Below are 72089 nucleotides of genomic sequence, written 5' to 3' on the forward strand. Positions count from 1 at the left end.
GACATCACCAGTGACATCAGCAGCAACATCATCCATGACATTAGCAGCTACATCATCCATGACATCATCAGCTACATCAACCATGACATCATTTGACACTTCATGCATGACGTCAGCACATATTCCCACGTCAGCTTCCAAGTCAACAGCATTTTCCACATCATTTCTCGTCGGATCCACGTCAGCACACGTCGGAGGACTACTGTTCGTCGTCGAAATATGCCCAGATTCCGGCCAACTCTGGTTTTCCGGTGAAACTTCCAAACCAAAAATCACAGCACTCTGAATCATCCCTTCCGACTGTTTTCCGGTCACGGCTGCGAGATTAGCTGTTCTGCACGGTTTTATTAAAGCAAATTTATTTTCCTTTTATACTAACTTGTAGTTATTATTACCCTTAGCAAATTTACAACACAAATGCTTTGGTTTAGACCAACATTTGGGTCAAATTTCGTCAAATTCTGGGAACGTTCAAAATTTAGCTGTTTTGCACGGTTTTATTAAAGCAAGTTTGTTTCCCTTTAATACTAACTTGTAGTTATTATTTCGCTTAGGAAATTTAACACACAAATTCTTGGTCTAGACCTACGTTTGGGTCAAGTTTCGTCGATTTCTAAGGACGCTCAAAATTCAGCTGTTTTGTACGGTTTTATTGAAACTAGTTTGTTTTCCTTTTATACTAACTTGTAGGTATTATTACGCTTAGGAAATTTACCACACAAATTCTTGGGTCTAAACCTACGATTGGGTCAAGTTTCGTCGAATTATGAGAACGTTCAAAAGTTAGTTGTTTTGCACGATTTTATTAAAACAAGTTTGTTTCCCTTTTATATTTACTTGTAGTTATTACTACGCTTAGCAAATGCATAACACAAATTCTGGGGTCTAGATCTACGTTTGGGTCAAGTTTCGTCGAATTCTGAGAACGTTCAAAATTTAGCTGTTCTGCACGGTTTTATTAAAGCAAGTTTGTTTTCCTTTTATACTAACTTATAGTTATTATTACCCTTAGCAAATTTGCAACACAAATGCTTTGGTTTAGACCAACATTTGGGTCAAATTTCGTCAAATTCTGGGAACGTTCAAAATTTAGCTGTTTTGCACGGTTTTATTAAAGCAAGTTTGTTTCCCTTTAATACTAACTTGTAGTTGTTATTTCACTTAGGAAATTTAACACACAAATTCTTGGGTCTAGACCTACGTTTGAGTCAAGTTTCGTCGAATTCTGAGAATGCTCAAAATTTAGCTGTTTTTCACGTTTTTATTAAAACTAGTTTGTTTCCCTTTTATACTAACTTGTAGTTATTATTACGCTTAATAAATTTACAACACATACTTGGGTCTAGACCAACGTTTGGGTCAAGTTTCTTCGAATTCTGAGAATGTTCAAAATTTAGCAGTTTTACACGGTTTTATTAAACCAAGTTTGTTTTCCTTTTATACTAACTTGTAGTTATTATTACGCTTAGAAAATTTACAATACAAATGCTTAGGTCTAGACCTGCGATTGGGTCAAGTTTCGTCGAATTCTGAGAACGTTCAAAAATTAGCTGTTCTGCACGGTTTTTATTAAAGCAAGTTTGTTTCCCTTTTATACTAACTTGTAGTTATTATTATGCTTAGCAAATTTACAACAAAAATGCTTGGGTTTAGACCAACGTTTGGATCAAATTTCGTCGAATTCTGAGAACGTTCAAAATATCGCAGTTTTGCACTGTTTTATTAAAACAAGTTTGTTTCCCTTTTATACTAACTTGTAGGTATTATTACGCTTAGAAATTTACCACACAAATTTTTGGGTCTAGACCAACGATTGGGTCAAGTTTCGTCGAATTCTGAGAACGTTCAAAAGTTAGCTGTTTTGCACGGTTTTATTAAAACAAGTTTGTTTCCCTTTTATATTTATTTGTAGTTATTATTACGCTTAGCAAATGCATAACACAAATGCTTGGGTCTAGATCTACGTTTTGGTCAAGTTTCGTCGAATTCTAAAAACGTTCAAAATATCGTTGTTTTGCACTGTTTTATTAAAATAAGTTTGTTTACCTTTTATACTAACTTGTAGGTATTATTACTTTTAGGAAATTTACCACACAGATTCTTGGGTCTAGACCAACGATTGGGTCAAGTTTCGTCGAATTCTGAGAACGTTCAAAAGTTAGCTGTTTTGCACGATTTTTTTAAAATAAGTTTGTTTCCTTTTTATATTTACTTGTAGTTATTATTACTTTTAGCAAATGCATAACACAAATGCTTGGGTCTAAATCTACGTTTGGGTCAAGTTTCGTCGAATTCTGATAACGTTCAAAATGTTGTTGTTCTGCATGGTTTTATTAAAGCAAGTTTGTTTCCCTTTTATACTAACTTGTAGTTATTATTTCGCTTAGAAAATTTAACACACAAATTCTTGGGTCTAGACCTACGTTTGGGTCAAGTTTCGTGGAATTTTGAGAACGCTCAAAATTTAGCTGTTTTCCACGGTTTTATTAAAACAAGTTTGTTTCCCTTTTATAATAACTTGTAGTTATTATTACGCTTAACAAATTTACAACACCAATTCATGGCAAACATGGTTCGATATCCTTTAACATGCCTGAATGTTTTAAACTTGCACATACGGTTATTTATGATGGTGATAAACAAGCCTTGAAAGCGGTGAGTGACTTGAAAAACAAATGGACAGAACGATTTGGGGACGAAGCAACGACGCGATGCTTCGCACCATCCAAGGGGGCAACAACCACGCCGTTTTTGCCAAGGATATTACGGCCGGCTATGAGGAATGTCCTGCCATCGGTCAGACGAATAGAGATTATAGAAACGACGTCAAACTGTCCGGATCCGGTTCCAACTAATTCGCTGGTTGGAGGAGGAAAAGTGGCTGACTTCGTATCAAACTCTAATCACATAGCAATTGTTGATGAGATGGGGGTTGACTCGGTCAATGTTGACCTATTCACTAATGACGTGGTCAAATGTGTTGCAGATAGGAAGAAGGAGACTTGTGTTGACGTGATCAAAGGTGACTCAGTCAACAATGACGATATCAATATTGACTTGGTCAACAACGTAGTTAATGTTGACATAGACAACTACAAGGAGAAGAAAACTTGTGTTGAAGTGGTCAAAGGTGACTTGGTCAACAATGATGAGATAAACATTGATTTGGTCAACACTGCAGTTCATGTTGACATGGTCAAGGATGGTAATAGTGGTGGATTCGGAGTTAGACGAACTTATGAGACAAACTCTACTTATAGCGGCTTACTTATAGGGAACATTCCGTTGCAAACAAGCTCAGATCCAGTCGTGGATGACAAGATTGCTGACGCGTTCAACAATTCATCTGGTAAGACTCTCTCATTCGGGACAATACAAAATGATGAAATTGTTGTCCGACCTACGATAGAATCTATACAAAACGGAGCTAGGCGATGGGAATCCACTGCGGTTGGTTACTTTCTGGGAAAGCGACCATATTTTTATCATGTCCAAAAATTCGCCTTGTCAGCTTGGCCTGGTTTACGGGAGGTTAAGGCCACCTCAAATGAATTTTACTTCTTCCAATTCAAGACAATTGCATATATGGAAGAAGCAATTGAAGGAGGACCGTGGTTGTTCCATGGGCAACCGATTGTATTCCAAAAGTGGGAACCGCGAATGGCAATGCGAAAACTCAAACATACACAAGTCCCAGTTTGGATAAGATTGAGACATTTGCCGGTTGAACTATGGACGGTTGAAGGTCTTAGCACGGTGGCGAGTGGAATAGGCAGACCCCTATATCCGGATGCGATCACGAGAGCATGCACGAGATTGGACTTCGCTCGTGTATGCGGATGCTAGATGTGAGTTCCAAATTACCAAAGCATATTATTATCATGATGCCTAAAGAGGAAGGAGGAGAAATAACATGCAAAATTGATGTTGAATATGAGTGGCTACCTCCTAAATGTACAAGTTGTATGACGCTAGGACATACGACAAAGGTTTGTGCATTCACCAAGCCGTCCAACCCAACTAAACCACCGGTCTCTGTCTATGTTCCTAAAACGATACCTGCAAGGCCACCACCCATGCAGCCGACTCAAGGGATGGACAAACAGAGAGAGGGACAAGAGCTTCCTCACGGGGAAGACCAAGAGAGAATACCGCCGACTCAAGGGGTGGACAACCAGCGAAAGGGACGAGAACATGAGCTTCCAACCCTAGAGGGGACAACCAAAGAGAGGGACGAGAGAGTCCTCGTGAAAGAAGGTTGAGTCGTGAGGAAAAGGGTAAGGCAATTGTCATGTATAATACGTTTGATGCTCTACAATTGCTAGATGATGCAAAAGATACACCTCGGGGTCATATACCGAGACAGGAGACTGAAATACAGACATTACATCATGTGTTAACCTCATTTGGAAGGAGAGCAATCTCAGACGACTTAAACACAAGGAATGAACACCTACCACCATAGCGCTAGTAATAGTCGAGGATAAGCGAATGCATAGCATCATCTTGCCTAGATCGATCAGTACACGCGCTTTATTTAGATTGAGGCGTGTCCCTTGGCCTGTCAAGGGAAACACTGCTCATTGATCGAATTGCTTTACTTTCTTTCTTTATTTTTTACTTAATGCAACTTACCTTTCTCGAAAAAAAAACCCGTGCAAAACAGCTAAATTTGGAACGTTCTCGGAATTCGACGAAACTTGTCCCAAACATTGGTCTAGACCCAAGCATTTGTGTTGTAAATTTGCTAAGCGTAATAATAACTACAAGTTAGTATAAAATGGAAACAATCTTGCTTGAATAAAACAGTGCAAAACAACTAATTTTTAAACATTCTCATAATTCTACGAAACTTGACCCAAATGTAGATTTAGACCCAAGCATTTGTGTTGTAAATTTGTTAAGTGTAATAATAACTACAGATATAAAAGGGAAACAAACTTGCCTTAATAAAACTGTGCAAAACAGCTAAATATTGAGCATTCTCAGAATTCGACGAAACTTATCCCAAACGTAGGTCTAGACCCAAGCATTTTTATGGTAAATTTCCTAAGCGTAATAATAACTACAAGTTAATATAAAAGGGAAACAAACTTGCTTTAATAAAACCGTGCAAAACAACTAAATTTTGAACGTTTATCAGAATTTGATGAAACTTGACCCAAATGTAGATCTAGACCCAAGCTTTTGTGTTATTAATTTGCTAAGCGTGATAATAACTGCAAGTTTGTATAAAAGGGAAACAAACTTACTTTAATAAAACCGTGCAAAATAGCTAAATTTTGAACGATCTCAGAATTCGACGAAACTTGTCCCAAACGTTGTTCTAGACCCAAGAATTTGTGTGGTAAATTTGCTAAGCTTAATAGTAACTACAAGTTAAATAAACTTACTTTAATAAAAATAGTGCAAAATAGCTAAATTTTGAGCGTTTTCAGAATTCGACGAAACTTGACCCAAACGTAGGTCTAGACCCAAGAATTTGTGTGTTAAATTTTCTAAGCATATAATAACTACAAGTTAGAATAAAAGGGAAATAAACTTGCTTTAATAAAACAGTGCAAAACAGCTAAATTTTGAGCGTTCTCAAAATTCGACGAAACTTGACCCAAACGTAGGTCTAAACCCAAGAATTTGTGTGTTAACTTTGCTAAGCGTAATAATAACTACATGTTTGTATAACAGAGAAACAAACTTTCTTTAATAAAACCGTGCAAAATAGCTAAATTTTGAATGTTCTCAGAATTCGACGAAACTTATCCCAAACGTTGGTCTAGACCCAAGCATTTGTGTGGTAAGTTTGGACTTGGAGAATCGGCCAACCTTAGCTTGGTAATTTCAAGAGGGGAGTGGCAGTGGCCTCCCGTTACGGATTTTGAATGCTTGGAGATTACTCATAACCTGCCATGAATTTATGGAGCGGAGGATTCGAGTTGTTTGGAAATGTGACAAGGGACAACCCACTACACAGACCCTCTATCGGTTATTTGATCCCCTAGGGTCGAAATTAGGTTGGTCTTCACTACTTTTGGGGTCCTTGAAGATCCCTTGTCACTTGTTCATATTGTGGCTCGCAATTCTTGGCAAGCTTCCCACTATGGACAAACCATGGCTATCCCACCTGGGAGCTTGTACTTTATGCGACGAGGGGGCTACGAAACCAATTTACACCTTTTTTTTCGATGCAGATTCAGCCGACAGTGCCTTATTGAGATTCAAAGATGGATTCGTTTTCATTGGCCCAATAGGGATTGGGCAACAGATATTGAGTGGCCGACACGAAAATGGAGAGGCAATCACATTGTAAACATCAGTTATCATACACTACTGGCATCGTGTGTCTACCACATTTGGAGAGAGAGGAACTTGAGCCGATTTAAACACACGGAGTAGACTCCTAGCACTTTATGTATCCTGATCATCGATGATGTCCGACAGAGGATACTTAGCATAATGGTGTTGATATTGTGAATTTCTTGTAAAAAAATTGGCATGCATATATATAATGCATGCTGTAGTTTATTTATGATTGCTAGTTGGTGAAATGATTTAATTGAACAATTGATTTTGCATGTTATGAAAATTGATATGCTTGCTGTTGTGAATTTTGATACTCTGATTTAGTCATAAACAATTAAGAAAAATTGAAGAAATTAGTGCTATACTTTTTGCACTTGATGTTTCTTTGACATCTTTGCTCTTAATGTTTTTCTTGAATTATGTGATAACACAGCTTTGGTTCTTGTTCAATTGATCATGAGTAGACTAATAGAAGAACATGAAGTCTAACTTTTGAAGTTATTATGTTTCTGGATTTGATGTGGGAAATTAATGGAATTAACCAGTTTTTCCTTACTGAATATTTCTGCTGCGTGTTTTTCGTCTTATTTCATGAATTCAATTGAGTAGACATTTTCATACAATCAATGTATGTTCGTACGTTTATAAGCAACTGACGAGCCTGATTACTCTATTACATGTGTCAATTGGCTATTATGTTGCTATATGATTACATCTGTTGGTTGTGATGTTTATATTAAAAAGTTTGCCCGTGTTTTATTACCATTTTCATGTATTTATTTATGTCTAAACCATAAAGGGATTTATTTGCTACCATTAATGGAACACATTATAGCAGTCCTTACAACATGAGATTTCCTTTGGTAAATGTAGGACAAGTTATGTTTGTCTTCGTCATGTAATAAAAGCTTCTTATAGTTAATTTTTAATATTTTCAAAGCCTACTGTCCATCTATTATATTCAGCGATTTGAGAAGCTTTTGTTCATTGAGTACATATCGTAAAAGTTTATGTTTTCCCTCATTACATGGCGAAAAACTTGTGTTTTCTTGGTACTTATGTTTGAGAGTTTAGTACAAATTTCAGTCTCATTCCACCTCATTGATCGATTTTGCTTGTCATAACTTAATGATATATTATTTACCTTGACTATGACAACAGCTTTGTTAGAGTGGTGCATGTATCACCATAAAAATGCAGACCAGATCAGTGCAACATAGGATAAACATCTCTAGGTCTAAGGTAGTTCAGAGAGTACCTCTTCTGTCCTTGCTAGTGATATCCTCCGCAACAACAAAACTAAAAGAAATGGTTTTATTACCCGATTCCAGAAGGTTCTTCCTTCAGCAATCTAAGAGGTTGTAAAGAACGGTAAGGATGATGAAAAGAAAGTCGTATTCAGATTGGTGAGCATATTTTTTCCAAAATTATTCTCATACATTATATATCTAAGTTCTTCACAATGTTGATTTGGATTAACTTAAATTTGCTTGACTGATAATATCTTATTATTCATAGTTTGTATATGGGAGCGAAAGAAAGTTTTTGTCTCTCCCAATAAGTAGCCTTAAGGATGTTATGCTTGGAGAAGGATTGCCTCAGCCTTTGGACCTTGGGAGGAAACGTTCTTGCTCGGTCAAGATAACCAAAAGGGAGGAACAATCCAAAAGAACAGTGAGTAAATGGTTTCTTCATTTTTATTTGCTTCTATAGCTTAGAAAGACAACTCATTTTTGGCCATTACACATTGATTCATTCATTTTTCTTGAACTAGAAACTGTGCATTGGAGGTCATGAACATGCTGATGAAGACAGAGAAATGCGTGAGTGCAAAGTTGGCAGTTTATCGTGTTGATGAAGATGAGAAAGATGTCAACAAAGCATTGAAGAAAGGTAAGATGGCCGGAGAGAACAATTTATCTTTTTGTTGGTGGAATTCTAAACTAAATTTGTGATTTCAAGTTTTTGCAACTAAGAATTCAACAAAGAGGAATGTCACTAAATGATTGAAGGAGGAAGAAGAGAATATGAAGAAGTCCAACCAACTAAGAATCATTAAAGAATATAGAGTTGCGGTTGTGTTTCAGCGGCAGGATGCACTTTGTGAGCAGGTAAGTGATCATTTCTACATTAGAAGTTGTCTTTTTCTCAATTTTCGGACTTTTTATGCTATTATATAATGTTCCTATGATTGTTTCTAATATTTTAGGAATCCAAACTTGAGAATGTTCAGACATTAAATATAGGTTTGTGCTTTGTCCATTACCTGTTGCATTTTTCAAAAGTGTAAAGTACCTAAGTTACATAACGAAGAGTACTATTTGTGCTAAATGATATAATTATATGATGATTGTTGGGAGGAGGTGACTAATTATTCATTATGATACAATTGTGGGAAGAGGACTTAAATTGATATAAAAATGAACCATTATTATTAAGAAATTAATCATAAGAGCACATAAGTTTATTATTTTTAGATACTTTTGATTATACTGATTATAAGGTGTACGATACGTTGCGCATGGATAATTAATATTTATCTTATTTTTTAATTCATTTTTGTAAAAGATAATTACAAATTCAAAAAAAATTTATAATTCTGAATTGTTAAAAAAATATAATTTATAATTATTATTTATTAAGTACCAATTAATAATTATATGTTAAGCACCAATATAATAATTGTTATATGGCTTATAGTAGCAACAACTATTATAAGATTTTTTTTTTCTTTTTTAGGAAATGTCCTTAATGAATATAGTTGTGTTACTTTATTTGTGAATTTTGTTGATTCTATTTTTCAATTTCTTTTTCTTGATTGTTTAATTCATAATGATGTTGATACAATTATTAAGAAATATAGTTCTAATCTTGATTTCTGTTACGAAAAATTTTAAGAAAAAATAATTTTTTTAATCGTGTTAATTGTAGTAAATATACATATATATATATATATGCATTTTGCTATCGAACTTATTGTCTTTTTTTTTCTTTTGCCACTTAATATATTGGGTGTTTGTTTCTCTTTTAGTAACTATAATGATGTTGCATTTACTAATTTGAAGTACTCATTTATAACTTAGTAAACCAAGCCCTTGATTTTACGGACCACCATACTACGTATCGTAATAGATGGTTCACATGTAGTTGACTCATTCAACCACGAATGTAGTGAGATGTCTACCACCAAGATATAGGGTAGAAAACCAGTAAGAAAAATATAATAGTAAATTTTTTAAATGCTACAGTTCTTAATATTATGATAAAATGAACTGATTGAAAAAGAATTCGATATGAATACCTCAAAGTTGTCTCAAGATTTAAGAGAGATTCAAAAGACAACTCAAAACTATTGAGGTTTTTATCATAAAATATCTGTAACAATTTTTTATAACAATTCAAAGTTTGTAACATATTCGTAATTTTATAATTATATTCTAAAAAATAAGATAAATATTACAATCATGCACGTACACCGTACTAGTTTCAAGGGAAAAAAAATATACGTACAAAATGCTAACCATAGAAGTGGTCTTAAAAATTAGAATTACATCACTCAATTAACATTTTTAGTCTCATGTATATAGAATGAGGTTTATATTATCTACTTTTGGAAAAAAATCCAGAGACCCCCTTATAATAATAGGAATGTTCACAAAACTCCCTATGCAAATTAAAGTATCAATACTCCCCCTATGATATAAAATAAAGTTCAAAAAACCCCTCCGTACAAAAATTGGGCCACACGCGCTTTGACTGCGATTTTCCTATGAAAGTACCTTTTTTTTATATTTTTGCCCTTCTCTCACTTGTAATATATATACTATTATATATGAATTTAATAATTAAATATTATTTATATAATAATTATTTAATTAAAATATTATACATTTTTAATAATTATCAAATATTCTTTTATATAATAATTAAAAAAAAAGCAGCAGTCATCGCCCAATGCAACGAGGGTGACGCCGGTCGGCCAGATCTAGGCGACCAACGACGCCCAAATGGACAGTGGGGGGAGGGAAGGGGAGGGGAAAGAAAGGTCACCGGGAGGAAGGGAGAGGGGTGTGGGGGGGGGGGGTTACAATTGTTATTTTGAATTTTTTTATAAATTAGAGTTATATATATTATAAACATATTGTAATAATTATAAATTATATACATTATGAATTAAAATAATTATATATTAATAAGCCTAGTTTGTCCGATTGACTAGAAGGGCTATTTTAGTTTTTTAAAAATAGACTCAAATTGACCAAAAAGCGGTGTGATTATTTATTCGTAACATAGGAGTGATTTTCTACATTAAAAATTTCATAGGGGATTTTTGATATTTTGTTATATCACAGGGGTCAAAATGGATTTAACCCTATATTTTTATTTTTATAAGTGTAAAATTAAAATTTTATCAATTTTTTTGGACAATTCCTAATGGATTAAGTATGAAAGTTTGAATGGTGTATGTAATTTTAGAACTTTTTGGAAGAAAATGTAATTTCTCATTTTTAAGTTAATGTTGCTTATTGTTATGTGGTTAATACTATGTAATTTGTTAAACATAAGGGTGTTTTGCCTATTTTCAAATCAGAAGGGGCCTTTTGCTGAGTTTTTAAATTACATGGGGGTTTTATGCAATTTGGCCCGAATAATTACACTGTCTTTCTCTGAGATCTGGTATAATTACACGTAGATCTCCTATGATTTGAAATTTTATATCTAGTATGAGGTTTGCTTTCGTCTAATAAATTTAGCCATTCGTCATTTAAAATTCATAAAAATTGCTGATATTTTTTTTAAAAAAAGGATGACAATTCATATTTATGCCCAATTGACTTATTTCAAGTAAAATAATACTATCTGACTAAACTAGAAAATATACTTCCTTACATGCATTAACATGTGAAAATGTAGGGTAGTTTGTCTATTAAAAGATTTGTTTGACCTGCAATAAGTCAATGATAAGTGAACTGGGGGTAATAATGGATTTTCATTCAATTTTTTATTCATATTAGCAAATTCTGTGAACTTTGAGTAACATAAACAAACTTTAGGAATACTAGATCTAATTTTTTCAAATTATATAAAATTTACGTGTAGTTACACCAAACCTTAAGAATGGGAGGTGTAACTATCCCATAAAATATATGTTATCACACATAACTTTGTATCAAATATTAAAAATGACCGATGTAATTATCCCCATAAAATATATGTTATCACACTTAATTTTGTGTATACATATATAACTAAAGATTTAGACATTATGCAAGTGTCGAGATAATCACCCCAATAATTTATAGTGGTTTGCATGCAATTCTGTGAGGACTATGTTCTGAGGGTGTTTGCTTGTGGAGTAATGCATTCGTTATGTTGAAAATTTAAACATGGTGTTTGGATTGATTTTTAAAGTGTTTTATTATATTTTGTGGAGATAAAAAGAGAAAATAAAAATAAATAAGTATATGTTGGAAATAGTGTGTATATGTTATCAACTTATTATTGAAAATAAATTTTAAAAAAATATTTTATTTTATAAACATTATTTTTAAAATTAAATTTTTTCAAAGTTAAAAATTATAAGCAATTTTGTATCATAAAATAATAAATATTAAACTGTTTTTTGAAAATACTCAAATTTTTATAATTTTAATAAACTCTAGTACAATTAGTTTTTTCTTCTCTCTCACATTCTCTATATTTATTTTTCTTACAAACTTTCATATTTTTAATAAAACCAACAATTATAATTTTTTTCCCTTTTTTATCTGAACCCACATTTCTTTTTTCTCACATACTTCTTTTTTTGTGAGGCAAACAATATAAATTAAACCCACAAAGCAAAATTCAGTCCCACAATAGTCATAATAGTTAGAACATTGATGATGGGCTTTCATAGTAACCCCCAACCCGTACCCCACTTTTACGGTTTGGAAAATACATTATTTCATAAAAAAAAAACAGAAAAGAAATTGAGAGAAGTATATTTCATATTATTTTGTAAAAAATATATTTAATTACCTCTTTTCTCTTTATTCGCCACTAGCAGTAAAAGGCAGAATAGAGTAGTGTTTGTTTAGTTTTTTCACAATAATAAGAAGGGAAAAGATCCTTTGAAATCATTCCTTCATTCATTCCCAATTTTTAAAAACCCTAAACCACTATTTCTCCTTCTCCTTTGTGCTCTCTCTCTCTCTCTCTCTCAACTCACTGCTGCCACAATGGCACCAGCGACGTCTTTGGATGAAGAAACTGCGAAGAAAGTCATTCGTCAGGTGATTTGCAAGACATGTTTTTCTTTTTTTAGATGATGAAGAATATTCATTGTGTTTGAATTTGTGTTTTAGTTGTTCTGTTTTGTGTTTTGAAAATAGAGAGAGAAAAATAGAGATAAGTAAGTGTGTATTGAAAATTGATGATATGTTTGGATTTATATTTTGGGATAATTTAAAATATTTTTAAATAAGTGGTGTAGGTTTGATGTTGAGATTTGGGAGACAAAAATCACTGTTCATTGTCAAATCATATATTTTTTTATATAAATATCTATATATATAAATATTTTATTTTAATGTTGTATTTTTGGGAGACAAAAATTATCATTTATTGTCAAATCATGTATATTTTATATTATGTATATATATATTATATATAGAAAGTTGAAAAACAAAAAAACATTCACAGTTTTGGTACAATAATATTAGAGATTTTCTTTGCTTCAACAAAAATATCAACATACACATATTTATTCATCAAAGTGAAAAAAATTGCACATCCCGATCTATCTTAATTGGCAACACCATTTTCCGTCTTCAGCAACTTATATGTTTTATATTTAAAATATATCTGTAACTTAAAATTATTCCTAAAAAGACCAAGTTTTTCATACAAAATCGACTCTAGTTCAACAAACGTAATACTATAATATATTTTCATAATCAGAAAAAAAAGTGGAAGACAAAAGAAAGCTAGAGAGAGAAAAAATGGAATCTCCACATTCTCTCTCTCCTCTCTCACACACTCACACACCACCCAAAACACACACTAATGCGCAATCTTTACACACACCAGCCGGTGACTTGGAAGATGAGGAGGAAGGGTCGACCGGCGACGGGACGGTCGGGGAGGAGGATGGCCGGAGTCAGGAGGCCGGTAGTGGAGAGATTTCCCGAGTTTTTCAAACGAGGTGCGAGAAAAATGAAGAAACGGCTGTTGAGAAAATGATGGTGGCCGGTTTTTTTCCGGCGATAGAGGATGAATCAGCGATTGGGGAATTAAAGGGGGCTTCGCTGGTCCAGAAAGATCAAAGTTTCGCCATTGAAATCAACGAGAAAAAAGGCCAAACGCAGCAGTTTTTTCAGGAAGATGAAAGGTTTGGTTTTGTTGGTTCTTTTCCGCCAATTGAGGGTTTCAATCGATCTTTGGAGACGAAAGGAAACATTCCAAACAAAAAAGGAGGAAGTTTGGCCTCTGTTTCGTCGGGGTTAGGGGCGCCGCCATTTTTGGGTTTTGGTGAAGCTTCTTCAACCTCCATCAATGGCGGACAAGGGACTGTTGCTTCACCTCACGACTTCAAAATCTCAGAGTTCCTATTCCTTGCGAATAGAGTCGTGGACGGCGGAGATATTGCTATAATAGAGGCACTGGCGGCGCTCAAAACTCGATGGGAGGAAAAGTTCGGCCCTGGCAGAAATTTGCAGAAACCTTTTGGCCGGCGACGATGACTAGAAAAACTTTTGGCCGTGGAACTCTCAAAGCTCGCCACTATCTCCTTGGGCCGGCAACGGAAACGCGACGAGAGGATTTAAGGGCTAGCGGGTCGACGAAAAATGGCTCGCCGCCGCTTGGAAAAAAATCCCAGATTCCGGCGCGGTTATGTGACTCTTCTTTCGGCAACCAAGGTAATGAAACAGTAACTGAGACGAGTGAGAAACTGGCCGGAACGATTTTCTGCCAAACTGGCGAAGGTCCGGTCACTTTTACGACGAACAGTAACGTGCGACGGGCGGCTAACATGGATGCCACGGTGGAAAGGGCTGGAGCTGAGGTGGTCGACGCTTTGGGTGACATGGAGGTTGATTTGGCAAGTGAGAGGGCTGCTGACATCAGCCCTATTAGGGCTGATGTCATCACTGCTGCAAGGGCTGTTGGCATCAGCCCTATTAGGGCTGACATCATCATTGATGCAAGGGCTTACATCAGCAATTACACAGTTACTGAGGTCAGTGATGCTAGGGCTGACATCAGCGATGACACAGCTACTGACATCAGCATTTTTGTAGGGAAAAAACAGCATTTTCATGACATGACAAGGAAAAAGGCTATCGGTGTTCCCGTCCAAACAGGGTTGTACGTTGGGAATATCCCGTTGCATACATGTCCTAAAAATGCGACTTCAGATGACAAAATTGCGCGTGTTTTCAATAATTCTTAGCGAAAAACTTTGTCGTATGTGGAGCCCACTGTGCAAAATGGTGAGGTGATTGTTCGCCCTTCGTTGGAAATTATTCGGGATGGATCGAAACGATGGAAGGCCACGGTAGTTGGATATTTTCATGGAAAAAAAAATCATATTTCCACCACCTGAAAGAATTTGTCACGTCAATATGGCCGGCGTTGCGTGACATCACTGCTACGACAAATAAGTTCTTCTTCTTCCAATTCAAATCAGTCATAGATATGGAAGAAGTAATTGAGGGTGGACCATGGCTATTTCAGGGACAACCGATCGTCCTTTAGAAATGGGAGCCAGGAATAGCAATGCGAAAATTGAAACATACACAAGTCCCCGTCTGGATCAAGCTAAGACACCTTCCGGTAGAGTTGTGGACTACGAAGGGATTGAGCACAGTGGCGAGTGGAGTCGGAAAACTGTTGTAGCCAGATGCCAAAACGAGAGCATGCACGAGACTAGACTTCGCTCGTGTATGCATCATGCTAGACATCACCTCGAAATTACCAAATCATATCATTATCATGACCCCATATGAGAGAGGAGGGAAAACACCATGCAAAGTCGATGTCAAATATGAATGGGTTCCGCCGAAGTGTACGGGTTGCATGAGCTTGGGCCACTCTATCAAAGACTGTCCATTGACGAAACCGGCTAAGCAAACCAAACCATCAGTGTCTGTATATGTACCCAAAGTAGCGGGGCCACGGATACCTAGAAGGGAGGAGAATTTCACTAAAACGTTAAGGGTTCCACAACCAGAAACTCCTCGGAATTCTTTCAGGCTACAGGTGGAAGAGAGCGAATCACTACCATTGGACACGCATGCATCTCCAACTCAATGTGGAGACAAGAGACGAGAGGACAAAGGCAAGTCATTGGTTATTTTTAATACTTTTGATGCCTTACAGATGCTTGAGGATGTAGATGAAACTACTGGGGCTCCTAATCCAAACAGCCCCAAGCAAGGTGATCCATGTTGAATATGGTAGTTTGGAATATTCGTGGCCTGACCAAAAGGGACCATCAGCTAGCAGTGAAAGATCTTGTTGCTGAGTTCAGGTTACATTTCCTTGGTCTCCTTGAAACCCATATTCCTTTGAATAATGCTTCTTAAATTTAGTCTTTTTTATTACCCCAATGGAAATGGTTTGTGGATTATATGACGACGAGGAATCGTATTTGGATTGCATGGGATGATAACTTCATTGATGTTGATGTGGTTGAGTTGGGTACACAATTTTTACACTATCATGTTACTATTCGAGCACTTCAGGAATCAGTTGATGTTACCATCATTTATGGGGCCACTAAGGTAGCGGACATACGAGAACTCTGGGACTCTCTGACGACATTGGCCAGACAATGTGTGGATACCCCTGGTTAGTTGGGGGTGACTTTAATGTTGTTCGGGACCTTAGTGAGGTTTGTGCAACTTATGGAGACATACGGCTGGCAATGGAGAAATTTAATAATTGCATCCAGAATGCAGGATTGCTTCCTTTACCCATGCAAGGAGAATAGTACACATGGCACAATTGCAGTGAAAGCCCCCGGAATCTATGGAAACGATTGGATAGGATACTCATTAATGACACATGGATCGATCGTTTCCCCACTTCATCTTACTCGAGCCGGACAAAATGCATAAAAACCCCCCTGTGTTTTAAAAAATATGCAAAAAGCAACCCCTGTTTTCAGAATAGGCTAAAACCCCCCTCATATTTTGTTTTAGTCAGCAAAAAACCCCCATTCTATTAGAAACTAACGGGAGGTGGAGAAGACGCGCGTCTGCTGCGTTTGGTAGTGTTTTTCTGTGATTTAGGTTGATATTTAATGACTTTTTAGAACAAAATACCCCTCTATGAGTCTATATAACATGCAAAGGGGTTTTTTGCTTGTTTTGTATCTTTCTTTTGCCATTTCTCCCCCAAAAAAAGGTATGAAACTATTTCTTTTTTCTCTTTTATTTTATTTGTTCAGTTTAATTTTGGTAATTTAATTATATCAAAAAAAAAATTATTTCATTTTTGTAGAATGAGCTATTCTAGGAAATCCCCTTCAAAAAGAGAAGAAATTATAGATTTGAGATATAAAAATCCAAAGTGCTTTTGTCAAAGAAATGCCGCTATTGGAGTTGTTGGTCCGACAAAAGAAAGTGAAGGAAAATTGTTCTGCAATTGTAGAGCTGGACAGTGCAATTCTTTTAGTTAGTTGGAACCAATCAGTGTATCTCGTACAAACTCACAAAGTTTCCAAATACCAGAAATGGAAGAAGAGGTGGAATCAAATTTAAGAGGTATGAAAGAGAAATTTTCTGAACTGATCTCTGTATGCGAAGACCTAACTGGCAAAGTGAAGCAGCTTGATGGCAATCAAAAAATGTTAAAGGCACTAATTGTAGCTATTTTATTTTGCATGATTATTGTATTATTTAAATGAATTTGTCAATGCAATGTTGTTAAGTGAATTTGTTAGTGTAATGTTAATGAACCTATAATATAAATAAAAAACAGCAAAATGCATCAATGCATCATCACAATTTCCCAACAACAAACAACAAAAACAACCATCATGAATTTTATTTTACTTCAAAATGGACAAAGTGCATTCACGGAAACATGTACACAACTAGATTTTCATCCTGATTTACAACTATACATCCAAAAATTCTAATTTGCAATCATCAGTTTTGCAAAATCCATCACTAAAACATCACAAAATAGATAAAAATTGAACCTCAATTGCACCTCATACATTTATTGTGGGCTTTGATGTTCCATCAGTATTTTCATCATTTTTCTTGGTTTGTCCTGGCCTATATGAGTTGGCCAAACCCTTGATCAGTGAAGAAATAGATGGATTTCTCTTTGCACAACATTTTCTCTTGAATTGGGAGGACTGATCTGGAGCATCTTGTTGTTGTCTCTTAGCAATTTAGTTGAAGAAGATATTGGCTTTTTTTGCTTTCTAAGAGCTTTAGGTTTTTGCTGTAGTTGCATGAAATTATTTTAGTCCAAAGTAATAAAGTTAAAGGGACATATACTCAATGAAACATTAAGGAAATTACCTGATAAGCTGTTGAGGATTGTGGATGTTCTTGTTGGACAGGTTGTTGAGTTATTTGCTCTGAATGAACAATCTAAAACACAGTAAATGAGATACTGGTGTGAACAAATAAACCAATAAATTCTACTTTATTAATACAACAAGTGACATACCTGTTCATGTGATGGTTTATGCACATTCAATCCTCTAGTGATAGTCTCACCTAGTGCTGTTCTGCTACTCTGTTTAGGAATCTATAAAATAGATTTTCCATTATAAAAACCTCATAAATTGAAGCATGGTTGGTATGCTAAAATTATGTACCTTAAAAGATTGTCCTGGGGCTGTTTGAGGTGGTAGCTGAAGTGGAATTGGTGGCTGAACTGGTAGTGGGGGCTGAACTGCAATTTGTGGCTGAAGTGGAAGTGGGGGCTGAACTGCAATTTCGGGCATGGAATCTTGAGATGGTTGGGAATAAATTGGAGGTACCTGCAGCACAAGACAAAGAGTCAAAAATTGGTGTATGACAGTCAAAAAGCTGATATTAAATTAGTATTACCTCTTCTTGAATTGTCACATTCTCATCAAAAGGTGGATGGGGTGGGGTACTAGGTCTTCTAGATCCTGATGCACCATGTGACTTGCTGGATCTTTGTCTGCCTTGGTTGGGATTCTGCAAAGACATAATTAAAGTAAGACAAAAATAATTAAAGCTATTAAATAATATATGTTAGATAATAAATGAACAAATAATAATTAAAGTAAGGAAAACATTACTTGCTTGAATTTGGAATTGGGGTGTGGGGGATTTGTGCAACTTCTTTTATTCTACCCTTTTCTCATACATATTGCACAAGTGTGGGTAAGACCTCTTCTTGAAGTTGTTTCCCTCACATCATTTGCATCCTTCCTTCTACATTTTTTTGGCCTTCCCATCTTGATTACTACATCAGGAGGATCCACTTTTCCAGTTTTTGAATCTTCAAAATCATGCATCCTTGGCACTGGGTGGATCATGTGGTTGTATACCTTTAAATACACTTTCTTCTTGAAGCATTCATCAATGAAATCCTTCACTTTCAGCCTGTGATAATCAATTGCAACTGTAACATCCGTAGAATTTTTTCACGTAATTGGGAGACTAATTGATAATTATTAGAAATTTAAATTTAATTAGTAAATGAATTATAGATTGAATTTGAGATATAATAAAACTTGAATGGATTAAATTCAAGTTCATTATAATATTTGGAGGCAAATTATATTAATTAAGAAAATTCGAAAGGACGTAATGAGTATTTTGAGAAAAGTTTAATTAAATAAATAAAATAATAATATATATATACACATAAATGTATCATAATAGTAATAATAATAATACTATATAAATATATGTATTTAATATAAGAAAGGATGGGGGTGCCCACCGCCCAACCTCTCATATATATATATATATATAATAGAATCCAAACTTTATCCTTACAATTGCATTTTCTCTTTTCGCCTTCAGTGAAGCGCAGCGAGGTAATACTTCATATTTTAATTATTATTAATTTATATAATTATATTATTTAATTAGTTCATTTATTAAATGTTGATTATACTAAGCGATGAACTATTTAATCGGAGTACTTTATGATTTTTGCTATTTAAATTAGTGTCAAATTAAATATCACAATTGCTATAAAAATGATATAGTTGGTTGATTAAAATATTAGATTTGTTAGATTTAATTATCGTTATAGCTAATTTATACAATTCCATCGGAATGATTAATCAAATATGTAATTCTATGTATTATTGCTTAATTAAATTGTATGGCAACGATAAATTGATAGAAAATTCATAGAAATATTTTGGAAGTTATATTTTAGAAATATTATGTTATTAATGAGGGAAAATGAGGTTTTAGTGGTAGTATAATTTACGAATATTATTAAAAATTATAGTTATAAATATATAAGGGGTTTAATTAAGTGACTTCTTATTAATTATTTGGTAAATTAAATATATTGATTATACGTATAATATTCTATTATAGGATTTGACGACAAAGTACAGGGTTGAGCAGTCCCTCGTGAAATCGAAGCATTTTGGGATATAAGGTAAGTATAGCTAATTGGATATATATATAGCTATATGTGTAGTATTGTATATATTATATGTATTAGTTTCTTGGATATGATCGCGAACTTGGATTTATATTTATATGCATTGATTGTGTATATTGATTGTTTATATAATTAATCATGGATTATTTATTAGATTACCATAATATCGGTGAAATTGTTACTATATGTTATGATTATAATGTAGGGACATGCGGGATATGATTATGTGATGGTTGTACAATTGATTGTTGTATGAAATCGAATTGGGAGCTAGTATTGAGGAAGTAATTATTATAAAAAATAGAATGATGATTGTGAATTGAAATAAAAGATGATGCTTACCTAGTGGAAGCACAGTCAATATTTTATGAAAATATGATTGATGATGATGTGATTGATAATGTGATATGAGAAATATCTGAATTAAGCTAGGTATCATGGCGCGTAGGGTACCGGGGTATTCCGAGGCAGCGGGGAATATCCTGTGTTGTATATGATATGACGATGGCCGGCGAAACCATTGACTGATGTACTTCAGCTAGAGTAAGTGGAGCTCTTAACTAATAAATGATGACGAATGAATATTATGTCGTGGATTGATTTACAGTTGTGAGTATGTATTACTGCTTATAACTAATGTTGCTGTATGACGAATGACTGTTGTCGGTGTGACTGCATGTACATGAATCTTTGTTTGTGTATATATATATATATAGACTGATCAGCTATACTTATTGAGTAGGCAGCTCATTCCTTGCCATGTACTTTTCAGAAAATAGGTCACACTGATTAGCCACATTGGACTTTGAGCGGTGTCGTCATCTTTATTAGGTGGGTCAGCCGTGGCATCTGAAGCCAGAGTTTTTGATTGTTGGGTTGTTAAATATTCTGGTCTTTTATCGGGATTTGTGTTTAAAGTTGTGGATGATTTTCCTTGAGGTTATGTACATGAGAACATGCAGTGAGTGTAAATATAACTTTTGGTGGTATATACTATCTTTTGTGATATATAATATTATATTAACAAATTAGAATTTATTTTACGGGTTGAAAGAGAATTACTTATAGAATGAGTTTTGATTAAAGTAAGGATGAAATAATGATAATTAGATGTAGCGAGTAGGGGGTGCTACAGCAACAATGGCATGACAGCAAGGATATCCCACAAGCTGAAACATGCCACAACTGCAAAACTTCTCCTTGAGGTAAACTATGTGGTTTTGCATAAAATGCATTACCTCATATTTATCTTCCCCTGCCCAAGAAGGAAAGCGGTTTCAACTCTCCAGCCTTTGCACTTTAGTTTTCTTCATGATATTAAGACAAACAACCCCCTCGTATTTTTCCATCCCCTCTCTTTTCACTTGAATTCTTCCCATGAACTTCTTCCTTATCCATTCAAACATCTGAATTATTGGTAATTCTCTTGCCTCCAGGATAATATGATTGAAGGATTCGTTCATGTTATTCACAAGCACATCACACTTTGTCTTAGTTGGGAAGAAACATTTTGCCCAATGTACTGGAGGTATTTCAGCCAACCATTCGTATGGTGTTTGTTCAGCATCTTTTTTTGGGTACATTTTTTCAATCTCAGTCATTGTTTTTAAGTGTTGATTAACACTGTAAGTTGACGCAGCTTTCCAAAACATTTTTTTTCAGTTGTTGCCCTTTAAATTTTTCTTTAAAATTATTGTACATGTGCCTCAAACAGAATTTGTGTTCAGCTCCAGGTGCCAGTTCAGCAATGGCCTCTAGTAACCCCTTCTGCCTATCTGAAATGAAGGCCCATCCCCTCTTATTTTGTGACCTTATATCTCTAAGCAAAAGGTTCAAAAACCACTCTCAACTATCATATTTCTCAACCTCTACATACGCAACAACAATTAGATAAATGTTTTCATTTGGATCCTTCCCAATAGCAGCCAATAGCTCCCCTTTGAATAACCTCTTCAGAAAGCACCCATCCAACCCAATTAATAGTCTACACCCCTCAATGAAACCATCTCTCATGCCTCTCAAGCAAAAATACATTCTTTGTAAAACAGGTAGATTCACTTCTTTGTTCAGCTTCATTATTAAAGAGCTCCTAGGATTATGTTTGACTATTGTATGACAGTAGTCATAAAGTCTTGCATATTACTCTTTCACATCACCTGTTACCAATTTGAGAGCATGTTTTTTGGCTCTATAAACTTTATGAGTTGAAACGTCAATCTGCAATTCTCTTCTGACTTTGTTCTTCAATGATTGAAGAGACTCATTTGGATTGTCTTTTACAAATTTTTCAATTACTTTACCAATGTACTTGTAATTGGCTTGCTTATTTTCAACTTTACGTGCACAGATATGTTCTCCCTTAATAGACTTTATTTGAAATATTGTGGATTTCATGATTGAAAATGCCCTCAACTTCCAATTACACCCATTTTTACAAGTTGCAACTATCAAGCGTTTTTCATTCTTCACCAAACTTCAAATCCCATCCCCTCCTCACAGCCCAATCCCTCAGCACATCCTTAAATTTGGCTTTTGTCTCAAACTTCATACCTACTGTCAAATCTACTTCAACCATATTCATCATCTCATCCCACACTGGACACCCATCTCCCTCATTACCCAACTCTTCATCCTCACAATCAATAAACCTCTGTTCATCTCCCCTACTAGTCCCTTCACCCCTCTCATTTTGTTGCTCTTGCTGTTTATTTTTTCTTTCTTTCTCTCATTAAAGACCTAGAGTCTTTAGCATTGTTCTTGTGTAGTTTTCAGGCCTACTAGTGAAAATATCATCATCCCATGGACCCTCTAAATCCTCTAATATCCATGAAGGGCAATCAGAACTAATGATGAATCAGAATTTGACTCATCATTTTCTACCTCTTTCTCAAGCCCTACTTCCTCACCCTCTACACCCTTATTGTCACCATCAGCCCCATCCTCAACCCCTACACTCTCATTATCACCGTCAGCCCCTTCCTCAACCCTTACTTCTTCACCTTCTACTCTCTCATTGTCACCCTCCGCCCCATCCTCCACCCCTACACCCTAATTTTCACCCTCAACCCCTACTTCTTCACCCTCTACTATCTCATTGTCACCCTCAGCCCCATCCTCCACCCCTACACCCTCATTTTCACCCTTAGCCCCTTCCTCAACCCCTACTTCTTCACCCTCTACTCTCTCATTGCCACCCTTAGCCCCATCCTCCACCCCTACACCCTCATTTTCACCCTCAGCCCCTTCCTCAACCCCTACTCCCTCAAAAACAAATCTTGCACTCTCATTTTCAGCCTCAATCCCTTCCTCATTCCCTGTTTGTTCAACATTATATTGTAATAGTGGCACATAATTTTCACAATAAAGGACATTACCACTAACATCTGTAGACAACAAAGGGCCTGCTTTTTCTTCAATGTAAATTGATATAACATTACAACCTTTATAGTCTCTTAATAACTCTCTAATATACCCTCATCCCCTTCTAACTTCTTTATAGACATTTGTAATGTTTGTTGAGGAAATGAATGATAAATTACTACATTACTACCCTTGCCCCCAGCTTTAGTGTATATTGTTATCAGGTTATCATAGAATAATCTTTCTTTATCAACTCCTGGAAAAAAGACAGTATATCCCCCAACATATCTAATGGTTGGTACCCATTCTATGACCCCACCTAACCATAGAAAAAAGTCTGCATAGTCTCCCAAAACCATTCTCTGCAAATTAATTAAGAAATTAATTTAGTCATAACATATAAAATTAACAAGAAGTATTACAGAAACTGTAAAAATTTCTATGATTAACCATTATTACAAATTTAAAATAATAGTAAATAAATATTAAGTATGCAAGGTTGACTCACGGTACAAATGCAAATAAGTTTGTTCGTGTGAATAAATCTCATCCAACAAAAACTACAACAATTATAAACCAACTCCACTAGCCACATGTTCCCTGTAAACTTGTATTATGTATTGATTGCACATCTCCACCACCCTACAACTCTTTCTCCAAGCACATTCGCACCAAAGAAATTGAAAGTGTAAACATTTATTGAAAACAATTAACACACCCATCAAGGCATCTCTTCTCGAAACTTGAAAGATATGCATTTATTTGATGAATAAAACAATATCACAGTATCAATATCAGATTCTTAAAACAACAAATAGAATACCAAATAAAAAGTTCGCATATATATATATATACCAAACAGAGAGAAAGAGGACATGGATTCTAGAATAGCAAATGGAATACCAAACAAAAATAGAAAAATTTCTGTAAACTCTGCAAGAATTACAACAATTTCTCATAAAACATAAAAAAAATTAAACTTACGGTTCTTCTTCAACAACACGAATGAACTCTCCTCTCCTCGAGCACAAACCCTAAATCTAACTTACAAAATCTAAATCAGTATTTTTCGTTCTATTTAGGGTAAAGAAACAGAAGTTTCTTTATCAAATTCCCTCGTTTTCTCCCTCTCAATCGCAAACCCACAAAACCCTAGATTTTTTACTTTGGTAATTCTAGTCTCGTTGTAACTCTTTCTCTCTCTTCGAATTCACTCTTTGATTGTAGTCAAAGAGCAGTAAAGACAGCAAGGTTATAACGGTCAAATTAGGAAGAAAAATGACGTCGTTAGTGCTCGTTTTGGAAAAGGGCACGTGAGCTGACTAAAATAAAACAGGAGGGGGTTTTAGCCTAATCTGAAAACAGGGGGTGCTTTTTGCATATTCTTTAAAACACAGGGGGCTTTTATCCATTTTTTCCTACTCGAGCCTTACACAGCGTACCTCGGATCACTCACCGATGGTCCTGTATGGGGACCGACAACAGCAGTTGGGAGATATGTTTCGATTTGATAATTATCTTACGCTCTCACCAGAACTCATTCCTAGTGTGCAGAGCGTTTGGCAGTATAAGATAGTTGGCATACCGATGTACGCAATGAAACTAAAAGCTTTGAAACCAATTTTTCGAGAACAGAGGAGGAATAAAGGTGATTTATCGCACAATGTGCAGTTAGCTAAGGGTTTTCTTGAAGCGGCACAAATCCTGGCCAGCTCGAACAGACAGGATGACTTGTTCTTATACCTAGAGCATTGTTGTCGAATGGTTTTGGCCAAGGCGGCGAAGCTAGAGCAAATCATGCTTCATTAGAGAGCTAAAATGGAGTGGATGAAGGGGGGTGACCAATGCTCCATGGTTTTTTTTCACAAGATTGCGCAACGAAGGACAACAAGGAGAATCTTGCAAATTAATGATGAACACGGAGTCACCCATATGGGAGCAGCAGGCGGTGGTAAATGAAATTTGTCTCCTTCTTCCAAAACCTGCTAGGAGGAGAGAGACGATGAGATGTAGTTGATATCCGGTTCCTTAGACCATGGGCATGACATTTGCTGACAGACGATGAGGCCAACTCTGTCTTATTGCCTTTCACCCCGGTTGATGTTAAACAGGTAGTGTTTGATATTGCTGAGGATAAAGCATCGGGGCCCGATGGGTACTCATCAGGTTTCTTTAAAGCGGCATGGCCGATGTGGGACAGGAGGTAAGGGAAGCGGTGTTGGATTTCTTTAATACCGGGAGGCTCTTGAAACAAATCAACACCACTTTGCTGGCAGTTATACCGAAGGTTCACTCCCTAATGTCCCTAAGTGATTTTCGACCCATTTCTTGATGTAATGTGCTTTATAAGATTACCGCCAAACTCATTGTCCAACGATTGAGTGTGGTTTTGGACAAACTCATTAGCCCCTGCCAAACAGCATTTGTGCCTAACAGAAGTATCAGTGATAATATCATGCTAGCCCAGGAATTCTTTTCGGGATACAACCAGACCCGCCTTCCTCCCAGATGTGCGCTGCAAGTGGATATTAGAAAGGCGTATGATACGATTGAGTGGGACTTTCTGTCTGCTGTTCTTGAGCTATTTGGGTTCCCGAACATATTTACCAGGTGGATTGAGGAATGTGTCACTACAACATCTTTCTCAGTCGGGCTCAATGGAAAGCCCCATGGATTCTTCACGGGAGCTAGAGGGCTACGACAGGGGGATCCTCTTTCATCGTACTTATTTGTGCTCGTCATGGAGGTGCTACACTTGGGTTTTCTCCAGTTGATTGATCAAAAAGGTCCTTTTACGTTTCACTGAAAATGCAAAGCAGCGCGTGTGTTCCAGTTTGGGTTCGCTGACGACCTACTATTGTTAAGCAAGGCTGACATTACATCCATCGGAATTTTCAAAATGGGACTTGATCGATTTGCTGGATGGTCAGAGCTGAAGCTGAACGTCCAAAAGAGTCATCTTATCATCTCAGGGTCAACACAGGGACTTAGAGAAGATATGCTGACTTTACTTGGGTTCCAGGAAGGGCAACTGCCGATGAGGTAACTTGGTCTTCCTCTCCTATTTTCTAAATTGTCTTTTTCGGATTGCCAACTGTTATTGATAAAAATTGACCAACATGTTGCTGGGTGGGAGGGGCTTGCACTTTCATATGCCGGAAGAGTGTAAATTCTAAAATCTGTGCTCACATCACTTAGTGTTTATTGGGCCTCTGCATTCATTTTGTCGAAGAAAATCATTAAAGAAATTGAGAAAAGACTACGAGCTTTCTTATGGAAAGGAATAGGGAACAGTGGATACGCAAAGGTAGCATGGAATGACGTGTGTCGGCCTGTTGAGGAGGGAGGCCAAGGAATCAGGGATGTTGCTACATTGAATCAGGCATTAATGAGTAAGAAACTCTGTGATGTAATCCGATGCGAGAGGACATCAATTTGGGTGGACTGGTTGTACGCTAGTCGGTTACAAAACACCTCTGTTTGGACAGTACGCGATGATAGGGGTTCATAGGGTTGGAGGAAATTGCTACGTCTTCGATGTTACATTCGCCCAGTGGTGGATTACTGTATTGGAGATGGAACGAGTTTCTATATATGGCAGGATCCATGGCACCCTCTTGGGTCACTTATTGATAGATTCCCGTGCGCTCTGAACCTATTGGGACTGGATTTGTCGACCAAGCTTAGCTCGATCATTTGTGGAGGTGAATGGCGATGGCCCACTATCACGGATTTTGAGTGCCTCGAAATAACTCATGTACTACCTCCAATCCATGGAGAAGCAGACAGTATTATTTGGAGAGTGGATGGTGGACAACCCTCAACTAAGGCCCTTACTAGATTATTTGATCCACCAGGAACGAAAGTAGACTGGGCTTCCCTACTTTTGGGCTCCTGTAAGATCCCTCGTCACCTCTTCATTTTATGGATGGCAATTCTTGGCAAACTCCCAACGACGGACAAACCATGGCTATCTCATCTCGGTGATTGTGTCTTGTGTGATGGGGCGATGGAGAATCATACTCACCTTTTCTTCCAATGCCGATATAGTAGACAGTGCCTTTCCGAGATCCGCAAATTGGTTCGATTCCCATGGCCCAACCGAGATTGGGCAAATGACATTGATTGGGCAGCACGAAAATGGAGGGGCAAGCACATTGTCAACTTTGCTTATAGAGCATTGCTAGCTTCTTGTGTTTACCATATTTGGAGGGAGAGGAATCTAAGACGATTCGAGCATCAACAAAGAACAGCGACCACTTTGGCCTCCTTCATTGTTAATGATGTAAAGCAGATGATACTTAGTATTAATCTAGCTTACTCGGTTAGCACATGTGCCTTATACAGACGATGGCGTATCCCACGATTTGTCACGGGAGAAACCAACCCATGAACACAGTGTTGTACTATTTTTATTTAGTTAATGAAATTTATATTTACCCAAAAAAAATATATTTTCAGAAATATGACTAAAGAGTGATCATAACTCACAATCATATGAATCAATCCGTTGACCTCTAAAATAAATAACAATAGCAATATTGTTTTGCTATGCCATCTTTTCACAACAAAATAAAATATATATATATATATATATATATATATAAACTTGAGTTAATAACATTTATAACAAAAACAACCAAATGTATAAATATAAAAAAAAATTAGTGAAAAGAACTTACTATGCTAGTTTTGATTGTAAAAATCCTCGATTGAAAATGTCAAATAAAATAAAATAGAATTTTGGGTCAAATGCACTTTCCACCCCTAAAGTATACATAAAATCGTCATATATACCCCTTCAAACTATAAAATATAACAAACTCCCTCATAATATGGACCAAAAAATTTATAACAAAAATACCCTTATTGTTTGCACCCTCTAAAATATGTTTATTATAGTCATCACCAAAAAACGTAATCTGAATTATTATAACTTTTTATTTAAAATAACTATTATCCAAAATTTATAATTTTTGTAATTAGTATGAAAATTTGAAAGGGAGGAGCCGTATGAGATGAAAATCTCACGTACGGTTCTGGAACGGAGATTCCTATTGATTAACCCAAGAGGGAATGGAAGTTGGGAATTGGATTTTGAAATGAAATGGGTCAATTTTTGAGTCAGGCCGATTCAAATTATTTCAACGTGTTATGTTTTATTTCTTATTTTATTTGTTTTTTGCACAAAAAAACTTTTTGAATTCCCGGTAGAAAGAGATTTCCCTAAAGAAAACGCTTTTGAAGAATGAGCCGGCGACTCATAGGCAGTGGCTTGGTCCTGGACAATTAGACATCCAACCCGTAATCGCAACGACCCAATTGCAAGAGCGGAGCTCTACCAACTGAGCTATATCCCCCCGAGCTCTATAAATTTTCAATTCATTTATTTTATATAATTTCTAAAAGATTTACATAACTTTTATTTTGTATTGTTATATATAGTGAAGTTTTTTTCTAGAGGAATTGTCAACATCATCTAAAATATTATTTTGAACATTTATGTATACGTACTATAAAATATGCTACTTTGTTGATATAATTAATCTATAATATTTTATTATTTTATGAGTGATGATATGCTATATTTTAAATATTTGTGCATGTAATTTATAAAAAATATATAAGTTATATAATATTTTATTATTTTATGAGTGATGATATGCTATATTTTAAATATTTGTGCATGTAATTTAATATAAAATATATAAGTTACATAATATTTTATTATTTTTTATGAGTGATGTGTTTGCAAACCAGTTGGGGAAGGGGGCCAAGAATTAAAGATATTGATATTCTCAACCGAGCCCTAATGACAATGAAACTGTGTGATGTCATTAGATGTGACCGAACGTCTATTTGGGTTGAGTGGCTACAGTTCGGACGACTACGAAATAATTCCATTTGGACAGTTAACGAGAAGGGAGGATCGTGGGGTTGGAGAAAGCTGCTTCGTCTATGCAGACTTATCCAACCAATAGTGGAGTTTCATATTGGTGATGGTAGGACCTTCTCTCTTTGGAAGGATCCATGGCATCACCTTGGACCCCTGATCACTAGATTTCCAAAAGGACCGAGATTACTTGGGCTAGACGATTCCACCAAGCTCCATACGGTTATTGATGAGGGCTAATGGCACTGGCCCCTCATCATAGATTTGGAATGCCTTCGAATTATCTATACATTACCCCAGATTCATGAAGGAGATGATAGAATCATTTGGCGTTTTCTGGATGGGCGACCCACCGCCCAAGCTCTTTACCGACTTGTCAGCCCGACTAGACCGAAAGTAGGCTGATCTTCACTACTTTCGGGTTCGTTTAAAGATTCCACGCATACTTTTATCTTATGGATGGATATTTAGGAAAAATTACTAACGACGGACAAACCATGGCTCACACACATGGGAGGATGTATACTTTGTGATGAGGATGCAGTTGAGACACATTCTCATTTATTCTTCCAATGCCGCTTCAGCAAAAGATGCCTTTCAGCAATACAAGAAATTATTCGATTTGGCTGGCCCAATCGAGCATGGGCAACGGATGTGGAATGGACAGCGAGAAAATGGAGAGGGAAGCATATCATCAATGCTGCATACCGAGCGTTACTTGGATCATTCGTTTACCACTTATGGCGTGAAAGAAACTGCAGACGGTTCCAACAAACTGAGCATACGGCAAATGTATTGGCTTCTTTCATTACCGACGATGTTAGGCAGAGAATTTTGAGTATAAATCTCTCTAGTTCGATTAGTACATGTGCTCTCTATAGACTATGGCGTATCCCTTGGCCTGTCGAGGGGTAACCAATTCACTGTTGTACTGTACTATTTCTACATAATGAAACTTACCTTTACTCAAAAAAAATATTTTATGAGTGATGATGGATCCTTCTTAAGCCTATCATACAATATTGCTGTATCTTGGGCAAGGTTCTTATAGTATGGCCTATATAATTCAAAGTACTATATTTTAAATATTTATGCATGTAATTTAATATAAAAATTATAAGTTATATAATATACTTTTTTATAAAATTAAATTGAGCTTGTGAATAATTTTTTTTGTAAAATATATTTTCATATTGAACTTGTAAATTTTTTTTTTTGTATTATATAGTTTATATAAAGCTATACATTTTGAACATTATTGTTTAAATAAAAATTTGAGTAAAAAATTTAAAATTACTAAAAGTAGTTTTGAGAGAAAATTTTTAATTAAATATACTTAAAAAGTGAAACAAAAAATATAAAAATAAGTTAAAAGGGTGTTTTGTTCTGTCAGCACTAAATTATTTTTTTACGGGGACTTTGTTATAATAAACATAATTCAGGGGTCAAAATGTATAATAAAAATTGGCAAAATTTCACTTTTGGTCCCACTAAATAGGGCCATTCTCACTTTTGGTCCCGCGCTTTAGGTGCTCAACACTTGTAGTCCCAAAACCCTAATTTTTTAACACTTTTAGTCCCGCGCTGTTAAAAACTGACGGAAACAGCACGTGACTTGTCACGTGCCGTTAGTCAACTAGTATGGTACATGTTGGTCAACGGCAAAATATCACTTTTGGTCCCACTAGATAGGGTCATTCTCACTTTTGGTCCCACGCTTTACATTTTCAACACTTGTAGTCCCAAAACCCTAATGGAGAGTGGGACCGAGACATTCCAGCACAACAACGGCAAGTTCTCGGCGGTTCCTTGCAGTGAAAGCTTAATCTTCATCAAAAGCAACTCAACATCTGAAGCAGAGTGAGTGAGAGTGAGAAGAATGCAAATGCAGAGAGACAGAGAGGCCTAAGAGCCGCCATGAATAAGGCTTGGAAGGAAAAAGAAACTGAGTGTGAGAGGGTTCTTTGTTTGAGTTGTGTTCATTGAGTCATCCTATAGACCAAATCCTGCAACTTCTCAGTCAAATACCACTGGTATGGTAAAATGCAGAGAGACAGAGAGGCCTAAGAGCCGCCATGAATGAGGTTGGGAAGGAAAAAGAAACTGAGTGTGAGAGGGTTCTTTGTTTGAGCTCGAGCTCGATACATTATTTTCGAGCTCGAGCTCGAGCTCGATTTTGTTCCAGAAATTGCAGAAGAATAGAGGTGGGAAGGAGAGGAATTTTACAACATTACATACAAAATTTTTCAGAAATTTTGCTAATCGATAATGGTCTTCCATACAACATTACAACTCTTTTATAAAACCAAACAACAACAACAAGAAATAAACAAATCATTGTCCCCTGAAAACATACTCAAACCCAAGAAAAAAATTTAAACAAGATGCTAAAAACACACCCAAACCATCTGATATCGAAATATAAGAGTAATCATTCAAGACGGTGTATCGTTGAATCAGGCCATGTGATTTTAAATCATACCGTCTGATATGATCTAATAGACACAATCTTGTATATATTTAAATTTCATATGAATCAGGTGCCCAAATTTTAAGATATCTTAATTATTGAACGTAATACAAATATATATTAAAATATAACATAAAGTTCTATATATCATATTAAATAATAATTTTAATTATAAAAAATATTATAATTTGCTAAGTTGTTGATTAGATTTATTTTTGTATAAAGATTAAATATATAAATAAAAGTATCATAATTTATTATTATACAAAATAAAATAGATGATATTGATTAATAATTATAATATACGATCAATTTAGATTATAAAACTGATCAAATATTTGATATAAAATTAAATATATAAAAAAATTAAAAACAATATATAAAAAAAAAATTCACCAGCTCGCGAGCGGTGAACAAGTAAACATGAGCTCGAGCTCAAAGTCGAGTCGGCTCGACTCATCTGCCACCCCTATGACTAATGGCACGTGACTTGTCACATGCCGTTTCTGTCAGTTTTTAACGGAGTGGGTCTAAAGGTGTTAAAAAATTTATATTGCATCTTAATATAAAATACTATTTTATTGATATATATAAAATCAAAAAAAAATATTTTAATTGAAATTGAAAATATAAACAGAATTATATTATTGATGTCTTGGTCATATTAAATTATTTATTTAATTTAGACCTAGCTTATTTAAATAAAGTATTGAATAAAGTATATTCTTCACATTTTTATTTGGCATTCACAATATATATGTATATATCTATACATAAATATGAATAGAAAAAGACACAAATGTTCAATCAAATTGGTCAACCCTTATAACCAATTTCTGTCACATCAAAAATACATATACATATATTCAACATTCTCATACCTATATACCTATATTTGGAAACAACTAATCCAAATATATTATCAGTTTTCGCACAAAAACCAATAAAGCATTTCTACCTATTTCCAAATGTTGGAAATTGAAAATGAAAATGAAAACACAACCAAACGGGCCCTAGGATTTTGGGACTACAAGTGTTGAACACGTAAAGCGTGGGACCAAAAGTGAGAATAACGCTATCTAGTGGGATCAAAAGTGATATTTTCCCATTGACCAACATGGACCATACCAGCTGACTAACGGCACGTGCGTGTCATGTGCCGTTTCCATCAGTTTTTAACAGTGTGGGACTAAAAGTGTTCAAAAATTAGGGTTTTAGGACTATAAGTGTTGAGCACCTAAAGCGCGGGACCAAAAGTGAGAATGGCCCTATTTAGTGGGACCAAAAGTGAAATTTTGCCATAAAAATTTTATAATTTTGTAAAAGGTTTATTAGCGGTAAGATGGCCGCATGGTAAAACATCTTTCAACTCTCTCTCTCTCTAGGGTTTTGTTTTTCATTGATTACACGAAAAATTCCCCAATTGGTCGTATCTATTCGATCGAAATGGTAAGCAAATGCGCGTTCCTGATTTCCAATTAGCTTATACGCTATTGTTGGCTTACCCATTTTGTATCTCGTGCTGTGATTTATCGAATGTTTTGGTTTAATTTTGTAGGAAAATGGAGGCGGAGATTTGGAGGCGAAAATTGAGATGTTGCTGAATGTGGAAAAGCAGATGAGGCAAGTGGGTGATGTTGCAGGTACGAGGAAGGCCGTCACACCTCTAGCAATTCTTCTTCTCACACCTCAAACAATACCCCTCATTTTCTCCCTCCAAGAAAGCCAAAGCCGGCGAAGGAGAGACGCCGCAGTTCCGTCCTCCCACCGCCAAAATACCCTCACCCAACCCCACCATCAAACCATTTCCCTTCTCCTCTGTTCACTTCTTCGAGGAAAACAGTTAAAGAAAGCAGGTGAAGTTCATGGTGGTATGGCCGACTCAAAGGTTCGAATGTGATGGTACGGCAGCACCCGCGCGAGAAGCAGCTGCGGATGTGGGTACAAATCCAAGAAAGGAAAACCCCGCTGGTAAAAACCCTTAAACCACCGTTTTCTCCCCATCATCAAACCCCACCGACACTCACATGGTGAAACCCTCTCCCTTATTTCTTTTTTCTTGTGTTCATTTCTCACCCAAAAAAACAGAGTAAAGAAAACCAAGAAAAGCAGGGGGGATCAGAGCGAGGAGGAGGCCTCGAATTATGGTATTGCGAAATGTTACTGCTGTTTGAACAATCCTTCTTGGCCCAATATTTTCTCATTGTTCATATATTGATAGATAAAGAAGGAATACTGGAATACTCTCTGTTGATGTCCTAAGTTTGCTCTCACTTCCTTGCTTGCAAATACCTTCTCCCTCCATCTTACATGTCATCTTTATCTTGCTTTCTAGTGCTTCTTTTATTTAATTTTTGCTTTGACAATCCTAATGTGTTTAACTTGCTCTATTATAATATCATATTGTCAGTAATTTTCTTCTACTTAAAATTAGAAAAATGTTGCTAAGGATTGTTGGAACAGTTTACATCTGAATTTGATGAATGTCTTCTTCTAGGTTTGGGATTACAGTGGTTTTGGATATACAAGGTACAATGCCAGAGACATTAACAAAGAAATACTAGGGTAAGCACAATTCTGCGGCTGTCTCCTTCCGTGATGAAACCTGTAATGTTCACAGATAATCTTGTTTGTGGTTTTCATTTAGGTGTGTTGTGGAGAATAAAGTGCTTCATAGATCTTTATTATCATGCTTCATAGGCCTTTCCCTCATTTTTTTTTTCTTTTTTTCGTTTAATCCGTAATACCCAAACCTGAGGGTATGTGTCTATATAATTATCCCGTAATCTTCCTTTGTTATTCCAGCTCTTAAGATGTGACAATTTGTAAGACATGAACATTTATCTAAATCATGAGCATTCCATGGTTGCTCAGGTGTCATTGCTAAGAGGATATAAATCAGACAGGAGACCTGCAAACTCGACAATGATGGCAATTCTGGATGGTTTTCAGAAGGCATATTCCGTTGATTTCAGACCACTCAATGTACTGCACGCTGCTGCATTCCAAGGGGCTCATTATATTTCACCATTGAAAAGGCAAATAATCTGGTATGCATCTGGTGAGCAGAGATTTCCGCTTTTCTTATGACTTGTAACAGTTAACTTTCAGAACCATGCTAGTTCTTTTTGAATGATGAATTCTATTACATGAAGTTTTAATGGAAGCCACTTTTTCTTTTATGATGTTTGGTCCCCTTGACCTGTCCAAATCCAATTTTCATCCCTCTTTATCTTCTAATTCAAGAACCAGCTTCAATTTCTGATGGTTTTAAGGGCCTTCACCGTTTATCATTGTTGGTTATTACCACGAACAGTTCAGTCTCCTTTCCAAGTTGAATACATTCATCATCTAATACCATATTGTGAGTGAGAGGCTGTTTCTGCTGTTTGAACAATCCTCAAATTAGGATTTTCTGTACAGTTTGGTCTTATGTAGACGCTATTCGTGATATTCCTGTATTTAGTCAGTTTGGGTAATATTGAAGTTGATGAGCTTCTGCTCAAATATTGTTTAATTTGGTAATTTACTGAGTTGTGGAGCTTTGTGAGTACATGTATCATGAATGATTATGCTACTCAAGATTGATTTATGATCAGCTACCCCCAAAACACTTTCATTTTTTTTTTCTCGAAAATATTCAACTTGTTAATAGATCTGAAACTTATGTGAACCGATTCATTAGTTCATTGGTAGTGCTAGCTATTCTTTTGAGTGGATGGGTGGGCTGGTCCTCGTCCTATGTTTATCTTTTTAATGTTGTTCAAGGGTTGAAGGAGTATAATATTTGGGCATGGAGATTGGGTGGTATTAAGTTAAGCACTAGTAGCACAATGACATTGGGAGGAGAATAAATGGAACATAAGTATTGTCAATATCTTTTAGGTACCTTTGAGGACTTACCATGCTGGCGATCAATATAACAAAGGACGACGGTCTTGTTTATAAGAGTGTCACTTTTGGCTGTGTTTGTGTGTATGTAATGATTCATGTTGTTCTTAGATGTATGATGCCCTTATAAGTTCATGATTGATGGTTGGTTAAGGCTTCGTCTTAACAACTAATCTTTTTAAGCAATGCATTGGTTGTTCATATATATATATGTGTGTGTAGACATTTGCCATATCTAATGCATTTATCAACGCCTTTGTGTTAAAATGTTTCTGGACCACATAGGTAACCAAGCTTGAGAAATGGTCCAAGAAGGCGGTAGAGCTTGAGGATTCATGAAGACTTTAGACGTAAGTTCTATTTGTAATTTATTTATCTAACAATGGCGAATGATGCACAGTACACTAATTCCTCTTGTGAACATGCAGTTTGGTTGTGGAATTTCAAAATTATTTGTTTGTCTTACGTCTTCATGCATGCTGGATGCGAATGGAAGGTGTATGAGGTGGCAAAGACGGTCTTTGAAAACAATGACACAGAAACTAGAAAGTCTTTGCAAAGTGATAATGGTGGTAAAAAGTTGATCATTTTCTTGGCTTTCACTCTTCATTTCATCCATCAAGCATTCCTTTATATGTTTGCATTGTTATCTTGAGTTCTTGATATTTATCATCCACATTATGGGGTTGTGATTTTCTTTTTATCTATGGCAAGTTTGTTCCCTTGATAAATAGTGTTGGATGCTTTTTTAGTGGTTTTTAATTACTTTACTACTGTGGTGTGGGTGTTTCTCATCTTGTTTAATTTGGTTGTGCTTTTATGTTATCTCATTCAAGTAAACGACGTGTATTGTGTTCTTTGTGGTATATCAAGCTCTGTGAGACATTTTGTTGTCAGGATGTCTGTAATTGTTTAGCATTTTAGGATTAGACTCTTGGTTCAATTGAAATTACATGAAACTTCTCATATTCTAATTTTGATTTGAACAGCCCAATTCACATTCCAAATGAGATAAAACCATTTCAAAAGTAAAGAATTCCATGACATATATGTAGTGTTAATTAACACATAGGAACCAGAGGGTAACTTTTTTTTAAATTTTTGTTCATCTTTTGTTATCCTATCAAACTACTTTTGTTTTGTTTTCTTTTGCCAGTTACTATCAAACTACTTCCGTTTATATTATTTTTTAGTAATTTGACAAATAAATGTGATTTAGGAAGTCATAAGATTGAGACATGAATGTGCACTAGCGTTATGTGATTGTTGCTTTGATTAACTGTGGAGTTGTTGAGGCATAATTTCATGCATTTTGAATTGCTTTGAAAGAGAGTTGGAATTTCTTTGCTTCTACTAAATCTTAGGATTCTTGTGAGATCATATTTGTTTGCTAAAACTCTACCCGATTGATCCTTATATCCCTAACATGGGACATGCATCCATTTTGAAAAATTCAAAGGCCCTTCCCCTTCCAGAAAAAAAAAAAAGAAAGAAAGAAAAGTAAGAAAAAGGAAATTACATCTACTCCGCTGGTTTAGGTCACTTAGTAACTGGGTAACTTCATCACAAATGTTGTTATTCACGTAAAACGGTGGCCGGAGCTATGAGTATGCAAAGCACTTTAGGTAAAACGTCTTTTGGTTGAGTAACCGGGTGCCTTCACCACAAGTGTTGTCATTCGCGTCAAAAGGCCAGAATGCGACGTTTTTTGGTTGAGTAACCGGGTGCCTTCACCACAAGTGTTGTCATTCGCGTCAAAAGACCGGAAAACGGCCTAAAGAACACAAGTCGCGGGCAAAAACAAAGGAAAAAAAAGAAAAGAAAAGCCGTGACTAAAGCAAAAGGGGAAGAAAAAAGAAAAAAAATTCATTAGTGGCCAAAGAAAAGAAAGAAAAGCGAAATCCGTCCCGACTAGGTAGATGTGAGGAGATAAAAGGGTATTGTGCTAGCATCGAGGATGATAACACTTTGAAATCCATAGATTTTGTGGAAGCTTGATTGTCCTCCTCTATACTTGGCAAAACGAAGTGCTGTGATGTGATTGGCCTCTTACCCTCGTTATGATAAGTTAGCATTTGCATAATGTGTTGCGGCGTTTGTGTTTTGAGATTATGTGCACATAGTATTTCATTCTGTTGGAGGCAATAACTTTAATGACATTGCGGCAGTCCTTTCTTTTCTTTATTGATTTATTAAAAAATTGTCACATTTCTTGGTGCTGAAAATTTTGTGTGTAAAATCCTCTACTTTGGCATGCCTTTTCTTATGTGACTACTATTTTTGGTTGGGAGGAGGAGGAGATAGATTCTGGCCTTGTATTTATTGTAACAATATTTAAATTCTATATTATTATAGTTTTCTTTAATCTTAATGAATTATTCCCTTTAGATTGCCATCCCAGCAGGGTGAGGGTAAGTTCAGTATATAGCAGTAGTGCATCTTACATGACCGCCCCCTAAAAGGAAAATGTATGTGCTTGCATGTAAGAGTTAAAGAAGTCTACCATGGTGCATATAGACAAGTATTTTAAATTTTTCACTTCTAATCTTTACTGGCCCATGAATGCGGTTTATCCAGGAATGTGAGGTTGGGAATCATTGTTAACTAATAATTGAAAATAAAATCAGATTCCTTTTTTGTGTTCCATCTTCTGTTAAACTCTTTAATGAAGTTCATCAGATATCTTTCAGTTACATTTGCTACACTTGGTGAGAACACCAGATGATGTCCCTGGATGTGCTTCTTAGTGCTGGTGTTCCGTGGTGCAGGTGACTATTTATATGCTATCATATCATCTTTATCATTTCTCCCCTACACTCTTATGCAGAACCCATTCATTAGTTCATTGGTAGTGCGAGCTATTCTTTTGAGGGGCTAGGTGTGTTAGTGCTCTCCTGCATTTATCTTTTTATGCACTTGAAGTGTTGAAGGAGTAAAATTCAAGTCCATACTCGACAATAGATATTGGGTGGTATTGAGTTATGAGCTCACAACAAGGTGTTTTAAATGAAAAAAAGATTACATCATGAGAAGAATATATGGAACATAAGTACTGTAAAAATCTTTTAGGTACCTTTGAGGACTTAGCATTCTGCTAGGGATTTTCTTATCCATTGAAAATCAACAGGTACAATTAGATACCATCATTTGTTAATATTAGGTCTGTGTTACTTTTTGTTGTTCTGCATCTTTAATGATTTAATCTTTGATTGCATTGTAAGTCACTCTCTTAAATCAATGTTTTTCTTGACCACTGGTGCAAAAAGCTCTAGAATTTGTTGTCACTTCCCAAGAGCTTATCACTCGGGGTTCAGTCCTGGTAAGTCACTTGTACTGGCTTAATTCCTATTGATATTTATGTTGATCTATCTAGAGAAGTTATTTAATATCAATATCTGAAATTAAAGTGCTTATTCTGTTTATTCGATCTTATTATTGTTTTAGGATATTATTGTGCAGATGTTGCTGATATGGCTAATACTGAATCGTCGAGTGTTGCAAGAGAAGCTGCAATACATAGTGCAGCTATTAGGTGTCCTCCAATGGTGTCTCGCTTCCAATTATCATATGATCTTGCAGTCTCGTTATGTTCTAGGTTTTTTTTCTTTTCTTATGTGTGATCCTCTTCTGGTATCACGCAGAAATGGTCTCTTGGAAATTTAGTATTTTACTGGCATTCCTTTTCTTGTTATGCCCCTGTGCAGAAACCTATGGTAAGATAATAATTATTATTTAAACTTGAAATATATGCAAATAATTGCTTCATTTATGTAATATATGACTTTTGATCACAATTGGAATGCGTCGCGCTGTAGAATGATGCATGTTAGTTGGAGCTAAATGAAGGTAATTTGGTGGATATCTCTAAGTCATAAAGTATCAGAGCATTTTAGAGGATGCTTGATGGTTTTGATTTTTTGAGTGGAATAATGGCAATATACTAAAATTGTCTACAACAGTGGACATACTGTCCCCATATTCTTTTACAATTCCTTTCTCGAATTATGATATGCCTGTTGCTATGTAAGTTGTTGAACTTATGTACACGAGCATGCAATTGCAATCTCTAGGATTTTTGCATCTAACTATTTGGACAATGCTCTGGTCCGTTGTTGTGGGATGGGATGTTTGATGCTACATTTAGGATATTCTATACAGTTTGGTCTTATGTAGACGTTATTAGTGATATTACTTTTTTTTAGTCAGTTTGGGTAAGATTGAAAGTGATAAGCTCGTGCTCAAGTATTGTTTCATTTAGTAATTTACTGAGTTGTGAAGCTCTGTGAGTACATGTATCATGAATGATTATGCTAGTCAAGATTGGTTTATGATCAGCTACCCCCAAAACCCTTCTATTGCATTTGGTCTCTGAAATATGCAACTTGTTAATAGATCTAGATCTGAAACTTTCAAATAATTAAGCAGGCTGTTCTCATTGGTTACTGAACGAGGTTCTTTCTTATTTACTTTGTTATTTAAATAGGATATCTATGGTAGAGAAATTTCTGTTTTTCCTGCGCCAAAGGGACAAATAATGACATGGAAGGAGGTCTTTACTTGATACACCTACCTATAGTTGGGTATGCTTGTTTTACAATGTTCCTAAAACGGGCGTGTTCTTTTTCAGGTAGGAGATGTGGCATTGTCCATATTTTACAGTATGGTAGCCCCTCATTCAAATATAGATGATGCTAGAGAGATTGTTACACCAACCCCCAGAGTAAAGAGGATCTTGTCAAGCTCACGTTGTCTTCCACATATTGCACAAGTAATATTTTTAAGTGCCTGTCCTTCTATTGGTTGTCTGTGCTCTTGTTCCAAATTGGCCAACTGAAAAAATCTACTCATACTTATTAGAATAAAAAATTGCTAAAAAAACATAAAGTTATGCTTATTATTGTATCTTTTGTTTATTTACCTGGAGAGCCTGAAAAATGTAAAGGTTGATATGTGGTTTCAAATATGTTCCATCAACCTTTGTCCTCAAATATTTGAGATTTTCAATCTGGCAGTTCTATGATTGTATTCGCTTAGGGATAGTAAGTCGAGGATTATGTTGATGGATATGCGAGGGTGGGGTACAGCATTTCCGACTTCTGTTAAAAGAGTTCTCTACCTACTAAATTTTGCTTGTACGTAGATCTGGTACAAGTTGGTTCAAAAGAATTATGAAGGGCTGTTCATTTTGTTTTTCCCTTCCCTCAATCTTTACTCGCTTCAACGAGCAGGCCATTCTTTCACGTATATAAAGCACTGGGCCCTTAAAGCATTCCTTTGGTTATGAGCTTGGTACATAAAAGATTGATGTGTGCAACATAGAGTAAAATAGGATCAGAGCTTTATCCTACAATAAACCGGTTGCCTTGCAAGCCATTTAAAATGGGAGTCAGTTGTCCGGTACTTATCGTCACATGAGATGCACATTGGAGACTGATTGAGCAAACAATTGTAGAAGGGTCACTGGAACTGTTGCACCTCTTTAAACTAAGATATAGTTTCCATGTAATATGCACTTAGGATATCCGCGTGTACTTGTATCCTTAAACTCCTGGTGTTTTAAAGATGCAACTTTTCATATTCTCTTGTGATGGTAATTATATTATAACACTTTCACTTTGGAAGTGGGGTAACTTTTGTTCCTTTCTTTGCCTTCCACAGAGGTTTGAGATGGTTTCGTTATTTTTTCTATTGTTTTTAAGCTGAACTATGCAGTGGCTGGATGGTGGCTCCATCAATATGCACATTGTTTCTGGTGAACCGACTATTGTTGATGCTGCTGCTGCTCTGCTGAAAGCTATAGTTACTAGGAACCCAAAAGCAATGATCCGATTATACATTACAGGCGCATTTTATTTTGCTCTGGCTTTACCCTGGTTCTAATCTTCTTTCAATTGCCCAACTCTTCTCAGTGACTCATGTTTATCAAGCTTTTCATGGTGGTGAGGAAGCTGCAATTTCCTCTTCTCTACCTTTGGCGAAATGAAGTGTTTTGGGCGGCCTCTTACCTGAGTCATTGCTTTATGTACTGGAACGTAGCGGCCCAGTTGCTTTTGCCGCAGCAATGGTTTCTGATTCTGACACTCCTGAGATTATTTGGACACACAAGATGCGAGCAGAAAATCTGATCCGTCAGGTAGCCCTGAATCTGCAACTGGAGTTTGCTACTTGTCTTTCACCCCAAGCATCTTTTGTTAACATTTAGTACTTACATTCTAAAACATGGTGGTACTTGGGTCATCCTCAATGCAAATAAGTGCTGCATTTAACTCTCAGTTTTATTTGATTAGGTTCTTCAGCATCTTGGTGATTTCCCTCAGAAATTGTCACAGCATTGTCATTCCTTATATGACTATCCTCCGATGCCACCAGTGACATATCCAGAGCTGAAAGATGAAATGTGGTGTCATCGTTATTACTCGAAACTTATGTGATGAAATTAGATTTCCTAATTGGCTATTGTTGAACATGTTGAGTTTTTGCAATCATTGCTAGTAATGTGGAGAGAAGAGTTAACTCGAAGGCCAGTGGACCTTTCTGAAGAAGAAGCTTGCAAGATACTAGAGATTTCCATTGATGAAGTATCCAGAGACGACGCCCCTAAGAAACCAAGTTTTGAGTCAGTTGAGGAGATACCTAATATATCAAAGTAGATTGAGTATATTGATGAGGAAAAGCTCAAGAGACAGTATAGGAAACTTGCAATGAAGTATCATCCCAACAAAAATCCTGAAGAGAGGGAGAAGTTTCTGGCAGTGCAGAAAGCTTATGAGTGCTTGCAGGTATGCCAAATTCCTTGATCCTGTGTGAGGATCTGTCGTTACTCATTAAAAACGGAGACTATATGATTAAGCTTGAGAAAAAAAAAGAACATATAGACAAGGGATCTTATAAGCTGCCAGATCTTATTTCAAATGAATCAGTCGACTTGTTTAGACGTCGTTTTCACAATTAAGCTGTTTATTTGACTGGTAGAAAGTGCTCTAAAGGTATTTATGCTGTCAAGATGAGCCAAATGCTTTTTTACACATATAAATGGATATCAGTATTGGTTTTAAATATATCTTGGAACTAGGAAGGACACGTGACTATATATATATATTTAATTCTTAGATATGATACTACCTCAATTTAAGGTGTGGACCAAGAAATAAATTTAAATATATAAATTTAAGTGGCTTTTGCGGAAGAGTGAAAATGTAAATCATAGGGCTTTCCTATGAGGTTTGGTCTACTTATGTTTCCATTTGGTTTTGTTTCCTACGTATGAGGGTTTTTATGAGGCATGTCTTTGGCCGGAATGCAATCCTCTTTAATTGGTTGTATTTCTTCATATTTGAGTTCCATGTTTCATATTTTCTTTTTAGTGATCTACTGCTTTATTATTCCTCTTCCTTAGGTGACTATGCAAGGATTGCAAGGTCCCCAGACTTGGAGGTTGTTGCTTCTCTTAAAGGGCCAGTGTATTCTATATAGGCGATATGGGAATGTATTGATGCCATTCAAATATGCTGGATATCCTATGCTCTTAAGTGCCATTACAGTGGACAAGGATGATAACAATTTTCTTTCCTCTGATCGAGCACATCTTCTAGTTGCATCCTCGGAGCTTGTTTGGTTGATGTAAATTCATAATCTGCCTTTAATTTCCATATCATTCCTCTTTAGATATGTACTTTGTGAATGTACTTTTGCTTATGCTATTTCCACATATTTAACTTTCAGGTGCGAGTCTTCACCATTCAATGGTGAAGAGCTTGTGAGAGATGGTGGAATACCTCTTCTTGCAACACTCCTTTCCCGTTGCATGTGTGTGGTCCAACCAACAACTCCTGCCACTGAACCGTCCGCTACTATTGTTGATAGCATAATGCGAACCTTTTCAGTTTTGAGTCAGTTTGGAAGCGCGAGAACTGAGATGCTCGAGTTTTCAGGATTAGTTGATGACATTGTTCATTGCACTGAACTTGAGCTTGTTCCTGCTGCTATTGATGCTGCCCTGCAGACCATTGCTCACCTTTCTATCTCCTCTGAAATTCAAAATGCCCTTCTGAAGGCTGGTGTACTGTGGTAAGATAGATCATTATATTGTTATGATTATGCTTTCATCAGTTTTCTAGCATGAGATTCTAGTTTCTGGAAGTTTGCAGAACATTACTGTTTCTGTTATGGATTTCTTGAACGTACTTTTATATTTATCGCTTAACCTGGCTCCAAGTGACATATTGCTCAATGACTTAGCTTCTATTCGTTCATTACTTTTCACTCTTTTGCCCATATAATTCTTCGTAGCTCATATATGGATATTGAATAATGAAATTACCCATATTGGTCTATTTATAATGCTCTTTGTGCTCATGTGGATGACTTTGTTGCTGGTATTTTCTCTGTCTGTCTGAGCTTGTATAGAAAGCTTATTTGCTTGTGAAGGTGGTCATATTTTTATTTTTTTAAATTGAACAAATGTCGGAACTCTAGTGTTGAAGATGCTTTGTGGTGACTATTCTTTGAATGGCAGAATGTACTTTTTCTACATGAAGTGTGAACACTTAAGCTTTATGAACAATATGAATTTTGAAGCCACTGCATCAGCTGGCACATGACTGTTACATCTTACAAAAACCACTCCGATGTTTCTCAAAAAACTGCCGTACCTTGATGTTATAGTTTTCTCTTGTGGTCTGTTACTTGAATCGAGGTCAATTTACAAACTTGAGGGTTCATAGAGTTAATGTTTATTTGTTCGGTACCTTTTGTCGAGTCAATTTGCTTGCGAAGAGAGTCCAACTTTTATTTTAAAATTGAACAAAATCTTGGAACTATTGTGTTGAAGGTACTTTATGGTGACTATTCTTTGAAAGACAAAATTTCATTATTCTACGGCACTGTGGAAGTTTATGGTTTATGAACATTGTGAACTTGAAGGTCTCTGGATCAGCTGCCATGTGCCTGTTATATCTTAAAAACCACTCCACTGTTGCAAACTGCTTTATGGTCTTTCTCAGGTGGATTATTTTGTTTGAATCCAGGTCCATTTTAGGAACTTGTGGTTTTATAGGGTCACTTTTTGTTTGTTCAGGTACCTTATACCATTGTTGCTCCAATATGATTCGACGGCAGAGGAATCAGATAAGACAGATGCACATGGTGTTGGAACTAGCGGTCAAATAGCAAAAAAAATACATGCTGTAAAAGCATCTCATGCCTTGTCAAGGCTTAGTGGTTTGGTTGACGAGGAGATCCCGACACCCTACAATCAGGCTGCAGCTGATGCCCTTAGAGCTTTACTAACCCCTAAACTTGCAAGCATGCTGAAAAATAAATTAGCAAAAGACCTCCTATTCACATTAAACTCAAACTTGGAGTCCCCTGAGGTAAATGCTGCAGATTTTGCATTTTGACAAAGAAAAAACATATTAGGTGCTACTTGAGCATTGCCTCATCTTCTTGCATCAGTATCTGCATATTTTCTTTGAATGTTGTGAAACTCAGAGCAGTATAACAGGGCAGGCTTCTTAACATACCTTTTCTGTTATGTAGGCAATACTTGCTTCTTTCTTCTTTTGTAAGTACTTTGTTGGTTCTATTAGATGTAGATAACTGAGGGAAAAAAGAGAGGAAAGCAATATGTTCTACATGTTTGTGTTATTAAAAGGTTTCAAATTTACGTCCTTAGATCTTCTTGGCTTTAACTACTTGGTATGTAGTTGTCATGAAGATTCTATAACTGATTCAAGTTTAATTTTTTTTTTCTTTTCCCGGTTTACTTTTCTACTAGCAAATCCGGGTGTGGTGGTGGCATGGATGTTTTCTGGACGTTCTGCATTTAAATCTAGAGAACTCAATTATCCTTTGAACTGTCTTTTGCACTGAAGATAGTATTTAATTCAAAGAATCTCTTGTGGTTTCTCATCTAACATATGTTATGGTACTCGTCGCATGTGCAACTTCTTCAAATTTGTCGTGTAGCCCTCTAATTTATAGTTCTTTCTTTTTCTTTCTTTTTTGTCTTCCATGTTTCTTTTAAACTCTTTTAATGAAGTTCATCACATAATTTTCTTTCATTTACATTTGCTACACGTGGTGAGAAGACCACGGTGATGTTCCCGGAAGTGCTTTAGTATTGGTGTTCCGTGGTGCAGGTGGCTATTTATATGCTATCATATCATTTTTATCATTTGTCCCCCAATGTTTTGTGTTGTTGGGTTCTCATTTTCTTGGACTTTTGAGTAATTGGAGCCTATTTCTTCATTGTTTTTGTTGCTCTGTTTTAATTTATCTAGTAATAATAGCGTTTGTGTTCTACCACCTTGCATATTTGCTTCTTTGCTGTTGAAACTCTGTTGTTGTTCTCCATTTTGAACTTTCTTTTTTCACAGCATATATAGTCAACTAATATATCGTAGAACTCTTGTAAAGTTAATCTGCTCCTGTGGTAGAGATTGTGTTCTTGCTTGAGTGCTTGGACTCACGTTGAAGTAACTTCCTCCTCGCTTGTACAACTCTTTGACAGCAAAGAATTGGCGGGTGATGAATACAGTTGTTGAACAAAACCTTCCAGCCAAAAAGGTGAGAATCTCATCCTCATACACTCTCATTTTTTATTTAAAAGGGTATGTAACTGAAATAATACATAAGTGGCGTTCACACTTTTATTATAGTATAATATGATAATATATATAACTGTAAATGAAAAGCATACTAAGTTATTGTGTCTATTATAAATTTGTGAAATGATTAGTTATTATATTTCTTCATTTATGACTGTCGTTAAATAATTTTATAATTAATTTTTAATTTTTAATTTATTCGCATAGGATAATGGAGATAGTATTTGTCTTTTTTTATATTTCTTCTTTTTTGTGATGACAATTATATCTTTTTCTTACAATAATAGATTGTTAAATTATGTATAGTAACTTTGTAATTAGTTAATTTATGTAAAATCAAGTTAGTAGATGTTATATGGTAATTGGATTCAATGGAAATGGTTTATAAGCAAATTATATTGCATAATAAGAATTATTTATGATTTATTATATATTAAAAATTATTTATAATGAGAAAGTCACCATTATTTTATTTATTTTATATTTGTTTCACTTATTAATTAAATTTCTTATTTTATTTGTCGTGTTGTGGGAAAAAAATATTTTAAAATTGATGGAATGAAGTGGAGTGCTACAAATTAAAATTTTAATTGATTATTTAATTTAAAGATTAATTAAGAATTTAATGATTTAGAAATTACATATTACTTGAAAAACTATTAAGTGGACCAAATATTTTAATGCAGTATATATGTTAAGTAGTAAGACATCAATTATCTATAGGTTTGTTTTACACACACACAGACACATATATATATATAATTGTATTTGTTGTCATTATTTATGGTTTAATGATTTTGAATTTTAATGTTTATAAATTTTTATAATTCTCATGTAGGGTTAGGAGTTAGGATATAAAATAATGGTCTTATAATTGATACTAGAAAATTAGAATTACGTCAGTTAATTATATTTTTAATTATTTTTTTGGGGACATGTCATATATTTATATATAGGATGATGTTAATATTATTATATTTTTATTTTTATAAGTTTTTTATCAATTTCTAACGAAACAAGGGTTAAGCCTAAAACGATGAAAGTTTCAGTGTGTGTAATTTAGAACTTTTTGGAGGAAAATATAATTTTTTATTTTTAAGTTAATCCTAAATTTATTCTTTAATTATGTCAAGTTTATTTTGTTAATAAAATTTTAATGGCAACTTAGCTATTTTTTTAATTAATTTTGTTATTCATAATAATAACTAGTTAATTTTTATGGACTAGTCGTTATGTACATAACATTAATGTTTATAAATTTTTATAGATTTGGTTGAAATTTGACCAAATCCGTAAGAATTTGTAAATATTAGAGATCAAAAATCATATTAGATAAAACACAGTAGCTTGTGAAAAATAATAATAAAAAAAGCCAAAAATAATTTTATATGTAAATATTTGGATCATGTGACGATGACATTTATTTTTATTTTTTGTATTCTAAATAAAATTAAATTTAAGATAGGATTTAAAAAAAAATATTTGCATGCTTATTATATTAAATGTTAAAATAACAAAATAAATTTTTTTCTTTTTTTTCTTGTGCACTTTCTGTACTAAAAAAAGTAATTAGTTAGACTAAGAATAATTTATGTACTAAAATTGTCTACGTACATATTAAATAATTATCTATGTTATATTGTTTATTAATTACTATTATAATCATATTGTTCATATTATTATATATTTATTCGCTTTATTAGATGAAGATTGAATTTACTGTACAAAATTAAATAAATTGTCTATATATGGGTAGTTATTTTTTGCACTAGTTGTTCCTTGTTTTGTCATTTTCCTTTTAATTGATTTTGTTAATTTATTATGTGGGTAGTTATTCTTTTGCACTAGTTGTTGTGGTATTTCTACATGTATATAATAAATAAATTTTATAATTTAAAAAGTAATAATTTGTTAGGTAGTAGTTTTAATAATTAAATGATATCTTTGTGTTAATTTTTAATAGAAAAAATATTAGATGGATAAGTCAGTTTTCTAATTTTATATGTAAGCTAATATTATTACTTTAAATTTTGATTTTGAATAACATAAAAAATTAAAAAAAAAAACTAATTTATTATTTATATTAAAATTAAATTTTAATTTATTAAAAAATTATAATATATGGTCAGAGTTTATTATTAATGTATATAACCAAACATTACGAACATATCCTTGCTTTGGATGTTTCGTAGTACAATTAGTAAATAAAAATTAATTTTTAAATTTATTTGAAGATAAAATTCTTATTTTATTTATTAGAATTTATGGTAAATACTTATTAAAATTACAAGTTCTCTAATTTTTATTAAAAAAGATAAAAGAGTCCCCCCTCGGTAGCCCTTCCCACATGATGCTAAACAAATGCCATTTAGGTGGCACCAGCGAGATCCATCTAAGGTAAGGTCGTGTCGCGGCTGTTTCATGTTTTTCAGTTTTTTTATTAAATTATGGGCAAAAAGAATATTTATTTGGCTGGACAGTGGTCTTAAAAATTAAACATTATGAAACATAATTTTACTTGTATATTATTACGTTTCGAAATTATACTTACATGTTCTGTCAAAATTCTCCATTTACATTTTACCTTTTTCGATATGATTTCGACATAAAATGTTGGCTTAGCAAATAAGAATTATATAAATCTTGAATTTCGTCAGTCATTGAATATTTTTATGTATATTTTTGTACTTAGAATGAATATAGGTTATGTATATGGAATGGAGTTAATACTATCATATATTCTTTTATAAGTACAAATATTATTACATATAAATGTGATTGAGGGGGTAAAATTAAAAATTTGTGTAATTTTTTTGCTATCGTCAATATTTTTTGTCCAATCCTTAACAAAGAGGGTCAAATTAAAATTTTTTGTTTTCGAAAAAAAGTGCAATTCTCATTTTTAAAAGCGTTATAAGTATAATGAACCTTAGATTAATCATTTCTCAATTATCTTCTTTAATCATATTATATTATATTATTTGAAATGTTGAGGTGGATAAGTTATTTGGTCCTTATTTTGTATTATATGTAGATTTAATGGTGATTTATTATTTTTATGAGTAGATTTGAATGTATTCTAATTATTCGTAATTTCTTTAATATTATGCTGATATAATCTTATTTATATTGTAGGTATTAATTAATTTTGTTAAATTTATAATTATATTATTAATCCAACGATGGGACTATATACCTATTTTATTTTCACTTTATGTACTCTAAAAAATAAAATTAAACTAAACTTAAAATTAAATGATTATAGAACTTTAAAAAATCTAAATGCATTTTATAATTATATTTATTGTATTATTTACGAATTATCATATAATCATTTCATATTATTATATTTTTAGGAAAAAATTCAGAGTCACCCCTGTAATAATAGGAATGTTAACAAAACTCCATATGCAAAATTAAAGTACCAAATACTTCCCCTATGATATAAAATAAAGTTCAAAAAATTCTTCGTACAAAAATTGGGGCCGTGTGATTATTTATTCGTAACATAGGCGGTGATTTTTTATATTAAAAATTTCATGGGGAGATTTTCGATATTTTGTTATATCACAAGGGTCAAAATGGATTTAACACTATATTTTTATTTTTATAAGTGTAGAATTAAAATTTTATCAATATTTTTTGGACAAATCCTAATGAATTCAGTGTGAAAGTTTGAATGGTGTGTGTAATTGTAGAACTCTTTGAAGAAAGTCATTTTTAAGTTAATGTTGCTTATTATTATGTGGTTAATTACTATGTAATTTATTAGACATAGGGAGTGTTTTGCCTATTTTAGAACATAGGGAGTGTTTTGTCTATTGAATATCTAGATAGTGGTTCTAATAATTAAATATTATAATCATAACACAATAACATATTAATTATTTAGATTATATAAACATAGTTCTATCTGATAAAATTTAGTAATGTCAAAGTGTAAGTGTGAAAAAGTATGATCATAAAAACTAACAAATTTATAATTTATTTTGAATAGAAATAAAGAAGAGAGGGATAGATTAGTTTTCTAATTTTATAAATTTTAATTTTTATTATATTTAATGTTATTTGTATTATATTAGAAATTTATAAATTAATTTATTACTATATTAAAATAATTTTTTACATTTAAAAATTATAATGTGGTTAACATATGTTAAAATATTTAATAAAAATTGACTTTGATTTTTTATTCATTTGAAGATAAAAGTTCTCTAATTTTATTTTTAAAAAATTGATTTTATTAGTAGAATGTGGTAAATATTTATTAAAATAATTTCAAGCCAATTAATAATTCAATTTCAAATAGTTATTGATATATTAATATTTATAAAAATTCTCTCATTTTTTATTTTGAAAATTATAATTTCATCTATTTTAATATGTAACATAAGAGTCATATCAGATCCAATTATTTTAGGTATAGAATGACTTAAAACACAATGAATATTATACGGGTAGAATTTGAGTAAAACATATAAATAATATCAATGAATATTTAAGGAGTCTAAATTTGAATAAGATAATACCCACATATTGGCAGATTTAGAAATTAGACTTGATAAATATACCCCCTCTGTTGGTCATTAATTGAGTCCAAATAATAATAGTGCCACGCTTGGGCCACAAGCCCAGGCCCCAATACTCAAAGTAAACAAGAAATAAGCTTTTATTGAATTAGGCTATTTATCCTAATCCCAAGTGAATGGCTCTAAGTCGAATGACAAAGTGAGAAATTCCAAAATTTTAGAAAGCAAATTGTGATAATTTAAATAATTTGACCATCTAAAATAAAATACTTGTTCCGGAAGAAAACATGTGTTTTTTAATTAATTGGAAGAGTTAGCACATAGAGCAGCAACCACATTTATTTCTGAGACGGCGTAGTTCTGAGCAATAGGATTCCAATACTGGAGACAACCAAAGAGTCATGTGCTATTTATTCGTCCTTGATGAGAGCTTTTTTCCCATAATATTCATGTAGGAGCCTGCTCAGATTATTGATCTGATGAATGATTTGACGTTGTTCTCGAGTAATACCTAAAATGAAGAATTGATCGATGGAGATCATTAACAAGGAACAGAATTTGACATGTCTAATACTTGATGGAATAGGTTAAACTATTAGAACCAATACACTTATGTAGCCAGTGCTCGTTGAGATCTTTAAGTGAATTTTTTGGATGTTACAAGATAAATAAAATTTAATTATTTCATTTATGAAATTATAAGATAAATGAAATAGTTGTAACTTTCTCATTACAAATAATAATTTCTGAAATATAATAAATTATAACTAATGAGAATATAATATAAGTATAAACTGTTAGAATCCCTATTATCATAATACATCTAAGTTGAAATCTAACTAATAATTTGAACATAAATTAATTAAATTGCTACACATAATTTAATCATCTAGTATAATATGAGAAAAGGTATAATTGTTAAAAATAAAAGTAACATGAAATATGATAAATTATTCTGTTATGATTTTATCTCAATTAACCTATGTAAATAAATTAATTATAAAATTACTTATCCATAAACATTTATAAGGAAGAAATATCTCCGTGAGATGCGTTTGTATAATTAAACCTAACCCTAGACGTCGTCAATATAATTTGTCCATAGAATGAATAATATTTCATTTTTTAGGTCGCTACTCAGTATGATATAAAAAATTGTAATTAATAACCAAACAAATGTAGGCACATAAAAGTACAATTCTATGTTTATTTTTATTTCATTAACAATTAAGGATAGTTACATTTACACCACCTTACCTATAGTGTAATTGTACTAATTACTCTTATCTTTGCATAATTATGCATACATACACCCATAAAAATATGTCAACTTTATTACACTGATATCCTATCACCCATTTTTCGATTCGGAAAAACTCATGTCAGCCAAAAAAATTTTAAAAATTGCAAAATAACTATATTAACTTGATCAAATATTTATTTAATTTTTCATGGATCATAATCGGATCATAATCCCTCAGCATTTATTTATGTAATTACCAAACTTTAGCAGGGTGTCAGAGTAATATCTTGGGTAAGAGCAATATAACACCATATACTTTTCATACAAATTTTTAATTTAAAACTAAATTCATAACATTGCATTTTTTAATGTTTAAAGTCTTCAAACTAAAAGTAACATATTACTTATTAATTAATAAATTTTAAAATATAAAGAATTTTTAAATTAAAATTTTCGTGTAAGTATATTATCCTCTATTTTTTATGTATAACTAAAGCTTATTAAAGTTAATAAATTATAATTTAAAATAATTTTGTATTTTATACAATTTTTGTTAAAACTAGTAAATTATTATTTTAACATAATTTAGTACTTTTTTTATTTATTAAATTATTCTTTTTCACCATTTCTCCATCATCGATCGCCCTGCCCTTGCCGTTGGCCATCGCTTTGTTTTGATTTGTCTAATGTACTTAAATATTTATTAAATAAGTATCCTATTATAATTTTGATTTATTAAACTATTCCATTATAATTTTATCTCAATTAACCTATGTAAATAAATTAATTATAAAATTACTTATCCGTGAACATTTATAAGGAAGAAATATAAAATATATCTTCCACATTTTTATAGTACTACCAAGTATCTTGAGGTGAATATAAAATTTATAAGATTTGAAGTAATACAATTTTTTCAAATACAAATAATATAAAATATTATTAAATTTCTATTTAAAACAACAATATTAACTTCAATTAATTTTATTTTGAATATTATTATTGTTGGTACATAAAATTAAAATATGCTAATTGTAATCTAAAATATAATTACGAGTTAAGTACAAATATATAAAGAAATTCATTACTGGAATATAAGATAGACAAAATTAGTTTGTACATCTCATCTTTATTTTTATATTAATTATAAATTTATTTTACTTTTATACTTTATTTTTAGAAGAATTTCAGTCGTGATTTTTTCTCTTTTATAGTTAATTTTAGAATTAACAAATTTTGTATTTTGTAGATATAATAAATTTGTAAACGATATAATTATAATAAAATATATTTATTTTTTAAATAAAATTAGTGATTTTAATTTATATAAATATAAATTAATACTAAATTTTACATATAATTTAGCTGAGGTAGTTTTTTTTTTAAAAAGACCAAAATTATAATAAATGGGAGAGTGGGGGTTGAGAGAAAATAAATGCAGAATTGGTGAATACTTTTAATGTTGTTGATTTTTTTTAGTTTTTCCATCTTCCATGATAGAGGCTATTTTTAGTAAATAATACAGTGTCAATGTAAGAAATAATTAGTAGAAAAAAAATAACGATGACATTATCTTTTTATCATTCTAATTTGTTTATAACAAAAAATAATAATATTAATCTGACTCTACATACGTAGATTGCATTTTATTTTTATAAGTACAAAAATATACATAAAAATATTAAATCAGTGACAAAACTAAACATTTAGGTAATATTTATTTGCTAAGGTCAGCATTTTGCATTTAAACCATGAACAGAATCAAATATAAATGAAAAATTTATAAGACCACCGACTAACCAAGAAAGATGATCTTTTCACCCATAAAAAAAAATATAGCGCCAAAATATTTTTTAAATTATTTATTTTAGAAACTTTTAAATTTAAAATAAAACTACAAGAATTCAAGATAAATTTTTACTTGAAATTGAGTTATTATTTTCTTTGAAAATATTTCAATGATTTTTTTACCATCTATCATAGTTAAAAAATTATGATTTTTCAAAATAAAAAAATTAGAGAACTTTTATAAATTTAGTTATAATTAATTATTAATATATCAGTAACTATTTGAAATTGAATTATTAATTGGCTTGAAATTATTTTAATAAATATTTACCACAAATTCTACTAAATAAAATCAATTTTCTAGAATAAAAATCAGATAACTTTTATCTTCAAATGAGTGAAAAAATCAAAATCAATTTTCATTAAATATTTTAACATATTTGACCACATTATAATTTTTAAATGTAAATATTTTATTGTAATATAAATAATAAATTAATTTATAAATTTCTAATATAATACAAATAACATTAAATATAATAAAAATTAAAATTAATAAAATTACAAAATTAATCGATCCCTCATCTTTACTTCTTTTCAAAATAAACTATAAATTAATTTATTTTTATGGTCATATTTTTTCACACAACACTTTGACATTACTAATTCTATCAAATAAAACTATGTTTATATAATCAAAATAATTATTACGTTTTTGTATTTATGATTATAATATTTAATTATTAGAACCACTGTCTAGATATTCAAACAAAATATTATTTTAATTCAATTTTATAATGTTTATATGTACACGATGACTAGTTCTTAAAAATTAAATAGTAATTAACCACTTAATAATAAGCAATATTAACTTAAAAAAAAATTACATTTTCTTCCATAAAATTTTAAAATTATACACACCATTCAAAACTTTCATACTTGATCTATTAGGAATTGTCCAATAATATTGATAAAATTTTAATTTTACACTTATAAATATAAAAATATATAATACATATAAGACTAAAAATGTTAACTTAGTGATGTAATTCTAAATTTTAAGATCAGTTCTAAGATCAGCATTTTATGTCCAAACTCCTAATTTTACATAATAATTATATATCTAAAACATGGACTATTTATTTTTTTATACAATAAATTCAATTTTTATATTGCCTAATAAAACGAATAAATACATATCTAATAATATGAAAGATTATAATGATAATTCATAAATACTACAACAAATGTCTTTATAAAATGCATGCAGATTCTTTTTAAAAATCCTATTATTATTTAGTTTTAAGTTTAATTTTGTACACAAATTATTCTTAATTCTAAATAATTAATTTTAATTTTTAGAGTACATACAATAAAGAAAAAAAGAAGAAATTAAGTTAAATATACAATCCCATCAATGGGTTTTGTTATACTTATTTTTTCCTAAATATTTGAAAAATCTTGTCAATTTGGCTATACTATCAATTTTGAAATAAATCCATATAATATTCCTCAATAGCTCGATGAAAGTCCTGAATAATTATTTGTTGGTATACTTTGTTTTCAAAAGAATTTCATAAGCTATATTTTGTTTAGTAGTTAACTAAGCATTATTTTAAATTTCATATTTGTGGACATAATTATATATTTTATAATCAACAGTGTGAAAGAGATAATACACATATAAGATGTTTATTATATTTTTTAATTTATGAAGATAATGTTTAATTTTAGTAGTTATTCAAACAAAACATTATTTTAGAGATCAAGATATACAAGAAATAAAAAAAAGGACAAAAAAAAAGCTAGAACAAACTTAACAGCAAGACTTACCTGAGTGGCAAAACACCCAATATAAAATTATCCCATTTTCAAATTATTCATATTAATATAAATAATAAAGTAACAACAAACTACAAAGACATAAAAATAATTTTTAATTACTTCTTATTATTATTTTTAATTTAATTATTATTTATTTTGAAAATATCTTAATAAATTATTATTATACATAAATAATAAAATTGTTTAATAAATATGTACCACAAATAATAATAAATAACTTTTTAAAATAAAATTATATAATTTAATTAACATTATTTTTTTTAATAAACTTGACCAAATTATAATAAATAAATTTAGTTTTTAAAAGTAATTTTGTCTTAAGAGCATTATTTTAATATAAATAATAAGTTAATTTTTTAAAATTATTATTTTTTGTTCGACATAATACAAAATAAAATAAATTATAATCAAAATTTGAAACCAAAATAATAATATTAACTTACATAAATGCCCATTCAGAATACTATTAATATTGGGGTTGTAAAAAATTCAGAAGTATTAATCCATGATTTTATCATAGTAGGAGTGATGAGAAATAATAAATATAAAATTTTAATTTCTCTGATTTTTCATATTTGATAGAGGCATTTTTACTAAATATTAAAGAGATCTGCTCATAAAAATAATTAGACCGGAATCAAAAGAAATCTACTCATAAAAATATATAAGTGACCACTAAATCTAGTATAATGACAAAATAAGGAAATTTTAAATAATATAATATAATACGATTAATGTAAGACAACTGAGAAATGATTAATATAGGTTACTTCGCTAGGTAATTACACTTTTTTTTAAAAAAAAAATTCTAAAATTACACGTACAAAAAATTCACTATTTTCATCTGACCCTCTTTGTTAAGAATTCGACAAAAAATTTTGACAATAGCACAAAAATTACACCAAATTTTTAATTATTACCCCCTCAATCAACATTTGTTATGTAATATTTTTGTACTTATAAGAAAAAATATATAATAATAATATTAACTCCACCCCATATACATAGCCTATATTCATCTATGTAAATACAAAAATATACATGAAAACGATAAATGAGTAACAATATTCAAATTTTATGTAATTCTAAATCATATCGAAAAAAGGTAAATTATAAATGAAAATTTTGTCAGAACATATAAATGTAATTTCAAAACTTAATAATATACAAGTAAAATTATATTTTTATAAAATTTAATTTTTAGGACCACTGTCTAGCCAGATAAATATTCCTTTTACTCATAATTTAATAAAAATTTGAAAACCATGGAATATTCTTTCTCCTATTTTCAAATTATTCATTTTAATAGGAAATAAATAAACTTTTAAATAGAATTTGAGCTAAAACTTTTACTTGAATTAAATTATTATTGAAAATATTTTAATGAACTTTGACAATTAAGAAATAAAAAACTTAGAGAAATAAAAAATTAGAGAACTTTGTAATTTTAATACGTATTTACCAAAAATTTTAATAAATAAAATAAGATTTTATCTTCAAATAAATTAAAAATTAATTTCTATTTACTAATTGTATTGCTAAACATTCAACGCAAGGATATGTTCGTAATGTTTGGTTATATACATTAATAATAAACTCTGCATATATTATAATTTTTAAATAAATCAAAGTTTTATCTTAATATAAATAATAAATTAGTTTTTTTTTTTAATTTTTGATGTTATTCAAAATAAAAATTTAAAGTAATAATATTAGCTTACATATAAATTAGAAAACTGAATAACTTTTTCTCTATTAAAAATTAACACAAAGATATCATTTAGTTATTAAGACCACTACCTAACAAATTATTACATTTTAAATTATAAAATTTATTTATTATATGTACGTAGAAATATTAAAACAACTAGTGCAAAAAAATAACTACCCACATAATAAATTAACAAAATCAATTAAAAGAAAAATGACAAAACAAGGAACAAGAAGTACAAGTAAAAATAAATGCTACGGTCACGTGGTTCAAATATTTATATATAAATTATTTTTGACTTTTTCTTTTTATATACCACAAGCTACTGTATTTTATATAATATGATTTTTGATCTCTAATGTTTACAAATTCTTACAGAATTAGTCAAATTTCAAACTAAATCTATAAAAATTTATAAACATTATGCTAATTATGTACATGACGACTAGTCCATAAAAATTAACTAATTATTATTATGAACTAACAAAATTAATTAAAGAAATAGCTAAATTGCCATTAAAGCTTTATTAACAAAATAAGCAACTAACTTGACATAATTAACGAATAAACATAGAATTAACTTAAAAATAAAAAATTACATTTTCCTCCAAAAAGTTCTAAATTACACACACTGAAACTTTCATTGCTTTAGGCTTAATCCTTTTTCGTTAGGAATTGATCCAAAAATATTGATAAAAAATTTTACACTTATAACAATAAAAGTATAATAATATAAAATCATCCTATATATGTATGACATATTCCCAAAAATATTTATTAAATGACGCAATTCTAATTTTCTACTATCAGTTATAAGACCATCATTTTATATCCTAACTCCTAACCCTACATGAAAACTATAAATTAATAAATTCAATTATAATTACTAATATACTAACCGTATGGACTATTTATTTATTTTGTACAATAAATTCAATTTTTTTCTTTTTTTATTTCTAATAAAGCGAATTAATATCTATATAATAATATGAGATAAAGGTAATTCATAAATGATATAACAATAATTATATAAGGCATATAGATTCTTTAAAATTCCTATTATACGACAACATTAAGAACAAAAAATATTTAATTTGCCCTATAACATTGGTACACAAAGAATAAAACAAAGGGACCATAAATATAATTTACCTTATATATAAAAATATAGTAATATGAAAATATTATTAGTAAAATATAATAAATCACAAAATACTAATATAATTATAAACAATTTATGTACAATTAATTCAATTTCTTATTCTATGTATGCAAATAAATATTTTTTGTTTCTATAGTAAATTATATATAATATAAAAAAAATAATTGTATAATATAATATGCATGTAGACAATTTCTTTAAAAACAATTATTATAAAATTCAAAAAGTACAAATAAATGCCTTGGTAACGTAGTTCCAAATATTTACATATAAGATTAATTTTGATCCATTTAGCCATTGACGTGATTTTTTATCTTTAACGTTTACAAATTCTTACGAATTTGGTCAAATTTCAAACCAAATTTGTAAAAATTTATAAACATTAAAATTCAAAATCATCAAAATCATAAATAATGACAACAAATATAATTATATATATTTGTGTGTATGTGTGTGTAACAAGCCTATAGATAATTGATATCTTACTACTTAACATATATACTGCATTAAAATATTTGGTCTACTTAATAGTTTTACTAGCAATATGTAATTTCTAAATCACTAAATTCTTAATTGATCTTTAAATTAAATAATCAACTAAAATTTTAATTTGTAGCACTCCAATTCGTTCCATTAATTTTAAAATATTTTTTTTCCACAACATGACAAATAAAATAAGAAATTTAATTAACAAGTGAAACAAATATAAAATAAATGAAATAATGGTGACTTTCTCATTACAAATAATTTTTAAAATATAATAAATCATAAATAATTATTATTATGCAATATAATTTGCATATAAACCATTTCCATTGAAATCCAATTATCATATAACATCCAAGTTAGAATTCAACTACTAACTTGATTTTACATAAATTAACTAATTACAAAGTTACTATACATAATTTAACAATGTATTATTATAAGAAAGAGATATAATTGTCATCACAAAAAAAAGAAAAAATATAAAAAACGACAAATACTATCTCCATTATCCTATGCAAATAAATTAAAAACTAAAAAATAATTATAAAATTATTTACGACAGTCATAAATGAAGAAATATAATATCAAATCATTCACAAAAATTTATAATATATACAATAACTTAGTATGCTTTTCATTTACAGTTAGATATATTATTATATTATACTATAATAAAAGTGTGAACATTACTTATATTTTATTGATACCCTTTTAAATAATAAATGAGAGTGTATGAGGACGGGTTTATTCTTACCTTTTGGCTGGAAGGTTTTGTTGAACAACTGTATTAATCACCCGCCAATTCTTATGCTGTCAAAGAGTTGTATAAGCGAGGAGGAAGTCACTTCAACATGGACTCAAGCAAGAACACAATCTCTACCACAAGAGTAAATTAGCTTTACAAGAGTTCTACAATATCTTAGTTGTCTATATATGCTGTGAACAAGAAAGTTGAAAATGGAGAACAATAAAAGAGTTTCAGCAGCAAAGAAGCCAATATGCAAGGTGGTAGAACACAAAAGCTATTATTACTAGATAAATTAATCAGAGCAGCAAAAACAATGAAGAAATACACTCCAATTAGTCAAAAATCCAAGAAAATGAGAACCCAACAACACAACATTAGGGGACAAATGATAAAAATGATATGATAGCATATGAATAGTCACCTGCACCACGGAACACCAATACTAAAGCACTTTCGGGAACATCACCGTGGTCTTCTCAACAAATGTAGCAAATGCAACTGAAAAAAAATTATGTGATGAACTTCATTGGAAGAGTTTAAAAGAAAGATGGAAGACAAAAATGAAAGAAAAAGAAAGACCTATAAATTAGAGGACGACAGGACAAATTTGATGAAGTTGCACATGCGACGGGTACCATAACATATGTTGGATGAAAAACCACAAATACAATGCAACTGAAAAAAAATTATGTGATGAACTTCATTGGAAGAGTTTAAAAAAAAGATGGAAGACAAAAATGAAAGAAAAAGAAAGACCTATAAATTAGAGGACGACAGGACAAATTTGATGAAGTTGCACATGCGACGGGTACCATAACATATGTTGGATGAAAAACCACAAATACAAGTACTTTTACAAAGTTACAAACACTATGTATAGTCCACAAATAGTGAATCTCATTTCAATTTCATGCTAAACCAAATTTACAATGGCCTGTTGATGAAAAGATGGTTTATTATATGTTTGTCATTTTCAAATTACATTTACCACAAACGTTAAAATTCCTTAATTAGTGTACCTCCTAGATTCACAAGACGAGCTCACTGTATCGGACTCTTATATCTGCATCGCCTGCTGAGTAGCTGCAGGAGATAGTAGTTTCAAAATCTAAGCCACATCCTAACAATATAGTTTAACATAGAAAGTGGTATGAGATTACGTAAATTGTTCACCAGTTAATGCAAATTTCACAAACTATAAAATATTGTCCATAGTTTTGTCATTACAGAAACCACAAACAAAAAAAAATTCCAGAGTCGAACTCATTTGGATAGCATCCTATCCCATAGAATATATTACCTAGAAGGAAGATGGCTTGGGGAACAAAAGGAGTACTCGCCGTCTCCCTCTAAGCAGACTTTCAAATATGCCTGAAAGTCTTTCGCAAGTTTGGCGGTGTAATTTTCTTCGTTGCCTGTATGGAAATCAAACCATCTAGACCATCTAGCACGCATCAGAGATTGGTGCAAAATTATTGCCCCATAAATTTTAAACAAAAAAACTACAAACAAAGTCTATTTGTATTGTTTGAGTTTCAAGAGATTGCAAGATTTCTAGGACACCTCAATTTGCAGGCAATCATGACACAAATGGTTAAAATAGATAGAATAGATGAAATATGACAAACCACAACTACCGGATCATCTGTTAAGCAAAGAGACAAAATGACACTAACTTCAACTTGATATTATGTTTCACTAGCTTGCTTAAGTTTAGCTGATGAGTTTTAAGCCTAGATTGAGTAAAACCAGCGAAAACCTCCAATAATTTTTATTACAAGATGATGAACAACTGCCTATAGAAATTGAATAATGTATTAATTCAGATCCCCAAGATCCGCAAAGAGCTAGAGTAGTTCAATACAAGTCAGTAGAATGTACAGATGACATGATGGAGACAGGCAGCACAGAGTTCATGGTGATCCTGATTGGCATCACGGTACCATTCTGGATGATACACAGGTATAGACAAAAGGATGGTATTCAAGGCCTAAACCCAATGAACTCCAATTCTCAAATTGAACAGCCTGCTTAATTATTTCAAAGTTTCAGATCTAATCTATTAACATGTTGCATATTTCAGAGACCAAATACAATAGAAGGGTTTTGGGGGTAGCTGATCATAAACCAATCTTGAGTAGCATAATCATTCATGATACATGTACTCACAAAGCTTCACAGTAAATTACCAAATAAAACGATACTTGAGCAGGAGCTCATCACTTTCAATCTTACCCAAACTAACTAAAAAAAAAAGAATATCACCAATAACGTCTATTGGAAGATTCGTTACAACAAAATATGACATCTTTTTCTGAATATTAAATTACTAAAAGATCCATTGAATTCTAAAAACCATCATATCTGTCAATTGTGTTTCACATATACTTGGTGTGCAAATTAGTTTTAAAAAAAAATATGCTTTTCAATATTTAATTCATGTATCACATACATTTAGCATGTAAATTATTTCAGAACAATTCATGCTTTTCAAAAATTCATTTACACTCCATGTTTCCTGATAATCTGCAGTGTCACAACATTACACACTAAAATATATTAAAACTCATGCACTATGCATGATCAACCCACAAATTCAGAGCATATGATCTATTATCCTGGCGGTTCTATTACCTAGACCAAAACTGGACCCCACTATTAGCTGACCTTATCCTGCCCATCCTATGCGAGAGTATGGAAGAACTCCTTAATAAGCCTGCATCTACAGTGCAAAGCAGATCAAAGATACATGTGAAACGAAGATACAGAAATCTTCTCAGCAGCTTTAATTTTCTTAAGCCTAAATAAATCATTATTCACTTAGTATTCTCGCATGCAAATCAAAAAACTCACGAAACAATCACAATACCTCAAGAAAAGCTTTTAACAAGGACTTGTAAACTACTAATCCTTTTAGAGCTTTTCATTTTGGTGTGCATATTGTTTTTCCTTGTCCTTTGAAGGAAACATGGAAGATCCCACAGCAAAGGGATTATGACCACAAAGAGATTATAAACACAAATATATTTCTGGAGAAATGAAAAAAAAATAGAACTCAGACCACCTTGAGCAACTTATCATATGAATTCAGAACATAATTTCTTTTGCTAATTATGCACCACTTCTGTCCCACAAGGTTGGTCTGGCATTTTATGTTAGTTCATTGCAAATGTTCTATACTTGGATATAAAGCCATTTATCATTTAATCTAAAGGCACCATCTGAATTTTCCAAACCACCATGCAGAAAAGGCAGTATGTGTTCACACAAATCATGATATGGTACAGACCTCAATTTGAAGAACCCGGCCAAGTGCTGCTTCTGACTCATTCCAGTTCATCTGCGAACAAAGCCCATTTCTTCCCCCAGCTCGCCAGTCAAGAAGGCCAAGAAGAACTTCCACAAGACCAACCCTACAACAATTATATGCCATGTTACTATTGCATGACACAGAGAACATGCAACAGTAGTTTTATCAGCATGTATATCCCAACAATATTCTAAAAACAGACTCAATCACCCACCCATATCTTAGCCCAGGTGACAGATAATTGCACGTTGTGGGCCGAAAATTACTTTGTATCTAATAAATACTAATTGCATGATTTGCATTACTTATGCAACCATCTTAGAAAATTTATCATGAAAACACAGATGAATTTATGCGCATTGTTGTTTCATTAACCACGTCTGCACATTTCACATGCATAACAATTCTACAACTTAGGGTCTACAGAGATATTGATGCTCGCTTGAGACCCTGTGCAACAAGTGCATCTCTTGCTCGATTCCCTGCAACTACAACACGCTTTAAGGTTTCAAGAGCTAGGATGCTTCCACCTTGCCAACCAATCGCGTTCGACAGAAGTGGAACTACCTGAAGAAAAAGCTCATCAGAACAATACCAAACTTAGCAACAGATGTTTAATCAGATAAACACATCTTTTGTATGATATTTTCTTGGAGGGGAAAAAAGGGGGGCTGCTTAAAACCACAACATATCTGGGGTGTCCCAATACTAGTGGCTGCCATAGCTTCTGCACAGGTGGTGCTACCTGCAAGCTAATGTAGAACACGTAAACAATTAAGGCGAACTCGCTCCGGAGGAGTTTGTGAATTTTGTTGCGACGAACCATCCTCAGATACATAGGTTTCTGAAGCTATTGTTTCTCTGCTTGCTCCATGGGCTACTGCAGACACAAGTTTGGGCACATAACCAAGATATCCAACATGATCTGCAAGAGCGGGGTACATCCTGACTAAAGAGACCGGGGCAGCAGAAAGAAGTAGAGGAAGTTCAGTGTCAACAGCTTGGGCATCATATTGTGAGGCGGCAACGGATGTAAGGTACTGATCCAGCAGCCCTTCAAGAAATCTCTTGGGATTTCTAAGTGGAAACTTGGGATCTTTCAGGAATAACCTAACATAGATCCCTCCAACCTAGACAGCAATACATGATGTAAGTCATTAAACAGAATTAGCGTTCTTTAGAACATCCATGTAATCAATCAAAAACAAAAGAGTACATCTGCAGCACACAGCAGTTATACCTGAGGTTCATTTCTCATCTCCTGTTGGCCAGAGGCCTGCTCAGGTACATCCCAATCAACAACACGTCCTTTCACCTGTTCACGGTACAGATCCGAAGCCATAGTTGCTATTTGTGCAGACAACGATGCAGCCATTGCTGGAGTCCAGACTAGTTCAGGAGTTTTGTTGTTTGTTCAAGAGCAATCACAACTGCTGCACCAGGACCATCCCTGATTACCGAGACAAGGAAATCAGGCAGAAATCTTGCCAGACTTATCGCCACTCTAGGCCCATGCATAGTCTGGCCAACAAGCTTCCCTAATAGCGAAGCTGCTGCGGCTCTTTGCTGCAACGGAATCTCTTCTACACAGAATTTCCATTTTAGAGCGCAAGATAGAATTCTTAAGAAACCGCTATCTATGAGATCAGCATACCTTGTATTGGCAAGAGAACTTCAAGAATGAAAACCACACAAGGTGCATATGTTGTCAACCGTGACAAAACAAGTAGACATAGCTGAGGAATGTTGCTTGATGAAGAAACAGGAAGAGAAAAGCATTCAAAGAGGGGAATAGCTTCTCCTTTGTGGAGACCACTGAAGCTAAATTCGGATTCTTTGTCAACAAGTGCTGAAATTACAGAAATTACAGAAAAAAAGGTGTCAAGGGTGACTAAAAAAGTGTCAGACGAAAAACCACCAGACTTCTACCTGAAGGGATAGCAGACCGTATTGAAGATTTTTAACTAGTTCCAAATCCTCCCTCTCCAAGCTTTTCCCATCAAGTGATGCTGAAGAATCATCAGATGCTGCTCGGCAGATCCATCAGTGGTTACATCACTATTAACATGAGTATCCATGCTTGCAGCGGGTGCATTATGGACTAGATGTGATATAAAATCAACAAGGGCAAGACAGAAGTCCTCAGGCTTAGTAATTTCAAAATCTGGTTGATCATTATAGACTCTCAAGTATACGTTGCCAATATAGAGCTCCTCAGATAATGCTTCATAAACAAAGGAATGCGAATCTTTAAGGTCATAGGAACCATGATGACTAAGGCTTGCACGCTGCTCTTCCACAAATTTCAAAAGTTCTACTCAGGTGGAGGAATTCCAGATTATCTGTAAATGAAAGATCAAGTGAAACTATGTCATGATATCTGAGAGTCCCACAAGGTCATCAACTATGGCATAGAGCATCTACAAATGGCCATCACTTGGAACTACAGTATATGTGTTTAAAACATTTTCAATCTAGATAGTTATGGAAAGTAACACCCACATTATCAGAAAGACAACCTATATATAGATTAGAATTATAGCTTGCACATAATAGATAACCTTTTCTTAATCATTATGCAAAAAATAAAACCTTCAGGCTCCTGAAAAGAACTTCTGGTGCAAAAGCTTCTTTTTTTGTTTTTTTTGTTTTTTTTTTATGGGGTGGGGAGGAGGAAAATGTGCAAATAGGTTCGCATATCAAACATAAGAAATGCATGGAAACTTCACAACTAGTCATAGATAGGAAGGGCATAGGTTTTAAGGCCCAACACCAAATTTCTTTGATCAGACAAGATAGATATACGGAAGAAGATACTCTATTAGATGCAAACAAATAACCTCTTCCCTTAAAGAACCAATAGTTGAGCTGCAAGAGATTCTTTGAATTAAATACTATGTCCAGTGCAAAAGACAGTTCAAAGAAAATTAAGTTCTCTAAATTTAAATGCAGAACGTCCAGAATACATCCATGCCACCAAACCACCCGGATTTGCTAGTAAACAAGTAAATCGGGAAAAGAAAAAAAAATGAAACTTGAATCAGTTATAGAATCTTCATGACAACTACATACCAAGTAGTTAAAGCCAATTTGAAAACTTTTAATAACACAAACATGTAGAACATATTGCTTTCCTCTCTTTTTTCCCCCAATTATCTACTTCTAATAGAACCAACAAAGTACTTACAAAAGAAGAAGAAGCAAATATTGCCTACATATCAGAAAAGGTATGTTAAGAAGCCTGCCCCATTATAGTGCTCTGAGTTTCACAACATTCAAAGAAAATATGCAGATACTGATGCAGGAAGATGAGGCAATGCTCAAGTAGCACCCAATACGTTTTTTCTTTGTCAAAATGCAAAATCTGCACCATTTACCTCAGGGGACTCCAAGTTTGAGTTTAATGTGAATAGGAGGTCATTTTGCAAATTTATTTTTCAGCATGCTTGCAAGTTTAGGGGTTAGTAAAGCTCTAAGGGCATCAGCTGCAGCCTGATTGTAGGGCGTCGGGATCTCCTCGTCAACCAAACCACTAAGCCTTGACAAGGCATGAGATTCTTTTACAGCATGTATGTTTTTTGCTATTTGAACGCTAGTTCCAACACCATGTGCATCTGTCTTATCTGATTCCTCCGCCATCGAATCATATTGGAGCAACAATGGTATAAGGTACCTGAATAAACCAAAAGTGACCCTATAAAACCACAAGTTTCTGAAATGGACCTTGATTCAAAAAAAAAAATCCACCTGAGAAAGACCATAACATCACGATAAAGCAGTTTGCAACAGTGGAGTGGTTTTTAAGATATAACAGGCACATAGCAGCTGATGCAGAGGCCTTCAAGTTCACAATGTTCATAAACCATAAACTTCCACAATGCCACAGAATAAAGAAATTTTGTTTTTCAAAGAATAGTCACCATAAAGTACCTTCAACACAATAGTTCCAAGATTTTGTTCAATTTTAAAATAAATGTTGGACTCTCTTTGCAAGCAAATTGACTCGACAAAAGGTACCGTACAAATAAACATTAACTCTATGAACCCTCAAGTTTGTAAATGGACCTCGATTCAAGTAACAGACCACAAGAGAAAACTATAACATCAAGGTACCGCAGTTTTTTGAGAAACATCTGAGTGGTTTTTGTAAGATGTAACAGTCATGTGCCAGCTGATGCAGTGGCTTCAAAATTCAAATTGTTCATAAAGCTCAAGTTTTCACACTTCACGTAGAAAAAGTATATTTTGGCATTCAAAGAATAGTCGCCACAAAGCATCTTCAACACTAGAGCTCCAACATTTTCTTCAATTTAAAAAAATAAAAATATGACCACCTTCACAAGCAAATAAGTTTTCTATACAAGCTCAGACAGACACAGAGAAAATGCCAGCAACAAAGTCATCCACATGAGCACAAAGAGCATTATAAATAGACCAATATGGGTAATTTCATTATTCAATATCCATATATGAGCTACGAAGAATTATATGGGCAAAAGAGTGAAAAGTAATGAACGAATAGAAACTAAGTCACTAAGCAATATGTCACTTGGAACCAGGTTAAGCGATAAATATAAAAGGACGGTCCAGAAATCCATAACAGAAACAGTAGTATTCTGCGAACTTCCAGAAACTAGAATCTCATGCTAGAAAACTGTGAAAGCATAATCATAACAATATAATGATCTATCTTACCACAGTACACCAGCCTTCAGAAGGGCATTTTGAATTTCAGAGGACATAGAAAGGTGAGCAATGGTCTTCAGGGCAGCATCAATAGCAGCAGGAACAAGCTCAAGTGCAGTGCAATGAACAATGTCATCAACTAATCCTGAAAATTCGAGCATCTCAGTTCTCGCACTTTCAAACTGACCCAAAACTGGAAAGGTTCGCATTATGTTAGCGACAATAGTGGCGGACGGTTTAGTGGCAGGAGTTGTTGGTTGGACCACACACATGCAACGGGAAAGGAGGGTTGCAAGAAGAGGTATTCCACCATCTCTCACAAGCTCTTCACCATTCAATGATGAAGACTCGCACCTGAGCAAAAGTACATTTACAAAGTACTTATCTAAAGAAGAATGATATGGAAATTAAAGGCAGATGATGAATTTACGTCAACCAAACAAGCTCCGAGGATGCAACTAGAAGATGTGCTTGATCAGAGGAAAGAAAATTGTTATCATCCTTGTCCACTGTAATGGCACTTAAGAGCATAGGATATCCAGCATATTTGAATGGCATCAATACATTCCCATATCGCCTATATAGAATACACTGGCCCTTTCAGAGAAGCAACAACCTCCAACTCTGGGGACCTTGCAATCCTTGCACGGTCACCTAAGGGAGAGGAATAAGAAAGCAGTAGATCACTAAAAAGAAAATATGAAACATGGAACTCAAATATGAAGAAATACAACCAATTAAAGAGGATTGCATTCCGGCCAAAGACATGCCTCATAAAAATCCTCATATGTAGGGTTCAACTTAGGAATTTTGTCCAACTTTGCTGATCATATTCCAAGAAGTGTACTGATTGCAGAATGAAATATTAGATGCAGGCAACAAAACCAAAGGGAAACATATGTAAGTAGTCCAAACCTCATAGGAAAGCCCTATGATTTACATTTTCACTCTTCCGCAAAAGCCACTTAAATTTATATATTTAAATTTATTTCTTGGTCCACACCTTAAATTGAGGTAGTATCATATCTAAGAATTAAATATATATATATATATATAGTCCCGTGTCCTTCCTAGTTCCAAGATATATTTAAAATCAATACCGATATCCATTTATATGTGTAAAAAAGCATTTGGCTCATCTTGACAGCATAAATACCTTTAGAGCAGTTTCTACCAGTCAAATAAACAGCATAATTGTGAAAACGGTGTCTAAACAAGTCGACTAATTCATTTGAAATAAGATCTGGCAGCTTATAAGATCCCTTGTCTATATGTTCTTTTTTTTTTTCTCAAGCTTAATCATATAGTCTCCATTTTTTATCAGTAACGACAGATCCTCACACAGGATCAAGGAATTTGGCATACCTGCAAGCACTCATAAGCATTCTGCACTGCCAGAAACTTCTCCCTCCCTTTAGGATTTTTGTCTGAATGATACTTCATTGCAAGTTTCCTATACTGTCTCTTGAGCTTTTCCTCATCAATATACTCAATCTGCTTTGATATATCAGGTATCTCCTCAACTGACTCAAAACTTGGTTTCTTAGGGGCGTCGTCTCTGGATACTTCATCAATGGAAATCTCTAGTATCTTGCAAGCTTCTTCTTAAGAAAGGTCCATTGGCGTTCGAGTTAACTCTTCTCTCCACATTACTAGCAATGATTGCAAAAACTCAACATGTTCAACAATAGGCTAGGAAATCTAATTTCATCACATAAGTTTCGAAGATAATAACGATGACACCACATTTCATCTTTCAGCTCTGGATGTCACTGGTGGCACTGGAGCATAGTCATATAAGGAATGACAATGCTGTGACAATTTCTGAGGGAAATCACCAAGATGCTGAAGAACCTAATCAAATAAAACTGAGAGTTAAATGCAGCACTTATTTGCATTGAGGATGACTCAAGCACCACCATGTTTTAGAATGTAAATACTAAATGTTAACAAAAGATGCTTGGGGTGAAAGACAAGTAGCAAACTCCAGTTGCAGATTCAGGGCTACCTGACGGATCAGATTTTCTGCTCGCATCTTGTGTGTCCAAAATATCAGGAGTGTCAGAATCAGAAACCATTGTTGCGGCAAAAGCAACTGGGCCGCTACGTTCCAGTACATAAAGCAATGACTCAGGTAAGAGGCTGCCCAAAACACTTCGTTTCGCCAAAGGTAGAGAAGAGGAAACTGCAGCTTCCTCACCACCATGAAAAGCTTGATAAACATGAGTCGCTGAGAAGAGTTGGGCAATTGAAAGAAGATTAGAACCAGGGTAAGCCAGAGCAAAAGAAAATGCGCCTGTACTGTATAGTCGGATCATTGCTTTTGGGTTCCTAGTAACTATAGCTTTCAGCAGAGCAGCAACAGCATCAACAATAGTTGGTTCACCAGAAAGCATTGCCTGCACATAAGAAATAGAGGAAAGAGTTTGGTTCATTAACTAAAGCTCTGAAATTGAGAAACAATGTGCATATTGAGGGAGCCACCATCGAGCCACTGCCTAGTTCAGCTTAAAAACAAAAGAAAAAATAACGAAAACATCTCAAACCTGTGTGGAAGGCAAAGAAAGGAACAAAAGTTACCCCACTTCCAAAGTGAAAGTGTTATAATATAATTACCATGAAAAGGCACAAGAGAATATGAAAAGTTGCATCTTTAAAACACCAGGAGTTTAAGGATACTAGTAAACGTGGATATCCTAAGTGCATATTACAGGAAAACTATATCTTAGTTTAAGGAGGTGCAATAGTTCCAGTGACCCTTCTACAGTTGTGTGCTCAATCAGTCTCCAATGTGCATCTCGACGATAAGCATAAATACCGGACAACTGACTCCCATTTTAAATGGCTTGCAAGGCAACCGGTTTATTGTAGGATAAAGCTCTGATCCTATTTTACTCTACGTGCCACACATCAATCTTTTATGTAACCAAGCTCATAACCAAAGGAATGCTTTAAGGGGCCCAGTGCTTTATGTACGTGAAAGAATGGCCTGCTCATTGAAGCGAGTAAAGATTGAGGGAAGGGAAAAACAAAATGAACAGCCCTTCATAATTCTTTTGAACCAACTTGTACCAGATCTACGTACAAGCAAAATTTAGAACTCTTTTAACAGAAGTCGGAAATGCTCTACACCACCCTCGCATATCCATCAACATAATCCTCGACTTACTATCCCTAAGCGAATACAAATCATAGAACTGCCAGATTGAAAATCTCAAATATTTGAGGACAAAGGTTGATGGAACTTATTTGAACCACATATCAACCTTTACATTTTTCATGCTCTCCAGGTAGATAAACAAAAGATACAATAATAAGCATAACTTTCTGCGTTTTTAGCAATTTTTTATTCTAATAAGTCTGAGTAGATTTTTCAGTTGGCCAAATTGGGACAAGAGCACACACAACCAATAGAAGGACAGGCACTTAAAAATATTACTTGGGCAATATGTGGAAGACAACATGAGCTTGACAAGATCCTCTTTACTCTGGGGGTTGGTGTAACAATCTCTAGCATCATCTATATTTGAATGAGGGGCTACTATACTGTAAAATATGGACAATGCCACATCTCCCACCTGAAAAAGAACACGCCCGTTTTAGGAACATTGCAAAACAAGCATACCCAACTATAGGTAGGTGTATCAAGTAAAGACTCCTTCCATGTCATTATTTGTCCCTTTGGCGCAGGAAAAACAGAAATTTCTCTACCATAGATATCCTATTTAAATAACAAAGTAAATAAGAAAGAACCTCGTTCAGTAACAAATTAATAATATATATATTTAGTCTAAGAAATGTAGATGATCATAAGAGCGAAAAATTCTTCGTTATCACAGTAGAAATTACTTTATTTCATATTCTGTGGCGAAAAACTGCAACAGAATGATCATGATCATAGTCTGTAGTCCAGTAATTAGTCTCTATAGAAACTAGATACTAATTCAACTCCATCAGTTCAGCAGTAGTTTGATATATAAACAACACTTCAGTGCTATTGAAGATCCCCAAGATCCGCAAAGAGCTAGAGTAGTTCAATACAAGTCAGCAGACATGATGGAAACAGGAAGCACAGAGTTCATGGTGATCCTGATTGGCATCATGGTACCATTCTGGATGATACAGGTATAGACAAAAGGATACCAATTCAAGGCCTAAACCCAATGAACTCCAATTCTCAAATTGAACAGCCTGCTTAATTATTTCAAAGTTTCAGATCTAGATCTATTAACAAGTTGCATATTTCAGAGACCAAATGCAATAGAAGGGTTTTGGGGGTAGCTGATCATAAACCAATCTTGACTAGCATAATCATTCATGATACATGTACTCACAGAGCTTCACAACTCAGTAAATTAGTAAATGAAACAATACTTGAGCACGAGCTTATCACTTTCAATCTTACCCAAACTGACTAAAAAAAAGTAATATCACCAATAACGTCTA

The 72089-nt window shown here is 33.3% G+C and overlaps 1 protein-coding gene, 1 long non-coding RNA gene and 2 pseudogenes across 2 annotated transcripts; 2 read left to right on the plus strand and 2 right to left on the minus strand.

The window, feature by feature from the left end:
* Window positions 1–18585: 18585 nt before the first annotated feature.
* Window positions 18586–22305, minus strand: LOC148786646 (uncharacterized; annotated as a pseudogene).
* On the plus strand, window positions 19292–20893 carry LOC148786647 (uncharacterized). Its single transcript, XR_016067932.1, has 4 exons — window positions 19292–19324; window positions 19842–19905; window positions 20360–20454; window positions 20684–20893. It is a non-coding gene; the product is annotated as an uncharacterized LOC148786647 (long non-coding RNA).
* A 20628-nt stretch (window positions 22306–42933) lies between the features above and the next one.
* LOC148786648 (dnaJ homolog subfamily C GRV2-like) lies at window positions 42934–45034 on the plus strand. Its single transcript, XM_088886093.1, has 3 exons — window positions 42934–43145; window positions 43248–43592; window positions 44602–45034. Exons 1-3 carry the CDS (start codon window positions 43018–43020, stop codon window positions 44921–44923), a joined length of 795 nt encoding a protein of 264 aa, XP_088742219.1. The 5' UTR covers window positions 42934–43017; the 3' UTR covers window positions 44924–45034.
* A 17496-nt stretch (window positions 45035–62530) lies between these two features.
* LOC105180339 (dnaJ homolog subfamily C GRV2-like) overlaps window positions 62531–72089 on the minus strand; it is a 13366-nt pseudogene continuing 3807 nt past the window's right edge.

This window comes from Sesamum indicum, linkage group LG10 (assembly GCF_026168435.1).
Source record: "Sesamum indicum cultivar Baizhima isolate 11 linkage group LG10, ASM2616843v1, whole genome shotgun sequence".
Taxonomy (NCBI): domain Eukaryota; kingdom Viridiplantae; phylum Streptophyta; class Magnoliopsida; order Lamiales; family Pedaliaceae; genus Sesamum; species Sesamum indicum.

What these genes read in the sequence shown, in the direction of transcription:
- LOC148786648 (XM_088886093.1), top strand. Translation starts at nt 43,018, where the DNA reads ATGCCATTCAAATATGCTGGATATCCTATGCTCTTAAGTGCCATTACA. An exon ending in TCGGAGCTTGTTTGGTTGAT is followed by an intron (nt 43,146 to 43,247) that starts GTAAATTCATAA and finishes TTTAACTTTCAG; the next exon opens with GTGCGAGTCTTCACCATTCA. An exon ending in CTGAAGGCTGGTGTACTGTG is followed by an intron (nt 43,593 to 44,601) that starts GTAAGATAGATC and finishes TTGTTTGTTCAG; the next exon opens with GTACCTTATACCATTGTTGC.